This window comes from Apodemus sylvaticus, chromosome 4 (assembly GCF_947179515.1).
Source record: "Apodemus sylvaticus chromosome 4, mApoSyl1.1, whole genome shotgun sequence".
Taxonomy (NCBI): Eukaryota; Metazoa; Chordata; class Mammalia; order Rodentia; family Muridae; genus Apodemus; species Apodemus sylvaticus.
Window position 1 is genome coordinate 118,679,526 of NC_067475.1, and position 72,089 is coordinate 118,751,614.

A 72,089-nucleotide genomic window follows, 5' to 3' on the forward strand; every position below is an offset into this window, starting at 1 on the left:
AATGCTCCATATTCATTTCATTTATGTGATGCAGAAACCTGAAGATTGTATTCCTAAGAGTGACGCTTCAGTTCATTTGAAAGTATTTCCATGTATGTAATGGAAAAACCTGGTTGTTCTGATGGAGAAAGGGTAGCAGCGCTACCCCAGCAGACCTCACTGTTTGCTTGTCTTTCTCTGTCTCTATTTTGAGACCGGGACCCCATTCTTAACTGTCAAGACACTCCTACACACCTAGATAGAGTTGGGACTGAGAATGTTTCTTACTGTCTTTCTATCAAGGCAAATGTGTTTTCCTGAATTACTTACCTAGCTTCCTTTAACTTTTCTGAATAATATCCAGTTTTTAAGGGGCAAAAACCAGTATTTTCACTGTGGGATCATAAGAAATCTAGGTCTTGAAACAGTTGAGTCTTAAGCAAGAGTTGTAAAATTTATAAAAATAAAACCATGTCTGCCAGACAGCTTGCCGTTGAAGACTGCTTCTCGTCAGAGATCTTGGCATATGTAGTCATGTTTCCACGTTCTGAGGAATCTAATGGCAATTCCACATGTTCTTTTTCTCTGGGGCTCTTAACACTTGCATCAGGTTACAGCCTCTGTATGAGTTCAAGTCTGCTTTAATGAATTATTCCCCACCTTAAAGTTTATTTGTATTGTTTTCTCCACAGTAGTTACAACAAAGTCAGAAGGCTGCAGGTAAAATAATACCTATAAAGGTCTGTAAGAGTAACTAGAGAAAGAAGAATTGCAGACACAAAGCAAAGGAACGAATGAGACGCATTAGACCTGAATCAAGTGTGAGCCTAACTTCTAACATAACCTTCTATTTTTGTAAGAATATTTCTATACTGGAAAATACATGGAGGTAATTGACCAATGCTGTTCTAGTTATAATAAAGACTTTTTTGTTATATGTAAAATAAGAATACCCACATAAACATCTAAGTTTTATTTAAATTTACTTTATATGTGTAAGGATGATTTGGCTGAACAATCTGTTCATGATGATAAGTCACAAAATAAAAGTCAGTGCTCTTTAGTACATCAATCAATTTGTACTAAATAGTCTGTGATTATATTTAAATGATTTTTTTAAAAATAATGCAACTAGGTTAAATAGTAATCTATTTTAGTACATGTTATTTTGATAATTATAATGACAAAACAATATAAAAGCAACCACATTTACATTCTTTATAATTTAGGAAATCTAAATTTGGGTAAAATTAATGAGAATAGTTAGAGATTCCTAAAACAATCTATCATAATTTCTAAGATAAACTTCTACATAGACTAAATGACGATTCCCTTTATTTCTGGAAGTGGCTTGTTATATTTTCAGTGTTAACTAACTCCCACAAGTCTAAGTTTTGAACACTTATTTCCCAGCTGTTGATGCTATTTCTGGACAATATGTAGCCACAAGAGGGTGGGACCTCAGTCCTGAATTTACATCACCAGGGCCTGGGCTTTGAAGGCTATAACCTTAGTTGTGTCTCTGGTAGTTGTCTCAGCTTCCTGTTCTGTTACTACGTTCCTCTGGCCAGTTTTCTGTCAATTTGTCAAAAACTAGAGTCACCAGAGTGGAGAGAGCTTCAACTGCCTTCATCAAATCTGAATGTGAGGGACTTTCTTAATTATGATTGATAGAGGAGGGACTAGCACATTGTGGTTGTGGTCTAGACTGTTGGTCTTGGGTTCCAAAAGAAAGCAGACTGAGAAGGCCGTGGGAAGCAAGCCAGTAAACACCACCCCTCCATGGCCTCTGCATTGGCTCCTGCCTCCAGGTTCTTGCCCTGTGTGAGTTTCTGTTAACATTGCTTTTTGTTGATGAACTGTTACATGAAACTGTGAATGAAATAAACCCTTTCCTCCCCTGCCTTCCTCTCTAAAGGTCCTGAAATTTGGAAGACTAGATCTGATAAACAAGGTATATTAAAAATCTTATGCAATAACCAAATTTATTTAGAACAACAGACAGTTGATACATTAAATATTATGAAGAGTCACAGCAGTAAACAATCACAAGTAAAATATACAATCACATGTCAGACAAACTGTAGGTAGCAAAAACATATTTTTCTATAAAGGCATATAAACAACAACAACAACAACAACTACTACTACTACTACTACTATGTAATGTAATAACAATAGTATGATGAATAACATGAAATAGACTTACTCTTATCCTTGACATCCAGAAAAATTTCATGTTTTTGAAGAAGCTAAAGTCTCAGACTCTCTTGTGCTTTCTTGGAGTTTTCTCGCAAGTGTTTAGAACTCTTCTCACAGTGCTCCATTCTTGCATCCTGTTACAACACTCTCCAAGTTACTTTGCTTGTGGTATTTCATCACAGCGATCGTTACCCTAAGAAAGACTCCAGTGAACAACCCTGCATCATATACTCACACAACCATGAATTTCTCAATGTCTTCTGTCATGATAGACTGGACCAGTCAGAAAATGATCAGTCAAAACAAACACCCCACCCTTTCAATTGTTTTATTAGGTATGTTGCTCACAATGGTGAAAAAGTGACTAAAAGTGCTTTGATTATATGTAATATAATCCACACTCTCTCTTTCTGCTAATCTTTGCAAAATGAGGTAAGCAGCAATGATCTGGAAGATTTTGCCCATCTATTCCCAAAATAACTTCTCATAAGCCAAAGGTACAACAAATATGTAGAGCAAAACAATGCTGGTAATAGACTCCTTTTATCTAAGACAGACTTTTCTGGGGAATCTATAATATGCTAGAGTAAATTATATTATTTATGCACCATTTTATTTTTCTCTATTTCATGGCAAGAGGAATTGTTGCCAGTGTACATGTTTTTTAGACAGCCTTTGAGTATCAAATAAATACACAGAATGTGGACATTTTTTTCATTGCTTAAATAATATTGCCTGAACATTTCCAATATTAATAAAAACAAATTACATTTTAAGCTCTTTGGAAGATATATTATTGGTGAGTTTTTTGTAGAATAACATTCATGAGCCAAAGTTTGATTATTCTTGTTGCTTTGCATGCAATTGTGAATCTCAGCAGACTTTATACCTGAACCCCAAGTGCTGTTTCCGCCATGGTATAAATGCACTAAAACTAAGCATTTATACAGTGTACATTTCAATTTCTTGTACTAAGGCAGACAATGGCAGAATGACAAAATGATGTCAGGAGTACCTAAGGGCTTTCCAAGGAGGATGTCAGTGTAGCCTGGATACCTAGGGATGCACTCCTGTCTACCTAGTATTCTGAAAGCTCCTTGTGGGTAGCAGTACCTAATCAAATAAGCAAGTTACTTTTTTTTTACATGCTGTAAAATCTCTCTGCTGGTTTAAAGAAAGTCAAAGGGTTGCACGGACTTTGAATGAGCAGTAAAAAGCAAACAGCTGAATGCAATGGAACTCAAATGACTATTTTCTCTGTAGGAAATTTTAAAGACTCTTTGCCTCACATGGTCATAAAGATCTATTTTACACTGAAAGTATTCTAAAACTCCCTTTTGTGTTATGGTGCAACTAAAGCTTTAGGTCATAGATAACACTCCATTGCAGCTACTAGGAAAAAAAAAAGAAAGAAAGAAAGAAAAGAGAAAATGGAAAAAATCACTGTAAAATGGCATGAAATTCAAAAGTAACTAGGAATCATGCTACCCTACTAGTAATTGCCTCAACTGTTCTGTCATGTGACACTTCACTTACCATAGAGAACATAGAAATACTCTGGTTTGCTGAATCTTGTGGACATGGTTCTATGATCGGTTACCTACATAGACGTTGATGTCCTATTGACATCTGTCTTAAAGGAGAAGAGCATAGAAAGATGTAAATGCACTTTAAACCACTTTCCTTTCAAATTCATCAACCTCGTCTTTTCATGACTCATCACAGGCCATGGGCAATGCCCAAGGAAATGAGAACAGCAAAGCTACCATGGAGACCTTCATTGGAATTTCAGGTATTATTACAGATAGGAATGTCCTAGTATGATGATTTGGGATTTATGGCATCCATGAAAAGTAAAGATAAAGGGACAAACATCTTGAAACTACGTCCTTCATTTAAAAATGAAGAGCTAAGGAAAGATTGTCCAAATGGTCCCCCATAAGCAATATTACTCGTGTGTAAAGTCTATAGTTATAAAGGAGTCTGAAGTTCTACTCCACCATCAAACTGAAAATGCCAAGTGAACTTTTTCCATAGTAGGATGATGGGTTTACATGCCTGGGAGAACTATGCCTGCTTTGAATGAATGACACAAGGCAATGTTTTTAAAATATTTTTTTTCTGACATGGAACATACTTTGAACAATAGCATTGTTAGCAGGAGAGTAAAGAGTATAGATCTTCAATAAGAGGAAGGTGCAGAGAGATGGAAGCTGCTATGGTTTGTATTTGAAATCTCCCCCTTTAAGGTGCTGTGTTGGACTATTAGTCTGTTTCTACATCAATGGGCTGAAATCTGTTTGAAACTTTCTGCCAAAATACAATTGTCCTCCTTTAAGGTAACTTTTCAGATGTTTTGTGATAGTAGTGAGAATAATAAGCAAAGCTATGCATGTAAATCCAAATGACTATAAATTTCTTATCCAGGTATAGAGTCTTCAGAATAAAAGAAAATGCTGTTTATAAATATGCCCAGGACTTCCGGCGGCGGGGCGGCGGCAGCGGCGGCGGCAGTGCAGCAGTAGCTGGTCCAGCTGAAGGGCCATCAGCAGTGGAGCCAGGGCGACACAGGGACCAGTTAGGCCCTGCGCCCACAACCACTGACCTTCGCTGACCAGCCGGGCGGCAAGCAGCTGCAGTTGTGCCGCGCCTTTCCTGCACGGAGGCCACTTCAGAACTCGGCCTCCCACCAGTCAGGAGAGGTGCATCCATCTTGGTTCCGGACTCCGGGGATCGGACAGACTGAGGTACACAAACATAATCCGAGGCCAACACCGCGGTGGTCTGAGCCCGACGGGCGTTGGCCTGCACCCAGGCCCTGGGCTGGTCGGGGGGCCATCGGGGTGCCAACCCAGCCAGGGTTTTTTTTTGCCCAGGCCTGTGCGCGCGCCGCCGCCATTTTGCCTGCAGGACGACAGAGAGCGCTGGCGGGCAGACCTGTAACAGGCATAGCCTGAGGCTAACAAAGCAGGGGTCTAGGCCCCAAAAGGCACAGGACTGACCCCAAGGACTGGGCGGCTTGGTGGGCCATCTGTGAGTCAACCCGCCCAGGGGATTGTTAGCACAGCAGACTCTCCCGGAGCTTTCAGGGAGCGCGGGCATGCACGCCCGCCATCCTAGTCACCTGGCAGACCCAATTAACAGTCATAGTCCTAGGGGAACTTTGCTCGGACCTTGGCCTCCCAGGCTTTTGCCTGGACTCAGGGACTGGGCAGCCAGGCTAACCTTGTGTGCGACAGCCCGGTTGGCGGATCGGCTGCCCATCGGAGTGAGCGGAACACAGGAGAGATCACAGCAGCATACACCATCGGCACTCCCTGGGGGTGCACACGGGCTCCATCTGTTCCACAGACACAATCTGGGGCAAGGCCTCAGGCGGGAGCCCTCAGCTCTACTCCCTCCGCTTCCGGATCCAGAGTCTCCAAGTCCTGCAAGTGGCTAGCTGGGCTTCCGGGAGGCCAGCTGGGAGAAGTCAGTGTGCTCCAGTGAATCCAGCGGGCCTCAGCGGGCCTCAGCGGGAACCTTCTGGTGCCTGCTTTGGGATCTGAACAGCCTGGGCAGCAGCACCGTGTCTACAAGCAGTGCAGGAGGTAAGCTGTGCACCAGAGGCCAACTGGGAAGGGGCAGCTTGCACTGATGAGTCCAGCACTGACAAGACAAACTAACACCAGTGAGAACTAGATGGCAAAAGGCAAACGCAGGAACGTCACTAACAGAAATCAAGGCAATATGGCAACATCTGAACCCAATTCTCCTCTACCAACATGTCCTGGTTACTCCATCACACCAGTAAAACAAGATTTGGATTTAAAATCACTGGTCATGATGCTGGTACAGGAACACATGAAGGACATACTTAAAGAAATTCAGGAGAAAATGGATCAAAAGTTAGAAGCCCTTGCAAGGAAAACACAAAAATCATTGAAAGAAATCCAGGAGAATACAAAAGCCAACAAGGAGGAAATGCAAAAAACACTTAAAGAAATACAGGAGAACTTTGGTCAACAGGCTGAGGTCATGAAAGACGAAACACAAAAATCTCTTAAAGAAATACAGGAGAACTTTGGTCAACAGGCTGAGGTCATGAAAAAGGAAACACAAAAATCTCTTACAGAATTACAGGAAAACACAAACATGCAAGTGAAGGAGCTAAGCAAAACCATCCAGGATCTAAAATCAGAAGTAGAAACAACTAAGAAAACTCAAAGGGAGACAACTTTGGAGATAGAAAGCCTTGGGAAGAAATCGGGGGACAGAGATGCAAATATCAACAACAGAATACAAGAGATAGAAGAAAGAATCTCAGATGCTGAAGATTCCATAGAAACCATGGACTCAACAGTTAAAGAAAATGCAAAATGCAAAAAGCTTGTAACCCAAAATATCCAGGAAATCCAGGACACAATGAGAAGACCAAACCTAAGGATTATAGGCATAGATGAGAGTGAAGATTTACAACTTAAAGGGCCAGCAAATATCTTCAATAAAATTATGGAAGAAAACTTCCCTAACCTAAAGAGAGAGATGCCCATGAATATACAAGAAGCCTACAGAACTCCAAACAGACTGGACCAGAACAGAAATACTTCCCGTCACATAATAATCAAAACACCAAATGTTCTAAACAAAGAAAGAATACTAAAGGCAGTAAGAGAAAAAGGCCAAGTAACATATAAAGGAAGACCTATCAGAATCACAGCAGACATTTCACCTGAGACTATGAAGGCTAGAAGGTCCTGGGCAGATCTCATGCAGACTCTAAGAGAACACAAATGCCAACCAAAACTACTATATCCAGCAAAACTCTCAATCACCATAGATGGAGAAACTAAGATATTTCATGACAAAACCAAGTTTACCCAATATCTATCCACACACCCGGCCCTAAAAAGGATAATAGGAGGACAACACCAATACAAGGAGGGAAACTTCACCCTGGAAAAAGCAAGATAGTAACCTTTCATCAAACCCAAAAGAAGTTAAGCATTCAAATTTAAAAAATAACGTCAAAAATGATAGGAAGTAACAATCACTATTCCTTAATATCTCTTAACATCAATGGACTTAATGCCCCAATAAAAAGACACAGACTAACTGACTGGATACGTAAAAAGGACCCTACATTTTGCTGCTTACAGGAAACACACCTCAGTGTCAAAGACAAACACTACCTCAGAGTAAAAGGCTGGAAGACAATTTTACAAGCAAATGGTCTCAGGAAACAAGCTGGAGTAGCCATTTTAATATCAGATAAAATTGACTTTCAACCCAAAGTCATCAAAAGGGACCCTGAGGGACACTTCTTGCTGGTCAAAGGAAAAATACAAAAAGAAGAACTGTCAATCCTGAACATCTATGCCCCAAATGCAAGGGCACCCTCTTTCATAAAAGAAACTTTATTAAAACTAAAAGCACACATTGCACCTAACACAATAATTGTGGGTGACTTCAACACTGCACTTTCCTCAATGGACCGATCAGGAAAACAGAAACTAAACAGGGACACAATGAAACTAATTGAAGCTTTGGACCAATTAGATTTAACAGATATATATAGAACATTCTATCCTAAAACAAAAGAATATACCTTTTTCTCAGCACCTCATGGTACCTTCTCCAAAATTGACCATATAATTGGTCACAAGACAGACCTCAACAAATATAAGAAGATAGAACTAATCCCATGCCTCCTATCATATCACTATGGAGTAAAAGTGGTCTTCAATAGCAACAGAAACAACAGAAAACCCACATACACGTGGAAACTGAACAATACTCTACTCAATGATACCTTGGTCAAGGAAGAAATAAAGAAAGAAATTAAAGACTTTTTAGAACATAATGAAAATGAAAACACAACATACCCAAATCTATGGGACACAATGAAAGCAGTGCTAAGAGGAAAACTCATAGCCCTGAGTGCCTCCGAAAAGAAAATGGAGAGAGCATACATTACCAGCTTAATGACACACCTGAAAGCCCTAGAACAAAAAGAAGCTATTTCGCCCAGGAGGAGTAGAAGGCAGGAAATCATCAAACTCAGGGCCGAAATCAATCAAGTAGAAACAAAGAGAACCATACAAAAAATCAACAAAACCAGGAGCTGGTTCTTTGAGAAAATCAACAAGATAGATAAACCCTTAGCCAGACTGACCAAAGGGCACAGAGAAAGAATCCAAATTAACAAACTTAGATATGAAAAGGGAGATATAACAACGGAAACTGAGGAAATCCAAAAAATCATCACATCCTACTACAAGAGCCTGTACTCAACACAACTGGAGAATCTGGAGGAAATGGACAATTTCCTTGACAGATACCAAATACCAAAATTAAATCAGGACCAAATAGACCATCTAAACAGTCCCATAATGCCTAAAGAAATAGAAGGAGTCATAGAAAGTCTTCCAACCAAAAAATGCACAGGACCAGATGGCTTCAGTGCAGAATTCTACCAGACCTTCAAAGAAGAGTTAACACCAATACTCTTCAAACTATTCCACAAAATAGAAACAGAAGGAACACTACCCAATTCCTTCTACGAAGCCACAATTACGCTGATACCAAAGCCACAAAAAGATCCAACAAAGAAAGAGAACTTCAGACCAATTTCCCTTATGAACATCGATGCAAAAATACACAATAAAATTCTTGCCAACCGAATCCAAGAACACATCAAAACGATCATCCACCATGATCAAGTAGGCTTTATCCCGGGAATGCAGGGTTGGTTCAATATACGGAAATCCATCAATACAATCCACTACATAAACAAACTCAAAGAACAAAACCACATGGTCATTTCATTGGATGCTGAAAAAGCATTTGACAAAATTCAGCATCCCTTCATGCTTAAAGTCTTGGAGAGAACAGGAATTCAAGGCCCATACCTAAACATCGTAAAAGCAATATACAGCAAACTGGTAGCCAGCATCAAACTAAATGGAGAGAAACTTGAAGCAATCCCACTGAAATCTGGGACCAGACAAGGCTGCCCCCTTTCTCCTTATCTTTTCAATATTGTACTTGAGGTACTAGCTCGGGCAATTCGACAACATAAGGAGGTCAAAGGGATACAAATTGGAAAGGAAGAAGTCAAACTTTCATTATTTGCAGACGACATGATCGTCTACCTAAGTGACCCAAAGAACTCCACTAGAGAGCTCCTACAGCTGATAAACAACTTCAGCAAAGTGGCAGGTTATAAAATCAACACAAGCAAATCAGTGGCCTTCCTATACTCAAAGGATAAGCAGGCTGAGAAAGAAATTAGGGAAATGACCCCCTTCACAATAGCCACAAACAGTATAAAGTATCTTGGGGTGACTCTTACCAAACATGTGAAAGATCTGTATGACAAGAACTTCAAGACTCTGAAGAAGGAAATGGAAGAAGACCTCAAAAAATGGGAAAACCTCCCATGCTCATGGATCGGTAGAATCAATATAGTTAAAATGGCCATTTTGCCTAAAGCACTATACAGATTCAATGCAATACCCATCAAAATCCCAACTCAATTCTTCACAGAGTTAGAAAGAGCAATTATCAAATTCATCTGGAACAACAAAAAACCCAGGATAGCTAAAACTATTCTCAGCAACAAAAGAAAATCTGGGGGAATCATTATCCCTGACCTCAAGCAATACTACAGAGCAATAGTGTTAAAAACTGCATGGTATTGGTACAGTGACAGGCAGGAGGATCAATGGAACAGGATTGAAGATCCAGAAATGAACCCACACACCTATGGCCACTTGATCCTCGACAAAGAGGCTGAAAACATCCAATGGAAAAAAGATAGCCTTTTCAACAAATGGTGCTGGTTCAACTGGAGGTCAGCATGCAGAAGAATGCGAATTGATCCATCCTTGTCTCCTTGTACTAAGCTCAAATCCAAATGGATCAAGGACCTCCACATAAAGCCAGACACTCTGAAGCTAATAGAAAAGAAACTGGGGAAGACCCTTGAGGACATCGGTACAGGGAGAAAGTTTCTGAACAGAACACCAATAACGTATGCTCTAAGAGCAAGAATTGACAAATGGGACCTCATAAAATTACAAAGTTTCTGTAAGGCAAAGGACACCATCAAGAGGACAAATCAGCAACCAACAAATTGGGAAAAGATCTTCACCAATCCTATATCAGATAGAGGGCTAATATCCAATATATATAAAGAACTCAAGAAATTAGACTCCAGAAAACCAAACAGCCCTATTAAAAAATGGGGTACAGAGTTAAACAAAGAATTCTCACCTGAAGAACTTCAGATGGCGGAGAAGCATCTTAAAAAATGCTCAACTTCATTAGTCATTAGGGAAATGCAAATCAAAACAACCCTAAGATTTCATCTTACACCAGTCAGAATGGCTAAGATTAAAAATTCAGGAGACAGCAGGTGTTGGAGAGGGTGTGGAGAAAGAGGAACACTCCTCCACTGCTGGTGGGGTTGCAAATTGGTACAACCACTCTGGAAATCAGTCTGGCGATTCCTCCGAAAACTGGGCACCTCACTTCCAGAAGATCCTGCTATACCACTCCTGGGCAGATACTCAGAAGACTCCCCACCATGTAATAAGGATACATGTTCTACTATGTTCATAGCAGCCCTATTTATAATTGCCAGATTCTGGAAAGAACCCAGGTAACCCTCAACAGAAGAGTGGATGCAAAAAATGTGGTATATCTACACAATGGAGTACTATTCAGCCATTAGAAACAATGAATTCATGAAATTCTTAGGCAAATGGATGGAGCTAGAGAATATCATACTAAGTGAGGTAACCCAGTCTCAAAAGGTGAATCATGGTATGCACTCACTATTAAGTGGATATTAACCTAGAAAACTGGAATACCCAAAACATAATCCACACATCAAATGAGGTACAAGAAGAAAGGAGATGTGGCCCCTGGTTCTGGAAAGACTCAGTGAAACAGTACTCAGCAAAACCAGAATGGGGAAGTGGGAAGGGGTGGGTGGGAGGACAGGGGAAGAAAAGGGGGCTTACGGGACTTTCGGGGAGTGGGGGGGCTAGAAAAGGGGAAGTCATTTGAAATGTAAATAAATTATATCGAATAAAAAAAAAGAATAAAGAATGCAAAAAAAAGAATAAAGGATGCAAAAAATAAATAAAATAAAGAATGCAAAAAAAAAATAAATAAATATGCCCAGACCACAGGATGAATCAAGGCAATCCCAGAAAACCTAGAATTTATGATCTTCTTGAAATAATACAGTGAGATTACCATGTGACATGTTCCTGGGGAGGGTTGATAGTACAACTGACAAATGCTCCAACATTAGTTAACCTTAAAAATATATATTCCTGTGGAGAAGAGAGCTCTGGAAAGTGAGAGAATTCAGGCATCTGAAAGATACAAATGAACAAAACCTCCCAAATTAGTGGCATTGGCTGATTACTGTCAAGTTGCCTTCAGAGCTTGTAGGGATAGTGAAAAGCTAAAGGTAAGAGTCAGAGTCCTTTTTGTTAGCTTGAAAAGAGGCTTTTATGTGTTGTGGTAGAAGACTAGACAGTGCTGAGTACTACCTGGAGTTGCAAAGTTCTGAAGACATTTAAATGCTCTATCTCTGAGGATCTATAGTGCTGTTTCAGAACTCACTTTGACTGTGAGACCCTGAAATAAGATGGAATATGCAGATTTTGGCCAAGAATCTTGTCTCTACATTCGTATCTCAGACCCTAAACCTCTCAGAGTTCAGTCTTCCATTGTAGACATGACCTGGAACTATGCACATGACCTGTAACTATGACACTGAGGACATTTATTCTCAGAACAACAGTTTCCGGGGCTTTCTAAGAAGCTCTACTCCAAGATACCAGTTCAGTTGTCAGGAGAAGACATGAAACTCCCATTGCTATAATAAGTTACAGCCGTGGACAGAAGGCTATTCTCCAACCCACAGGTAGTTCATATCTTATGGCACTTTGAAGATCAAATAATTCAGTAGATAAACAATGTATTACTGTATATATTATCAATGAAAAGAAAGATCTGGAAGAAAAAGTAACTGAAATATTTTCTTCAAATTATGAATTTATTTTTCCTTAGGTTTGCATCATATTTTTCAAACCTGGAATATATTTGCAGAACCATTTTCCATCTACACATTTGTGCATTTGTTCTTTCAAACGATAATGATTTGCTGTTAGACATCTAGTAAAAAGTTTCTTGATGTGTAATATTTGAGCTTTCCAGTATACCTTAAATATAGTAATTTCTGTAAATCTTTATGCTTCGGGGGTACTCTCTAATGAAACCATTGTAAATGAAGTTTTATAGTAGCATTTTCTGCCTGTGTGGGTTTTTGTTTGAATTTTAGAATTACTAGATTGCTTTGTATCAGTTTTACAGAAAGATATACTCTGACAGCAATCCTCCTGCCTGTGCTTTAACCTTTAACTGTCTAATTACATTTCCTAGAGTGCATGCCCATAGCCTTCAGGGGAAACTCCATGAGTTCTATTTAAGGGCAATATTCTTAGGATACCATTTGAGAATGTATGTAAAATATCCTCTCCTAACATGCCTAAACTCACTTGTTACTATGTATCGTGTCCTTTATTTGATAGACAACTGGAAGAGTTGGCTTTTGCACTCTTTCAACTGCCGTTAAACCCCAGGCAGTGTTACAAACCTCTATTTTTCCACAATAGCTGCCACAATCTGAAGACTATAATAAGATTTAAATTCCAGGGTTTCAGACTCAAGAGAGAAGGAAAGACTTCACCAGGTCTAAGGACATACCAGATTTTTTGGACTACAGATACTTCAAAACAAGTTCTACTCTCACCAGGAAATCAATGGACTGATTAAAGAATAGTGGACTGTGACAAGCCTCAGTTCTTTATAAGGGGAACTATGCTAATTTAAATAACATTTTTTTGTGCATGTCACAAAAATAAATTGCCATTTCTTATTTGAGAAAAAAATTCAATATTCAACTCTGATATTTTATGGTAGACTCATCTTTTTTTTAACCTATGTAGAATGATGAAAAATACCCCATAAAAACTACTTTCATAAGAGAAAGCAGTGACATCCTCAGGGATACACCTAGTATAAAGGTAGATGTATGATTGTTTAGACAGGATGAGGATTGTTTATGATTTCAACAAAACCTATAGCTGAGGGTCATGTTTTAATTCAGAAACAAACTTATGTGATAATTTGATCATAGGCAATGTGACAGATAGAACTGGAAGGCAGTCTCCAGTTCCAACCATCTGGAAGAACTCAGTCACTAGAATGCTCACAACTCTCCATGAAAATGTATTAGAGTATATTTTGATGATGGCGCACTTATTCTCATTACAAGCAGTGAATCACATTATCCTCCACAAAAATAAATGCTAATTCATTTATTTATGCACCATGGAACATTTTTTGGAGTTCCTGCTTCTCTAGCCATAGGAATGAAAAAAAAAAAAAAGGAGAGGCATACTTATAACTGTAGTATAGGAAAGCTTTCTAGCTCTCCATACCAAGCTGATTAAGAATCTTAGGTGTGTGTGTGTGTGTGTGTGTGTGTGTGTGTGTGTGTATGTGTGTGTGTGTGTTTCTGACATTGTTAAGGACACATAGAAGGAAAAATGTTGTTCATTTTTTTAAATAAAATACAGTTATTTTATAATAGAAGAAACAGGTTTTGTTTGCATTTCAAATGATTTCCCCTTTCCCTGTTCCCCCCTCCCCATAAGTCCATAAGCCCTCTTCACTCCACCCATTCTCCAATCAACCCCTCCCATTTCTCTGTCTTGGTAATCCCCTACAAAGCTGCATCAAGCCTTCCCAGGACAAGGGCCCACTTCTTCCTTCTTGGGAATGATTTGATCTGTTAATTGTGTCTTGGGTATTCAGAACTTCTGAGCTAATATCCACTTATGAGTGATTGCATTCCATGAGTGTTCTTTTGTGACTGGGCTACCTCACTTAGTATGATATTTTCCAGATCCAAACATGTGCCTAAGAATTTCATGAATTCATTGTTTTAATTGCTGAATAGTACTCCATTGTGTAATTATACCACACATTTTCTGTATCTATTCCTCCATTGAGGGGCATTTGGGTTCTTTTCAGCTTCTGGCTACTATGAAAATAGTGGAGCATGTGTCCTTATTGCATGCTGGGAATCCTCTGGGTATATGTCAAGGAGTGGTATAGCAGGGTCCTCCGGAAGTGTCATGCCAAGTTTTCTGAGGAACTGCCAGACTGATTTTCAGAGTGGTTATACCAACTTGAATTCCCACCAGCAGTGGAGGAGTGTTCCTGTTTCTCCACATGCTTGCCAACACCTGCTGTCTCCTGAGTTTTTAACCTTAGCCATTCTGACTAGTGTGAGGTGAAATCTCAGGGTTGTTTTGATTTGCATTTCCCTAATGACTAATGATGTTGAGCATTTTTAAAGATGCTTCTCAGCCATCCGAAGTTCTTCAGGTGAAAATTCTTTGTTTAGTACCCCACTTTTTATTAGGGTTATTTGGCTCTCTGGAATCTAATTTCTTGAGTTCTTTGTATATATTAGATATTAGCCCTCTGTCAGATGTAGGGTTGGTGAAGATCTTTTCCCAATTTGTTGGTTGCTGATTTGTCCTTTTGACAGTGTCCTTTGCCTTACAGAAACTTTGTAATTTTATGAGGTCCCATTTGTCAATTCTTGATCTTAAAGCATAAGCTATTGGTGTTCTATTCAGGAACATTTCCCCTGTGTCCATGTCCTCAAGGATCTTCCGCAGTTTCTTTTCTATCAGTTTCATCCTGGATGAATTAGCTTCTTTTTGTTCCAGAGCTTTCACATGTGTCATTAATCTGCTAGAGTATGCTCTCTCCCTTTCTTTTTGAAGGCACTCAGGGCTATGAGTTTTCCTCTTAGCACTGCTTTCATTGTGCTCTATAGATTTGGGTATGTTGTGCCTTCATTTTCATTAAATTCTAAAAAGTCTTTGATTTCTTTCTTTATTTCTTCTTTGGCCAAGGTATCATTGAGTAGAGTATTGTTCAGTCTCCATGTGTATGTAGGATTTATATTGTTTTTATTGCTATTGAAGACCACTCTTACTCCATAGTGATCTGATAGGAGGCATGGAATTAGTTCGATCTTCTTATATTTGTTGAGGTCTGTCTTGTGATCAATTATATGATCGATTTTGGAGAAGGTACCATGAGGTGCTGAGAAAAAGGTATATTCTTTTGCTTTAGGATGAAATGTCTTATATATATTTGTTAAATCTAAAAGATACAAAGCTTCAATTAATTTCACTGTGTCCCTGTTTAATTTCTGTTTACCTGATCAATCCATTGAGAGTGGAGTGTTGAAGTCACCCACGGTTATTGTGTTATGTGCAAAGTGTGCTTTGAGCTTTAGTAAAGTTTCTTTTACAAATGAGTGTGCCCTTGCATTTGGAGCATAGATGTTCAGAATTTAGAGTTTTTCTTGGTGGGTTTTTCCCTTGACCATTAAAAAGTGTCCTTTCCTGTCTCTTTTGATGACTTTATTGTTAAAAGTCGATTTTATCTGGTATGACAATGGTTATTCTGGGTAGTTTCCTAAGACCATTTGCTTGTAAAATTGTTTCCAAGCCTTTTACTCTGAGGTCGGGTTTATCTTTGACACTGAGGTGTGTTTCCTGTATGCAGCAAAATGTAGGGTCCTGTTTATGTATCCAGTCTGTTAGTCTATGTCTTTTTTATTGGGGAATTGAGTCTATTGATGTTAAGAGATATTAAGTAATAGTGATTATTACTTCCTGTTATTTTTAATGTTATTTTTATATTTGAGTGGTTATCTTCTTTTGGGTTTGATGAAATAAAGCTACTGTCTTGCTTTTTCCAGGGTGTAGTTTCCCTTCTTGTATTGGTATTTTCCCCCTATTATCCTTTGTAGGGCTGGGTTTGTGGAAAGATATTGTGTAAATTTGGTTTTATCATGGAATATCTTGGTTTCTCCATCTATGGTGATTGAGAGTTTTGCTGGGTATAGTAGTTTTGGCTGGCATTTGTGTTCTCTTAGAGTCTGCATGAGATCTGCCTAGGATCTTCTAGCTTTCATAGTCTCTGGTGAGAAGTCTGGTGAAATTCTGATAGGTCTTCCTTTATGTTACTTGGCCTTTTTCTCTTCCTGCTTTTAATATTCTTTCTTTATTTAGTGCATTTGGGGTTTTGATTGTTATGTGAAGGGAGGTATTTCTGTTCTGGTCCAGTCTGTTTGGAGTTTTGTAAGCTTCTTGTATAATCATGGGCAACTCCCTCTTTAGGTTAGGGAAGTTTTCTTCCATAATTTTGTTGAACATTTTGCTGGCCATTTTAGTTGTAAGTCTTCACTCTCATCTATACTTATAATCCTTAGGTTTGGTCTTCTCATTGTGTCCTGGATCTCCTGGATGTTTTGGGTTACAAGCTTTTTGTTTTCTGCATTTTCTTTGACTGTTAAGTCAATGGTTTTTATGTTATCTTCAGCATCTGAGATTCTTTCTTCTATCTCTTGTATTCTGTTATTAATATTTGCATCTATGGCCCCTGATTTGTTGTCAAGGTTTTCTGTCTAAAAGATATCTACCTTTGTGATTTCTTAGCTGTTTCTACAACTGTTTTTAGATCCTGGGTGGTTTTGCTCAGTCCCTTCACTTGTTTGTGTTTTCCTTTACTTCTTTAATAGATTTTTGAGTTTCCTCTTTCATGATTTCTGCCTGTTGACCTAATTTCTCCTGTATTTCTTTAAGTGATCTTTACATTTCCTCTTTATTGGCTTCTATCTGTTGACCCAAATTCTCCCTAATTTCTTTTCTTTTTTTTTTTTTTATGGTTCCTACTATGTCTTTTTCTTTTTTCTTTTTAAATTGAGTATCTTCTTCATTCACATTGTCAATGGGTAAAACCTTTCCCAATTTCCCCCCTCCCAAAATCTCCCCTCCCCAAAGATTCCCTACCCCTCCTCCCACCCCCTGCCTCATGTATATGCCCCTCTACCCAACACACTCCCACCTCTCCCCCACCCCTAATCCCCTGTCTGTTTCCCTTTGTTGGGGCCTCTATTGACCCTTTACCTGACCAAAGACCACTCCTCCCACTGATGCCCAGCAAGGCATTCCTCTGCCACAGTTTTGGCTGGAACCATGTGTATCCCTTAGCTGATGGTTCAGTCCCTGGGAGTCTTGGGGTGTCTGGGTGTCCGAAGTCATTGTTTTTCCCATGGATCTGTAAACCCCTTCAACTCCTCCGGACCACCCTCCAGATCCTCCATTGGGGACCCCAAGCCCAGTCCAATAGTTGGTTGCTAGTTTCTGCCTCTGTTTTAATAGGGCTCTGGCAGGGCCCCTCTGGAGACAGCCATGGCATGCTCCTTTTGGTACATGCTTCTTGTCATAGTGTCAGGATCTGGTGACTGTTTATAGGATGAATCCCCAGGTAGGGCTGTCTTTGGGTGGCCTTTACTTCAGACTCTGCTCCACACATTGCCTCCCTTATTTCTCCTGTGAGTATTTTGTTCCCTTTTTCAAAGGAATCAAAGCACCCTCCCTTAAGTCCTCCTTCTTCTTGCTCTTCCTGTGCTGGGTGAATTGTAAATTGTTTATTTTTAGCGTTTGGACTAGCATCAACTTATTAGTGGGTGCATACCATGTGTGTTCTTTTGTGGCTGGGTTACCACACTCAGGATGACATTTCTAGTTCCATCCATTTGCCTAAAAATTTCATTAATACATTGTTTTTAATAGCTGAATAGTACTCCATTGTGCATATGTAACACAGTTTCTGTATCCATTCCTCTTTTGAGGAACATCTGGGTTCTTTCCAGCTTCTGGCTATTATAAATAAGGCAGCTATGAACATAGTGGAGCATGTGTCCTTATTACATGTAGGTGCACCTTCTGGTTATATACCCAGGAGTGGGATAGCTGTCTCCCTAATTTCTTTAAGTGATGTTTGTGTTTCCATTGTAAGGGCTTCTAATTTATTCATGTTCCCCTGTGTTTCTTTACAAGATTTATTGATGTCCTTTTTGTGTTCCTCTAACAACATCATGACCAGTGATTTTAAATCCAAAATTTTTTTGTTGGTGTGTTGGGGTATCCAGGACTTGCTGATGTTGGAGAATTGGGCTCAGAAGCTACCATATTGCCTTGATTTCTGTTAGTAAAGTTCCTACGTTTGCCTTTTGCCATCTGGTTATCTTTGGTTGGTGCTGCTGTTACTGTCTGGTGCTTGAACCTCTTGTGATCCTGTAAGACTCTTTCTGTACCACTGGATAACTGGGTTTCCCCTGGCACAGACTGCTGATGTGCTGCCCTACTCTTGGGTGCTGTTGGAGCCCTGGTGTGCCTTGTCCCAAGCAATGCTATACTAGGGTTGCCTCTGTGTACCTAGCATTGCCTGTCTGGTCTGCCTGGTAGTGAAGATGGTGGATGCTGTGAGGACCTCCTTCAAGCACAAATCAGTCTGCAGGGCAAATGGCCCAGGACAAGGCTTGCTGCCAGATTTCAAATGTTTTGCTGATTCTGGTTCTCGAATGCCCTGCTTCTATCAAATAACCTGCTCCTGTCCATTCTCGAGAGAGTATCAGGAAGTAGGATCTTCCCTCTGCCACATGTGGCACAGGTCTACCACATCTGGTGGAATGGGAAAGTGGAGATTAACCTCCTCCTGCTGGTTCTCTAGAGCGTATCAGGAAGTGGGATCTTCCCCATGTCAGATGTGGCACAGGTCTCTGGCTGAGCTGGCTGCTCTCTCACAGGAGCCAAGATTGTGTGGACCTCAGACCGCAGTGCTCCCTCTATCTTTGGGACTCCCAACATGTTTGCTCTCCTTCAGGACATGTGCCCACATGCAAGACATGTGCCCAGACAGCAGCAGAACTGCCCAACTCCTGCGTGCAGAAGGAACCCAGTTGGCCTGGGTCCCAAGTGATCTCTCACTCTAGTGTTCCCTGTGTACTTGGCCAAGCTGGCCACCTGGTCACAGGAGCCAGGATGGTGGCAACCTCAGACCACAGGGCTCCCTTTAACTGTGGAACTCCCTGCAGGTCATACACTTCTCCTCAGGACATGCGCCCAGGCAGCTGCAGAGCCACCAGCTCCCACATGCAGAAGGAACCCAGGCGGGCTGTGTCCCAAAAGATCCTTCACTCTGGTTTTCTCTGCGTACCTGGCTAAGCTGGCTGCTCTGTTACAGGAGCCAAGGTAGTGGCGACCTCAGACCAACAGATTTTGTATAGCAAACATACAGATTTTGTATGAATATAATAAATATATAATTAGGTTAAGTTTAAGTTGATGTGTAAACGGAAAGAACAGTGGATGTTTATGATAAATAAGAAAGAAATGTCAGTGACAGGATTTATCCAGGCTAGTGTGGAAACATGGGACAGGGAATGATTTACTCTCAGATTTCTTCTTAGAAATAATAATAATAAAAAATTCCAGAGCAGCAAATGCAAAGAGAAAATGGAGGGTTGGACCTCAGCATTGGTGTACTCAATATGTTTCTAGGAAATCCAGTGGAAATATTTAGTACTCTTTTGGACATATACTCACTAGAATCGAGAACTGTACTGTATGGTCTAGACAGCGAGGAGATTTAGTAGGTAAAAGTCTGTTTCCAAAATACAAGGGGTTGATTTTAGTTCCCTAAAGAGTTAGTTAAGAAAAAACAAAGCAAAGCAAACCAAACCAAACCAAAATACAAAACCACCACCAGCAAACATCATTCCCATGAAGAAATTAGAATCTAGGCAAGTAACAAAAGTAAGAATAACCAGGAAGGTACACAGTCCTTGTTTGTATGGATGCAGAATGTATAAGAAGAGGGGCTTAAATTCACCTCACATTTATGCTAGATAAGAATAAATCCACTGAATCCAACATTTACATCTTTTCATAAATTCCCCAGCAGTGCTGGGGTAGGTGCTAGATCACTGTGATTCATGAATTGCTGGTAGAGATGTGAAATGTTACCTCAGGGTACAAGACTGTGATGGAAGAAAACAAATATCATGTATTAAAAAACATCATTTTAAAAGTTGGAACATTGCAATGGTAATAGTAAAAGAGGAAGAAACAGGTAGAGAGAAAGTAATTTCTAGCAAAGGAGAAAAGAGCAAAAGATGAATGAAATATACATTTTAGATGAGAACTAAATACTATGTAGAAGTAAATCTTTGATGAGAGATTAAAGGAGAAATATAGCTGTAGATTAATCATAACACATATAGACTTACAGGAATTTTAATGATTAAAGTAAAGTTGGCAATGATCTTTATAGGATATGATGAAATCCCATGTTATCCTCCCCCAAAAGATCTATAAAGCAAGTCATGACTTTTTATATCAAGGTAGATTTTATTTATTTATTTTTATCAGTTACATTATTTACTTACATTTCAAATGTCATTCCCCATCCCATTCCCCCTTTTTGCTCTCCCCACATCCACCCATTCACCTACCTACTCCCTTCTGACTGTCCCAGCATTCCCCTATGCTGGGACATTGAACCTCCGCAGGACCAAGGGCTTCCACTCCCACTGATGCCAGAAAAATATAGAACACATCAGAAATTTGTGTGTCATACATGCGCAGGGGCCATGTCAATCTTCTCTGTATAGTTACAATTTTAGTATATGTACTGTCTAAGAGAGCACTCAAAGCAGATTTTAAATAGTTTCTTTGTCATTTGTCATTGAGATTCTTCAGCATATGATTATAAATGCTGGGAACTAGGATCAGTTTATTGATAATAAATTTAATATTGACCTTTTCAGATTAATGGTACAAATATGTATCATATATATATATATATATATATATATATATATATATATCCATGTACTATGTATTTATACAGAAATAACTACATAAAATTGCTTTTCATATTCACCATGTGCATTTTTTTCAACTATTAAATGGGTAAATGCAAATGTATTTATAGAGCATGTTAATGTACATCTCATTTGGTAATGTGACTTTAATAAGCAGTAGACCTGAAAAAAAAGTATGTTTTTGCATCACTAGTTTAGGGCTATTTTAACTCTGTTATATTCTTTCTCACCCAGAGAGGGAGAATGTCTGTTAAATCTTTTTCTGCTATCAGCAGGGGTATATCTAATGAATGTTAACCAAGAAATATTTTTTAAAAAGAGAAAAGGAAGCTTAAAACACCACAGAATTTGAAATGACTCAGTATGAAACTTTGCACATGAATATACTCATTATTCTTTTCAATCATCTTCTTTACTTTTCTGAGGGAATTTGTTGAGACATCTTTTGAAATGCTGCATTTGACACACAAAATCCAAAATGCTTCATTTAAGACAGTTCCAAATCTAATCATACTGCCAAATAAATGTTAACAAAAGTATAATATTGCTCCATACCTTAATACATTTCCCATATGGTGCTGCTCTTTAAACAAATTAGACATCTTTTTTTCATTTTCTTTACATTTTCATTTGAAAACAAAATTTCTTGATTTGTAGTAAATCTCTTGATTTGGATAGTTACCTAGGGGAGAATGCCTTTAGAATCTTAGAATAACAGGTCCACACAGATAATATAATGTTGCAAATCTTATGTGCCTATAGGGAGACTGATTAGCTCTGTTAACAGATGGGAAAATATAAATTTGTTTATTGTTGGAGTGGATATATGGGTCAATCTTGCTAATTGTAATAAAGTAAAAGGAATGAAGAGCAAAATGTAAAAAGTAGAGTAATGTAAATCTGTGCTCCCAAGCCATTCATATTTTATACCAGAATAAACTTCTGATCACTTTCAAGGTGAGAGCAAAATCAATCAATCAATCAATGAATCAATCAATCAAACTAATATAAATGAGTACTTTGTAAAATACCATTTGATTGTTAGCAAATTTGGCACATACTGCCAACAGTCTCCCTTCCTTTTGTCTAGAAACACTTTATTCTTTAACAAGTTGTAGTAGTAACTTTGGAAGTCTGAGATTTTATTGTGATTGCTATCTATGAATTTGGTTTTGCTCAAATTCATAATGTAAAAGCAAGACATGTGGCTTTTGCATTAAAGACAAGCGCTTGTTCTAGCCAAAGTAATGATGTCTACATGGACTTCACTTATCCCAAGAGTCACAGTGACATGCAAATGGGCTCATGTGACTTGTTTATATAACCTTAGAAACCTAGCTCTTTTATAGTAGAGAACAAGAATGATTTCTCTTCCTCCTATGGGATTATTAACTGTTGTAATCTACAAAAAGTAGTCGATTTCTTTGCAGTACAAAAAGACACTACTTGTAATTAACCTACAAAAACAAAAATTCAAATTTTTCAAAATATTTCAGAAAAGACACTTCCAGAAGATCCTGCTATACCAATCCTGGGCATATACCCAGAGGATTCCCCACCATGTAATAAGGATACATGCTCTACTATGTTCATAGCAGCCCTATTTATAATTGCCAGATGCTGGAAAGAACCCAGGTATCCCTCAACAGAAGAGTGGATACAAAAAATGTGGTATATCTACACAATGGAGTACTATTCAGCCATTAGAAACAATGAATTCATGAAATTCTTAGGCAAATGGATGGAGCTAGAGAACATCATACTAAGTGAGGTAACCCAGACTCAAAAGGTGAATCATGGTATGCACTCACTAATAAGTGGTTATTAACCTAGAAAACTGGAATACCCAAAACATAATCCACACATCAAATGAGATACAAGAAGAAAGCAGGAGTGGTCCCTGGTTCTGGAAAGACTCAGTGAAACAGTATTTGGCAAAACCAGAACGGGGAACTGGGAAGGGGTGGGAGGGAGGACAGGGGAAGAGAAGGGGGCTTACGGGACTTTCGGGGAGTGGGGGGGGGCTAGAAAAGGGGAAATCATTTGAAATGTAAATAAATTATATCAAATAAAAAAAAAACTTGTAAGCAAGTATGAAGCACACAAAGAATGAAAAAAATGTGAGCTTTGTTCAGATGTTTTCAAATGATTCCTTGGTGACTAAATTTCTTCACATTGTCCTTTATCCCTCTAACAGTATATTGTTCCTTGTACCATAATCACCAAGTGTACCCTTATTCTCAAAACCTCTATATCTATTTAAGAGTGCTTCATTCCTTAATTCTTGAAGGCATTCTGGTTCATTTCCTCATTAATCCTGGAAAAGATAAATATATTTCTTTAAGTTTCAAATAATGATTTCTTAAAAGGTCTAGTATGAACAAAAACTTCTTGTAAATATTTCACATTCCTAATAATTCCTTGTGTCTATACAAGCAAAACAGTTGTTTAAACAGATCATTGGCTGCTGGTTTTGGGTCTGGATATTAGTTCAGTATATTAATTATGAAACTTTAAAATATCTTTTAAGTTCTTCATTTCAAGATGATTTTTAGTTACTTTTCTACTGCTGTGACAACTGGCCAGTTCAATTTGTAGAATTCATTGGGGACTTATAATTAGAGGGTTAGGGTCCTGATAGCTTATACCTTACATATAAGTAGGAGGTAGAGAGAAGCAATTGGGAATGATGTGGTCTTTTGTAATCTAAAAGCCCACCCTGACTGACACACCTTCAAGGCTGTATCTCCCAGTCTTTCCCAAACAAGTCCATCAACTGGAAACTACAAATTTATTTGTATGAGTCTCTGGGGGCCATTAGCATTTAAACCATGACAGCATGAATCCAGTTTCACTTTAGAAGCAACACTTGCATTCATATGTAAAAGTATGTGTATATGAAAAAATTTAAAAGGAGAATACATAGTGATTAGGGATAAGGCCTGAAGTTCTGGGACAGGGAAGTCTTAAATTTTAAGAATGAAAACTTGATTTCGGAATTAGAGCAATGGTATGAAGAGTATTCTCTGCAGTCAGGTGATTTTGAAATAAAAAGAATGGGGGTGGATATGAAGAACCAAGAAATAGGTTCAGCATGATTATTGATACAGAGGAATTAACAAGGATTCAGAGTTAATTCTAATTTAAAGTAGAAACATTGTCATTTTCCTTTATATTATTTCCCTAGAATATAATTTGATGAGTTTTACAGATTTGATAAAATCAGGATAAAGGACATTTTGAGGTGCTTATCAAAAAACAGAAAGCCAAGAAGAGAAAGCTTTATATTAACTTTCAAACAACTTATTGTAAACCAGAATTCTGATAGTACTGACCCAGAGCCAGAAAGACAAATGTTTCATGTTCTCTGTAGTGGGTTGTCCTGATGCTTCTTGTATTCTAAGGCTAAAACTACTTGCTCAAGACTGGTTGTCCCTGAGACAAAAGTGTTCACAGGTAGAAGCTATATGGCATTGTGCCCAAGTTATTTCTGATTGATAAAGAGGCCAATAGCCAATAGCTGGGCAGAAGAAACATAGGTGGCGTTTAGACTTCTAGGCTTAGGGTTGGAGGAAAATCATGAGGACAAAAAGAAGGTGAAGAAGGAAGGAGAAGCTACCACGAGTCAGGTGAGTCAAGGAAATTCCAATTAACTGGCCAATTGGCGTTATGGGCAGCCCAGATGAAACACAGAAAGTAGTAAGTGATAATTTGGTGCTATCAATAGGAAATAATAGCATCAAGGGTAGATATCTGCTGAGCTCTTGTGCTGTTTAAGGCTTATTATAAATATAAAGGCTGTCTGCATCCTCTATCTGGGAATTAAATGGTCAAGGGGAGGGTAGAACCTCTCAGTCAGGATTGAGATTTCCTACAACAGGTCTCTCTCACATGTCAATGCTAGCTGTGCATCTTTACATGTGTGTGTGTGTGTGTGTGTGTGTGTGTTTGTGTGTGTGTATGCAAATTGTAGTTTCCATATATTTCAGGAGGTTTGTAAAGGTACATGGGGCATATCTCAATTGGCAGACAGAATCCCTACAGAATGATGTGGGGATTTGGGGGGTGAATAATAAAGCAGGAAGAATTAAGTAAGAGAAAGTGAGCAATAGTTTTGCACACCTAGGAATTCTGTGAGTACAGTAAGGGCTGGCTTGGCAAGACTGTCTGCTCTGGCTGGAACACAAACATGATTGCTCTTAAAACACACCTTTAAATCACAAACAATGTAGGTAAGATTAGTTTATAGAAAGAAGCAGTGTGTTTGAAAGCAATGTCTAATTGAGGGACAGCCAAAGTGGCAAGTCAAAGAAAGATTTTTGTCAGAGATAGGATATGCCCAACTCCTATGAGATCATACAGGAAAAGGAGAATATTTAAGAGCAGTGCAGGGAGAGAGAAGGGAGTTGGAAGTCAATCCGTTCAGATCAGTTCAGTTCAGTTCAGTTCAGTTCAGTTCAGTTCAGTTCAGTTAAGTTAGCTTGAGTCACTGCAGTGAATGCAGTACAGTGGACTTGAGCTCCTTAGTGAGTTCATGCAGTTCAGTGCAGCTCAGCAGAGGCAGGTGAAGCTAGAGAGTAAGAAGGAGCCAGAAGGTTAGGAAAAACACCAGAGTTTGTTTACAGCCAAGCAGAGCAATTCAATAACAAACTGAGGGAAGCCAGATTGAATCAGTCAGCTTGGAAAGGAGTTTGAGCCAGCACAGTTGAGTTGAACCAGCCAGCCAGCTTTCAGAATGAAGCTTATTCAGCAGTAAGTCTCAGAGGCTGAAGACATTCTAGGCCTAGATTATTTTGTATGGGGGCTAGAAGCTTCCAGAACTAGGGCTAGGTAAGCATCCAAGATGACATTTACATCTGACAAATAAAAGTTACATTCATACATGCCAATTAGTACAATAGTGGCACAAATATTATGGGATTAGCCAATCCTTTACTTCATACTCTGCTTGGATATATTTGTTTCTCTCAGAGTGCTGGCATTTCATTGTGAAGCAACACATTTATACTTGTATCTGTAGTTTTTAAGGTTTAGTGATTGAAGCTCATGTTACTATAATAATCCCAAATGATATTTACAAAACCTAAAAATAAAACTTATATCAGTGTGTCTAAAAAATGAAATAAAATAATGACATAATTCCATGCTTCAGGTACAGCAGGCTAGCTACATGGTTTTATGAAATCATCTTTCTCCTTTATTTTTCTATTCATTTCATTATAGGAACATCTCTTGTCTCCTAAATAACATAACTCTCATATCTGCCTTTCTAACACAACAGGAGTATAAGCCTCACATTAATTTTTGGTTAGTAAACCACTAAGTATAAGCAGTCTTTTACTTAAAACTTCTCATGTGTTCCTTACCTTGTGATATTATTTATCTTTACCCTATACCAATTCCTAAATCAACATTCATCAGATATAACTATTAATGTAAAATTAGTATGACATCAGGGTATAATTCTAGAAACTCACTTATGATAGAACTTGTATAAAACTTAGCATATATGTATATAAGCTATATCATGCATGCGCACACATACATGCATACACACACACAAATATATATATATATATCACTAAAGTGCCATGCAAGCAATTATAACAAGTATTATATGGTATCAGGTCATCTAAAAGAAGACTAAGTTTTCTTAAGGTTGAAATGGCAGAGCACTGGGCTGGTAAAGGTGAAGTAGCTGCTAGTGAGCCATAATCTGGGGATACAACTTATTGTACTAATGAGTGAGCGCCGAGTAATTTAATATCTCTGGAATCTTTATCACTAGCTTACTGTATTGAGAATATTATTATTAAAACACATTAAATCCTCAAAAAAATCACAAATTCTACAAAAATACTAGCTGATTTTTATATTGGTGTTTACTGTTTACAAGGGTCAGTTCCAGTTGCCATAGTGGACTCCATACCACAAAACCACACAGTTTGTCATTTTGGATAGGTATTTTTAATTGCTTAAACGTTTCAGGGAATTATCTTATTTTCTATATAGTTCCATCATACCATATCTAGAATTGGTGTTGGTTTTCAAGAATACTGTGTGTGTTTGCTCTTTATGAATACTATATGCAGTGCCATCATCAACAGCTTATAGTTCATTAGCATATGTCATACTCATCAGACCAGTGCATTGTCATCCTATAGTTAAAAAACAGGTTTTCACCTAGGTAACATGATACCATACATTATTTGCTGAATTCATAAATTTACAGGTTATTTTTTATCAATACTTATATACTTGGATATAATGATTATTATCTTATATATTAACATATGTTAACTACTTTACATGGAAATCTCCAATTTAATATGTGTTCTCCCCAAAGTTCTACAATTCTGCTGCAATGGTACATGGAATGTTATTTTTCAAAGGATTATAACACAGTAAGTCTCTGTGGTATTTTCTTTTTATAAAAATTAAGTATTTTTCTTCTTTGGTTAACCTTGGCTTTATTATAGAAAGTACTAAGAACTTCTTTTAATTCAAATGAAATATATGAAAGAAATCATTATAGCTGTATGAAATTCAAAGAATGCTTTTTAAACTGGGTATCCAGACACAAAATTATGATATATTTCTAATTTTTATTAAAGCATCTCATAATACCTTGTTGCTCTGAATGGTTACATCACTTTTCCATTTCTCTTCTTTTTCTTCCATGCTTACAGAGCTTAAAACTGAATGTGACTCTGAGGATTCCTTGTTTCTAGTCTATAAATCATGGGTAAGAAACAGTTTCTGTCAGAAGTTCATAGAATATCATAAAGAAATGAATGGATTATTTACATACACACTACAAAACCCTGAGTCTGAATCATCAAAAAAAATTAATTTAAGCTGAAATACCTTGGCATGAGGTATTGAATATTTTTGTTGAAGAAAAAAGAGTTAATCATAAGCTAAATTTCAAAACTTAAAAGTAAGCATAAGCCTATTTCTCTTAGAATACTGCATGGTTTTATTTAATCATGATATTCTATAGTTCTGGATAATTATTAAAAATAATATTTACATCTTTATTAATATAGTAATATATAGATATATTTAAGAAACTGTAATATAGATGATAATTCCACTGACTTTCTTTTCTTTATTATTAGATATTTTCTTTTTTTGTCCCAAGTCTTATGTTTATTTTATACTAGAAATATAAACCATTAAAAAGTTCCACAACTCTTTAAAATTCCTAATACTTCAAAATCTCAAATATCATAAATATAATATTGTATTAATATTAAGAATAAGTTGGACATAATCAACATATACCAAGATTATGAGGCATTTTTTCCAAATGAAAGTGACTAGCTTTCTTAAGTACTAGCTTGTGTCAAGTGGACACAAAATTAAGCAACACAGAGCTGTACTAGAAACAATATTTTGATATTCTATGTAGTCTCAAAACAACATTCTGCAAAGTGATTTTTTTGAACTGCTGGTATGATATTTCTTATTTTTGGAGGTCACGCTGGCCCTCTTGTTGTTGCAGCATTAAGGTTTCTGATTATGTGTGTTGTCATAGCTAATAATCAGAACAGCCAGTGATAACTTCAAAGTAATTTATTTGCCTTGACATCCCAGACAATGTAAAACCATGAATCCACTCATGTCTGATGTCACTAAGTAAGACTATCTAATTTAGGCTTATCTCAAACAAGTGGTGATCCTCCTGCCTCAGCGTAGTGAGGCTATCCTTTTGTTTTAGTCAAGGCTCTATTGTTGTGAAGAAACACCACCCACGACCATGGCAACTCTTATAAAAGAAAACATTCAGTTTGGGCTAGCTCACATTTCAGAGGCTTAGTTCATCATCATCATGACAGGAAGCATGCAGGCGTGCAGGTGGGCTCAGTGCTGGAGAGGGAGCTGAGAGTCCTACACCAGACCCAAGAGCTCCAGGAAAAGAAGGAGATGCTGTGCCTGGCTGGAGCTCCTGGAACCTCAAGTCCCACCTCCTGTGCTACACTTCCTGCACCAAGGCCTCACCTCTACGAATCCCACTCCTTCAGACTCCCATGACAATCAGTAAAATCATATGGTTCATTTTAACCTAATTTGTCAATAAAGATATTGCTTTTGATATGTAAAGAATTACCAAGGGATATTATAAAAAATAATTAGTAGAGTATGAAGCAGGCACTGGATAAACACAAACCTAGCAATCATTGAATGAAATAAGCTAGCTTTTCCACCTCCTTTGAATAGTTATTGAAGAGGCTATTTTTTTCTTTATTTACATTTCAAATGTTATCCCCTTTCCTGGTTTCCCCTCCGAAGACCCATATTCTATCCCCTCCCCTGCTCACCAACCTACCCCTTCCCCTGGCTTTCTTTATCTTTATGGGATCACCTAGAAATTACTTGAGAAGTATAGCAGTAAGTCAATTGTTTTGCGAAGTCATTTATTGAATTCAATAAACTAAGATATCTAGAATGGAGACTCTTGATATTCTGTTTTATCGTTTTTAATATTTATTTTTAATTTTTAATTATGTGTATATAGAATGGTATGTGACTGTGACTACAGGGGCTCTCGGAAGTCTGAAGTAACAGATACCCTTGGAACTGCAGTTACAGGGCGTTATGGACCTCTTGGGTACAGGAACCAAAAGTGTTATGCAATTTTAAGCACTGCGTAATCTCTCCAGTTCCTGTTTCTCAGTTTTGTATCTATAATTTAGCACTGTATTCAAGGAAAAAGACATGATTGATACATATTAAACGCAGGAGTAAGAAAATAACAATTCATTAGTTTTTACTCCAATAATGAAATATCTTCATACATTATTAACTATGAATCTCAATTATTTGGTAAAAGAAGCAGTGAGACCACCACATACCTAAACTGTGACTTTAAAAGGGATCTGTGACTCAAAACTTCCACTCTTCCTGGCAGCATCAGGCTGCCCTCAAGAGACTGAGACGTCCTTTTCTGAGATGTATAATTAACAAGAGTTTAGAGAAAAGCTCTAATTTTCCATGGAAATAAATTTCCCAAATTACAGTTGTCCAGTTTTGGCTAAATTTACAAGCTCTATAGGAACATCCCTCACTTTGCAGACTTTTGTACAAACATTTGGACTTAATTTCACAATGTCATTTTGGCACCCCCCACTCCCCCACCCCAGTTGAAGGCAGTAGAAAAGGAAAAGGAAAAAAAGAAAAAGAAAACCTAAGATGTAGTTTATTCTGTTTTGGGGATTTATAACTAACAATTTCTTTATTGGCCACATGCCCAGTTCTTGCTCAAAGTAGGAGTCAGAAAAACTCAGAAGAACTGGCTTACTGTTAACTGTTACAGCATCAAAAATTCAGAAGCTTAAATAATTTAAGAATATTAAGGTTAGATTAAGAAAGGCAAAATAAGATAGAAGAGTTAGAAGATCATAAGAAAAGATAGGTGGTCTTGAACCTTTTTTTCTTATTTGCTTTATTTACATTTCAAATACTATCCCTTTTCCTTGTTTCCCCTCCAAAAACTCCCTATCCCTTCCCTTGTCCCCCTGCCCACCAACACACCCACTCCTGTTTCCCTGCCCTGGCATTCCCCTACACTGGGCCAGCGATCCTTCAAGAACCAAGGGCCTCTTTTCTCATTGATGCCCTACAAGGCCATCCTCCGCTAAATATATGGCTGGAGACAGGGCTCCCTCCATGAGTACTCTTCGGTTGGTGGTTTAGTCCCCAGGAGCTTTGGGGTTAGTCGTTGGTTCATATTGTTGTTCCTCCTATTGGGGCTGCAAACCCCTTCAGCTCCTTGAGTCCTTTCTCTAGCTCCTCCTTTCGGGACCCTGTGCTCAGTCCATTGGTTGGCTGTGAGGATCCACTTCTGTATTTGTCAGGCTCTAGCAGAGCCTTTCAGGAGACAGTTGTATCAGGCTCCTGTCAGCAAGCACTTGTTGGCATCCACAATAGTGTCTGGGTTTGGTAACTGTATATTGGATGGATCCCCAGGTGGGTCAGTCTCTGGATGGTCTTTCCTTCGGTCTCTGCTCCACACTTTGTCTCTGTGTCTCCTCCCATGGGTATTTTGTTCCCCATTCTAAGAAGGACCGAAGTAGCAGTACACCAAAACTTTTTTTTAAATTCAATATAATTTATTTACATTTCAAATGATTTCCCCTTTTCTAGCCCCCCACTCCCCGAAAGTCCCTTAAGTCCCCTTCGCTTTCCCTGTCCTCCCACCCACCCCTTCCCACTTCCCTGTTCTGGTTTTGCCGGCTTTTTTTTTTTGAGACAGGGTTTCTCTGTGTAACCCCTGGCTGTCCTGGAACTCACTCTGTAGACCAGGCTGTCCTCCTCGAACTCAGAAATCTGCCTGCCTCTGCCTCCCAAGTGCTAGGATTAAAGATGTGTGCTACTACTCTCTGGCAAACAAATCTTTTCTTTTTTTTAAGAGTTTATTCATTTTAATGTATATGAGTACACTGTCATATGGTTACAGATGGTTGTGAACCACCATGTGGTTGTGTGATTTGAACTCAGGACTTTCAGAAGAGCAGTTAGTGCTCTTAACCGCTGATCCATCTTTCCAGCCCAATTTTTTTGTTTGTTTTGTTTTTTTCCCGAGACAGGGTTTCTCTGTGTAGTCCTGGCTGTCCTGGAACTCACTCTGTAGACCAGGCTGGCCTGGAACTCAGAAATCCTCCTGCCTCTGCCTTCCAAGTGCAGGATTAAAGAAGTGTGCCACCACCGCCCGGCTGTTTTTTTTCCTTAAAAGAAGCAAGATGACTGCGTTGGAACAAGGCATCGCTACAGACTGAAGAAGACACACTGTCACGAACGACAACACACTGCAAGAGTGAGAGTAGCCTTTGAAAAGCTGTGAATCTTTTTACGTGTGTATGCATGTGTGTATGCATGTGTATGCATTCCTAAGAATGTGGCTGGGCATACACATATGTGCATTTAAGCTTGAGGTCAACCACATGTACCGTGTACATGGGCCTTTGAGATGAGTTCTCTGCTTATCCTGGTTCTTATCAATTAGAATGGATGGCCAGCTAGTCCCAGGATCTGCTTGGCCCCACCTCTAGGATTACGAGGTTTTTTTCCTCACCAGGCTTGTTTTCTGTGGATTCTCAGAATTTGAACTCAGGCCCTCTGGATTGCAAGGTTCTACTCCCATGACTGTGCTGTCTCCTTCAGACACTTGTAAATAAACTTAGAGATCTCTAATGAACAGTAGGACATCCAAAAATCTGGATACCACTTTGCAAAATCGTGATAGTTCCTTCTTTTTTTCTGAAATGAATATTAAATATGAGTATAAATAATCTTTTTGACTGTCTAAATTTAAATTTTCAAAGCAGTATTGCCCTCTAAAAGGACATTTTATAAAGTCTATTTATTCCATTACACAAAGAATTTGGAAAAACTTATTGTATTTTCTTGCAAATATGTGAATTGTGCAGAAAAAGAAAATCAATCTTAGAACTATTAAAAACACAGACTATTTGTAGGCTAAAAATGGCACAGCCAAACTCCATCACTTACATTATTCATAAGTCTTGATTCCAAAGGACTTCCATTTTTCCTTAAATAAAATCCAAATTTAAAGGCTAGAAGCCCTTGATGAGTCAATAAAATATATCAAAAAGCTACTTCTAAAAGGAGGCTTCTAAATTGCCCCCAAAATTGGCCTTCCCCTGGATTAAGAGTATAAACTTCCCTTGAAAATCCTGTAATAGAAAATGATCACCTAGTTATAAGCTGAAAAAAAGTATTTTTAAAACTATTTTATTGGCATTTTTAACCTATACCTCATAATATTGAGTTAAGGCAAATGTGAGAGTTTTTTTTTAATTCTAAAGTTCATGAGACATAATGTATATAAGAAATAGTTATAACCTAAAAATTTCTAAATATTTACCTAGAAATTTTTATAGCTTTTATATGAAAGTCAATGAATACATGCTTACTTCTTGAATGTGTCTCGTGATTAAAAAGAAGCAGGGCTATACTATAAAGAGAAGTCGTACCCAGGCCCTGGGACAGGCTCTCTCTTATGATGTTGATCCACTGACACAAATTTTATTCTGCTCTTTATAAGTTCTAACCCAGTGGTTCTCAACCTTGCTAGTGCTATGACCCTTTAGTATAATTCATCCTGTTCTAATAACCACAACCATAGAATTATTTTTGCTGATATCCCATAAACCACTGTACTAAATTATGATAAGGATCAACTATCAATATTTTATGAAATATATTTGATCAAGAGAGATAAAGATATGGGTTCCATCAAAACATGGGCAATATGTCATTGCATCACAAGAACAATGAAAATCTAAAAGTCGTCTTCTGAAAACAAACTAACATATATTTTTATTCCTCAAAAAATCCTTTCAGTTGGAAGTTGAATTTTGATTATATGAAATAGTCCAGGCATGTTTTTCAAATGTGGCAACCTATTAGTGAGAGAATCTTTTTTTCATATTTCCTTTCCAATGATCAAAACTACAGTTATTTCTTTCTAGTTTATTTTCTAGAGTTTGAAATGATAATGTGTTCTCAAAGAATACTCTAAACAAAATCAGAGAAATAACAGTAACATGTGGCTAATTTTGTCTCATATATTCATTTTTCAGATTATTGAAGATGATGTATTATACTGATAAGCTAACCATAATATATAAGTTTTCCTTGTAACCAGAAACACATGTGTATTTATAGACCTCTTAGACTCATGTTTTGAAGTTTCTCTACTATTCTTTTACTTTGTGTCAGGAAAGCAGAAAACAAAGACTCTTGAGATTGCTATTTGCAAAATTGCTTATCATGTTACCTGGTTTTTCACCTTACACCAGTCAGAATGGCTAAGATAAAACTGGTGGAGTTTTTTGGGTCACTTACGTATACTATCGTATCATCTGCAAATAGTGATAGTTTGTCTTCTTCTTTTCTAATTTGTATCCCTTTGACCTCCTTATGTTGCCCTATTGCCCTAGCTAGTACCTCAAGTACAATATTGAAAAGATATGGAGAAGGGGGCAGCCTTGTCTAGTCTCTGATTTTAGTGAGATTGCTTCAAGCTTCTCTCCATTTAGTTTGATGTTGGCTACCAGTTTGCTGTATATTGCTTTTACTATGTTTAGGTGCGCGTCTTGAATTCCTGTTCTTTCCAAGACTTTAAGCATGAAAGGATGCTGAATTTTGTCAAATGCTTTTTCAGAATCCAATGAAATGATCATGTGGTTTTTTCTTTGAGTTTGTTTATGTCATGGATTGAATTGTTGAATTTCCCTATAGTGAACCATCCCTGCATCCCTGGGATGAAGTTTACTTGATCATGGTGAATGATCATTTTGATGTGTTCTTGGATTCGGTTGGCAAGAATTTTATTGAGTATTTTTGCATCGATGTTCATAAGGGAAATTGGTCTGAAGTTCTCTTTCTTTGTTGGATTATTGTGTGGTTTTGGTATCAGCATATTTGTGGCTTCGTAGAAGGAGTTGGGTAGTGTTCCTTCTATTTCTATTTTGCAGAATAGTTTGAAGAGTATTGATGTTAGGTCTTCTTTGAAGGTCTGATAGAATTCTTCATTATAACCATCTGGTCCTGTGCTTTTTTTTTTTTTTTTTTTTTTGGTTGGAAGATATTCTATGACCCCTTCTATTTCTTTAGGGGTTATGGGACAGTTTAGATGATCTATTTGATCCTGATTTAGTTTTGGTATTTGGTATCTTTCTAGGAAATTGTCCATTTCCTCCAGATTTTCCAGTTGCATTGAGTATAGGCTTTTGTAGTAGGATCTGATGATTTTTTGAATTTCCTCAGTTTCTCTTGTTATATCCCCCTTTTCATTTCTAATTTTGTTAATTTGGATACTGTCTCTGTGCCCTTTGGTTAGTCTGGCTAAGGTTTTATCTATCTTTTTGATTTTCTCAAAGAACCAGTTCCTGATTTTGTTGATTCTTTGTATGGTTCACTTTGTTTCCGCTTGAATGATTTCAGCCCTGAGTTTGATGATTTCCTGTCTTCTACTCCTGGGTGAATTAGCTTCTTTTTGTTCCAGCGCTTTCACATGTGTAGTTAAGCTGCTAGGGTATGCTCTCTCCCTTTTTTTTTTGAAGGCACTCACGGCTATGAGTTTTCCTCTTAGAACTGCTTTCATTGTGCTCCATAGATTTGGGTATGTTGTGCCTTCATTTTCATTAAATTCTAAGAAGTCTTTGATTGCTTTCTTTATTTCTTCTTTGGCCAAGGTATCGAGTATTGTTCAGTCACCATGTATATGTGGACTTTCTGTTGTTTTTGTTGCTATTGAAGACCACTCTTACTCCATAGTGATCTGATAGGAGGCATGGGATTAGTTCAATCTTCTTATATTTGTTGAGGTCTGTCTTGTGACCAATTATTTGTTCGATTTGGAGAAGGTACCATGAGGTGCTGAGAAAAAGGTATATTCTTTTGCTTTAGGATGAAATGTTCTATATATATCTGTTTAATCTAAAAGATCCAATCTTCAATTAGTTTCACTGTGTCCCTGTTTAGTTTCTGTTTACCTGATCAATTCATTGAGGAGAGTGGAGTGTTGAAGTCACCCACGATTTTTGTGTTAGGTACAATGTGTGCTTTGAGCTTAGTAAAGTTTCTTTTACAATTGAGGGTGCCGTTGAATTTAGAGAATAGATGTTCACAACTGAGAGTTCTTCTTGGTGGATTTTTTCTTTAACCAGCAAGAAGTGTCCTTCCCTGTCTCTTTTGATGACTTTAGGATGAAAGTCAATTTTATCTGATATTAGAATGGTAACTCTGGCTCATTTTCTGAGAGCATTGGCTTGTAAAATTGTCTTCCAGCCTTTTACTCTAAGGTAGTTTTTTTCTTTGATACTGAGGTGTGTTTCCTGTATGCAGCAAAATGTCGGGTCCTGTTTGTGTATCCAGTCTGTTAGTCTACATCTTTTTATTGGGGAATTGAGTCCATTGATGTTAAGAGATATTAAGGAATAGTGATTATTACTTCCTGTCATTTTTGATGATATTTTTATATTTGAGTGGTTATCTTCTTTTGTGTTTGATGAAAGAAGGTTACTATCTTGCTTTTTCCAGGGTGTAGTTTCCCTCCTTGTATTGGAGTTTTCCTCCTGTTATTCTTTGTAAGACTGGGTTTGTGGAAAGATATTGTGTAAATTTGGTTTTGTCATAGAATATCTTGGTTTCTCCATCTATGGTGATTGAAAGTTTTACTGGGTATTGTAGTCTTGGCTGACATTTGTATTCTTTTAGAGTCTGCATGAGATCTGCCAAGGATCTTCTAACTTTCATGGTCTCTGGTGACAAGTCTGGTGTAATTCTGACAGCTCTTCCTTTATATGTTACTTGGCCTTTTTCTCTTATTGCCGTTAATAGTCTTTCATTGTTTAGTACATTTGTGGTTTTGATTATTATGTGACGAGAGGTATTTCTGCTCTGGTCCAGTCTGTTTGGAGTTCTGTAGGCTTCTTGTATATTCATGGGCATCTCTCTCTTTAGGTTAGGGAAGTTTTCTTCCATAATTTTGTTGAAGACATTTGCTGGCCTTTTCAGTTGTAAATCTTCACTCTCATCTATACCTATATCCCTTAGGTTGGTTTTCTCATTGTGTCCTGGATTTCCTGGATGTTTTTGGTTAGAAGGTTTTTGCATTTTGCATTTTCTTTGACTGTTGAGTCAATGTTTTCTATGGTATCTTCAGCATCTGATTTTCTTTCTTCCATCTCTTGTATTCTATTTTTGATATTTCCATCTATGGCCCCTGATTTCTTCCCAAGGTTTTCTTTCTCTAAAGTTGTCTTCCTTTGTGATTTCTTCATTGTTTCTACTTCCATTTTTAGATCAAAGATGGTTTTGATTGGTTTATTCATTTGTTTGTTTGTGTTTTCATTTAATTCTTTAAGAGATTTTTGCTTTTCCTCTTTCATGACTCTGCCTGTTGACTCAATTTCTCCTGCATTACTTTAAGTGATTTTTGTGTTTCTTCTTTATTGGCTTCTATCTGTTGACCCATATTCTCCTGAATTCCTTTAAGTGATTTCTGTGTTTCCATTGTAAGGGCTTCTAATTTATTTATGTTCCCCTGTATTTCTTTAAGAGATTTATTTATGTCCTTTTTGTGTTCCTCTAGCAGCATCATGACCAGTGATTTTAAATTCAAATCTTGTTTTTCTGGTGTGTTGGGGTATCCAGGACTTGCTGTTGTTGGAGAATTGGGTTCAGACACTGCCATATTGCCTAGATTTCTGTTAGTAAAGTCCCTATGTCTGCCTTTTGTCATCTTGTTATCTCTTGTGTTAGTTGGTCTTGTTGTCACTGGCTGGTATTTGAACCTCCTGTGAGCCTGTAAGGCTATTTTAGCACCTCTGGATGACTGGGTTTCCCCTGACACAGATGGCTGATGTGATGCCCTCCTCTTGGGTGCCCTTGGAGCCCTAGTGTGACCTTCCCCAAGTTGTCTTTGTGAACCTGGTGTTACATGTTTGCTCCTTCAGGGGGTGATGATAGCGGATGCTACGGGGACCTTTTCCAAGTTCTGATCCTTCTGCAGGGCAAAATATCCCTTCATTGGTGCATAAACAGCCAACCAAGCTGTCCAGGCCCTGAGTCCAGGTAAAAGCCTGACAGGCTTAGGCCTGAGCGATGTTTCCCTTGGGCTATGTCTACTAACTGGTTCTGTCAGGTAGCCAAGATGGCAAGGTGTGCCCCTGCAAGTGCTGGGCAGTCTGTAGGGCAAACGACCCTGACCAGGTTGGAGCACAGAGGGCCCAGAGAGCTGCCCGAGGCCTGGGTGCATGCAACAGCTGCCAGGCTTAGACTCAAGCGATGTTAGTCTCGGGCTATGTTTGCTAGCTGGGTTTGTCTGTTCGATCTCTCTGGCGTCAGGTAGCCAAGATGGTAGCGTGAGCCTACCCCTGCAAGTACTGGGCAGTCTGCAGGGCAAACGCCCATCTGGCCAGGTTGGCACACAGATGGCCCACCGAGCTGCCCAGGGCCTGGGTGCAGGCAAAAGCCTGCCAGGTTTAGACCCAAGTGATGTTAGCCTCGGACACTGTCTGTGTACCTGGCAATGTCAGATCCCTCTGGTGTCCAGGAGTCAAGATGGCTACGCGCCTTTCCTGACTCGCAGGAGGTAGAGGTCTAATGGGACTTCAGTGCAGTAAAAAGTGCTGCAACTCCTCCCCACACAGCCTGACTGGCTGGTGGTGGCCAGTGGTAGCAGGTGCACCTTCCTGGTCCCTCTTGCCTTGCTTCCTTTGGTGGTGACACTCTCGGCCGGACACACTGCTTCTGCCCCTGCTGCCTCTTGTCCACTAATTAACTATAAATTTTAGTCTTAAATTCACGCACATCATTATCAATCTGAATAAACCAAGCTAAGGCATTTAAAAATGAACAAGCACAAATCATTCATACTTGGGTCTTGATAACATGAGTTAGTCTGTTACTAAAATCCAATCACTGCTACAAAAGATTACTTTCAGAATTTTTTGTGGCATTAAGATTTATTTGGCATAATCATGTTTCTCCACCCTGATTGTGACATCTATGGCATAACTACAATGCTTAATCCTTAGAAGCACCACAGAAGAGGGAACAGAAAAACTGTATGAGCCAGATGACAAGGAAGCCTAATGCTAGATAGTATCTTCTAAACAAGATAGAGTTGATATGCCCGCAAAATATCAACAATATGGTGGCCTAGGCAGCATCAAAAATTATTTTAGTTATAGATAAGAAAGCACTTACTCCTGAGACAAAGAATTGAACTATGTTGTTGATACGCAGTTGGAAGAGAAGGCTGTAATGGTGTATTAGCACAGATACACTAGACACTGACGACATAATTGGAAAACATTTTTGGTGTTGTTCTGGCATGAGATACAACCATACTAGTGAGTATTACCTTGTAGCAAGATTTCTCTTCTCCCTACAAGGGATATTTGTGATATCTGAATAAGCTTTTGTTTTTCAACTTGGGTATACTCTATACCATGCGTCCAATAAACATTTTTCGAATGAGTAAGAAGTGTGTCATTAAATATATGGGGTTGACTAACATCCTGTTTACTTTCAAGTTCATCATTATCAAATCTTGATTTTTTTCTTCGTAATATTTTTAACATTTCTTTCTTTTTCTCAGACCCTGAAAAGTGTTTCCATTATTTCCATGATTTTCTGTATAAGTCTGTGTTTTTAACATTTATACCTATTTGGTCTTCCTGTTGCCATGTAATTCCTTTACATTTTTGTAACTTTTATAGATTATTTTATATTTGTTTCTATTTCAAATGTTGTCCCCCTTCCCTGTTTCCCCTCTTCAACCCCCTATCCCAGCCCCCCTCCACTCTGGTTCTATGAGGGAGCTCCCCCCCCCACCTGCTCCCTCCCAATTTTCTAAATTCCTGAATATTCTCTAACACCTTTCCTACAACCAGGAGTTTACTATTACCTGAAGTGAAACTTGAATACTTCAGGACACTAACATTCAGTTTAATGCTTTAATCATACTTTTCATACTTGGAATTTTACAGTTTGTTTAAGCTGTGATGTTTTAAAAAACAGTTGTTTTCAGTATTAGTTGAGAAGGTCAATGTCAATATACATTTTCTAGTAGCTAATGCTGGATCTGTGAATAAACTTCTCATACTGTATCAGGGGCATCAGGTACAGGATCCTTTGTGTATCTATTACTTTAGGGATTAGGGGAAGGATATTGTTTCATATTTGCTGGGTAGTCAAAACAAATGGTTCTTCAATGACTTGGTAAAAAAAATAAAAACTAGAAGAAACTAGATTTTTAAGACCCTGAACCCATTATTCACATTCACCACAAAACTCTGTTACAGAAAATATCTGAAGGATAAAAACAAATCACCGGTCACACCAGTGAGTGGAAACTGTTGCTTTGTAAAGAAGAGTGGAAAAATGAGATGTTTGTTTCACACATTTTGGCTTCCCTCTGCCCAGCTGACTCTTAGCAGCTAGAGAGCCTATTTCTTTTGCATCTGTGTTACGGTCTCTTATCCATCATGGCCTTGGAATGAACTACACCAGCAAGACAGCTTGAAACAAAAACATACATATACATTGGCAGGAGTCTTCAGGCTCTTTTTAGAATCATTGCTTTTAAGTCAGTTTGGCTCCTGGCCAAATTTAAAAGAAAAAGAGCAACAGTTAAACAGCTGGTACCAATTATACTGATTTCAGTGGGTGTACACGCTCCAGTGTTAGAGCAGCAAGCAGAGCCCATGACATAATGGGCTAGTTATTTAAAACTGGACTGCAGTGCTTAGCTCAGATTGCCAGTTGGCGTCTCTTTAAGAAATCTTCAGAGTTATTGCACCCAAACTCTTGTAATCAACAGTCATTACTATATTAGTGTGTTTGTGGTCCACAGAAATTGTCATGTAAGTGTGCATACACTCCACTTGAATTTGTTAGTAGCAAAAAAAAAAAAATAAATCCCTTAGAAAGAATTAGATAAATAGTTTCTATAAATACTTGTTTGATAAGCAATTTGTTTGGACACTAGCAGAGAGTTATGTGGCTTGAAAATTGAAATACATTGTGCTAATTAACAAAACAAATGACATATTATTTGAAATGTTTCAACATGACAATTTACTTACAAAGTATTTTTCTCTCAACTTCATTTAGAGGAATAATGAAAAAACTGCAGAGATGGTCAATTGTCAATCCACTTAAAACATACATAATTTTTGTAATGTATTTTTATGTTTATACTTTATTTTATAATCTATCCTTATTTTTTTAAGAAGCTACATGCAGTTATTTTTCTGTAGAACCAGGAGGAAAATGTTAGCCCTATTAAACAGAAAGAATTTGGAAGAGACAAAAACTCCACTTGATAAGTTTTCTCCGTAAGAACTACATGTTCTAAATTTGGCAAGGTTTACTGGTTTTAATATGTTCCACTCTGAAATAGAAACTCTCTTAAGTTTACTTTAGGAAAAAAAATAAATCCATTGCTCTCCATCAGGATGAGCATCTCACAAACCACAAAGAGGATTTTGTAACTAGGCAACCAGGGTCAGGGAGACTGTAAGCAGGGCCTGCTGAACACACACAGCAGGCCGAGTGTGAGTTTGAGCTGGGGAACACAAAGTGGAGATAGAATTTTGAAGCACTCCTTTTAAAAACACATCATTCCATAATACCTTGCAGGTGTGTACCGTGAAAACCAGCTGCTCCGAACTCATGCTTTGAAGGGAAAACAGTTTATTCAGAATATTTTCCAGCATAAATGTATCCTGATTAGCCAAAGAAAACTGGAAAACAAAACCCTCAGGTCTTTTTGTTACTCCTGCCATCTCAGTTGAGTGTTAAGTGAACATTTGCCTCCGCTAGACAAAGATATAATCTATGCTTGCAAAGAAAAGGGACAATCTGCAAACGCCTATACCAAAGCCAATTAAAATAGTTGAAAGATTTTCATGGATTTTCACATGTTCTTTTCAAGTAACTGAGATCATTATTTCTAAGTTTCTACATGTTCACAGAGCACAGCACAGAGTCGTCGCCTCTATATGAATTTAACAAATCAGCAGACGTGACAGAAATCAAGCGCTGTTATTGATTTTGAGGTTGCTTTTAAGATCTAACATCTTTTGGGCTCAAGAAGTGACATTGGTTTATAGCACTGAGAGATGATTTCAGAGAACCTTGGAGATTATTCCATTTTGAGAAACAAAAGAGTGCTGTGAACAGCTCTAAAATGTTTATGTCCCTCTTACCACGAGTGGATAATATGGAGAGTATGAGAGACTTTGGAACTCTAAATGTGATAGCTTCATCAAACTTCTCCACTCAAGGCTTAAGGCACTGTGGGGAAGAGGAGGTAAAAGGTTGTAAGAACCAGAGGTGATGGATGATTTCAGGGAAACAAAATCTTCCGGAGTGCAGGATGCACAGGGATTACATATGTTCAAGTCAGAGAAGGTCACAGCATTGAGATGAGGAAGGAGATATGAGCCTGCACCCCTAACACAGTGGCACTTTTCAATCCATACCCACTTAAAGGGAAAATTTAGATTTCTACAATAGAACATCACTGGGTATATTAAGCAGTATACAGAGTGGACTCATGCCCAGGATTAGTTGCTGAACATTAACATGAACTCCCTGTTGTGTCTTGGTTTGTTTTCATGTGAGTGTGTACGCTTTTTCTTACACACTGCCGTATATTATTTTGCTGGTCTTTTGCTCGTTTCTTTTGATTCTGTTTTTGACATGTTGTTTGCTTCTCGTTTTTGATTTTTTATTTATTTTGTGTGTGGGTATTTTCATTTTTGGTTGGTTTGATTGAAAATGAAACACACACAGAAATGGAGGGAGATAGGGAGACAGACAGACAGACAGACACACACACACACACACACACACACACACACACAGATGCGGGGGAGGAAGATTGAAGAACCCTAAGTTGGGTAGGTAGGGAGGATCTGGGAGGAGGGAGGATAGGACAATAGTTTCAAAATATATTGTATAAAGATATTGTTTCTAAAAATGAGAAGATTGGGAAATATAAAAAAGTTGTTATGAATAGTAAAATCTGTTGGTAGGTTAAAAATATATTTTATGAAAAACTAAAGACTTGTCTATCATTTTTAATCCATTGCTTATCATTATGTGTGAATGTGTTTTTGCACACGTATATGTACAAGTTATTTTGTGTGTGTTTGCATTTGTGTATGTGTGTGTGTGTGTGTGTGTTTGCACTTGTGGATTGTCATTTCATGTGCTTGGAGTTTAATAGCAACATGTAGATTTTATTCTTTCTTTTCTTTACAGGGTCCCAGGTCCTCAAACTTTCATGGTGAGCAGGTTAACTCTCTGAGCTATCTTACCAACTGCTGGCATTTGCCACTGTGCTAAAAATTTGGTGAGAAATTTTGATATGTTTGATCCACACCTCTGCCCTAACACACACTACCTTTCCATGCATTTCCCCAGAAGGTGTAGTTCTGTCTGAGAACAGATCACGGCTGCTTGAAGGGTAAAAAAACAAATTGCGACAAGCAACTTTTTAGCTGTGCAGTTGAAACAATTTCCAGTTTACTTTGGTGGCATTGCCTTTAAAGTCTTGCAATTTAAGCATGATAATAGAAATCTTGGTGCTGGTTTAGGGGTACACACCATGTTTAGTAAGTGTGTTGCCCATTAGTGAACAATGAAGAACAGGCAGGATGCATAAGAAAATCATCTTTAAGATTGTTTAAAAAAACAGGAAAAGAAAAACACAAACTTTGTTGCTGTCTTTTCCAACTTGTCTTCTCTGCTGCTATTTTTGACCATTACACCTGCAGCTAAATGCCAATGGGAACATAATTCAGTGTAATCTTCGGTGTTTAAAGAGAAAGCTGTGTCTCATAGTAAAGCTGTGTTTGCTGAACCCAAGGGCTCTTATTTTAGCATATATACCTGACCCACAACTACAGGCAAGGTCCACATCTCCCCACATGATATTGAGAAAATTTATTTGCATGCCTAGTCTATAAGCCTGTAGGTGAGATGACAGGATGCTTGGTTCAACAGTATTTCTGAACTTGTGACCTTTCCCTCTTAGCTGATCATCAGAAAAGAATATGGTGTTAAATGTATACAGACTCTAGATAAATATACAAATCTTTGCTTCAGTGGAAGAATAGTAAGGAAAGAAAATTCAATATTCCCTCCTTTAGCCTGAAGATTTCAGAGGAGTCAGATGTTGCACACTGTTATTAAGCAGTTTCGTGTTAATGTATAGACTAGGCAGGATGGGAAAACTATGTAGATGGATTAAAGTTAGATGCAGGTTTTCTGTAGATTTTGTATTGTATAAACATCATTTAAAAACCTATATCGACATTTCTCAAATCAAGTCTGTGACAGTCTTATGTGAACTCAACATAATAGAAAAATATAAATTATCTACTTCATGTTTTATCAGTTCCATGTTCAACTGAAACAGTGCAGTAGAATTTCAAGATAAGCAATTGAAATCTTATATATATAAAGACTATTTCTATATCTATTCTTTAGCACAATCACTATGTAAACCCACATACCCTTGAATAATAAAATCAAATATAAAATATTTTTGGTTAGAAATTTGTCCTCACCAAAAAGTATTATTGGGGATTGTTTTTTCATGGCATTGATGCAACATAAATTTTAGGGCTTAATATATGTGTGAATATGTATTTTGAGAACATGTCTATAACATCTACTTCGTCTTTTAATCATCCCGTAATATAAATATGCTTCAAGACATATGAGCCATAAAGCTTTCATGAACCTTAACTTTCCCAGTACGTGCCATCTGTGAACCAGATGGAAAAAGCCAAACTGTCCCCTCATTTCCTGTGTGGTTCAAGAGGAACGGATGCTTAATAGTTTGATCTCAGCACAAGTACAGCTGATTGTCTGCAGGTTGCAGTTTCTCCTGTTTAACACTAAGACATATTGACTACTAATGAGCTGCTTCTACTATTTTCTTGATATGTCCTTGAAACATTGATATTGCTCCTCTCCCAAAGCCTGAGGAAATGTTGATTCTCTCGTGCAATCCAGACGACAGGCTATCTGTAGCCCTTGCAAACCTTGTCTTCTTAGTGCTGCAAACTAGCCAAGAAGACAGGAGGATAAAGAAAACATTAGATATGCTTTGAAGTTACACCCTGGCTCTTTCATCTAATAGCTCAACATAAAACTTTAGAAACGACTTTTTGGAAATCCAAAGTCAGATATCTTATTTAAAAAATGGAGAAGTTCACATTTGTATTAAGTTCATCTTGGAAAACCACATTCAGTGTTTCATTTGCTGTTTGTCTTGTTTGAGGCATCAGGAATATAAATGGTCAACAGACAGAGGGATAGAGCTACTCCATACTGCAAAAGAAATCCTGGAAGAAAACAGTTTACATTTGAAAGACAAATACATTAAAAAACACTTACTTTATAATTAATACAAAAATTTTTTTTGTTGTTTTTTTTTTTTTGTTTTTTTTTGTTTTTTTTTTTTTTTTGAGGCAAATTTTCTATGTTTAGCTCTGGCTATCCTGGACCTCACTCTGTAGACCAGGCTGGCGTCAAACTCAGAGATCTACCTGTCTCTGTTTTGTGAGTATTGGAATTAAAGATGTACATTACTATGTCCAGCCTTAGAAAGACATTGATAAATGGGAGTCAATGAGAAAGATGTACAAAAATAAATAAGTAGTTTGGAATTGTTTAGATATCCCATGATTGTAACCCTGGGAGAATAATGTTGATTATTTTAAATAAACCTTTCTATCTAGACATGCAAAGTCCATTATCTTAGTAATTTGTACACCTGATGAATTTAACACATTGATTTAACTTAGTCTAAAACTAATGCAAAATTAATTCAATTAACAGATGAATGAATTAATTTATTTTAGTTTAATTAATAAATACCTGCTGATATCATTTATGCCTGAAATTTTTTTTCAAATTTTGACCTGTAGCCTTCTCTCTGCAGCTACAATTTACTTTAGACTCAGTAAGCTCTATCTTCAGGTACACCACCACACAGACGCTAGTGTTCTTATTTTGCAATTCAAAGTAAGAGTAAATTTCAAAGCAGAAATTTACAATACCTTGTATAATATAGAAGTGGCTTATAGCTTTATTATTTATTTACAAAAAGAATAATTATATGAAATTTCATTGCAGTTGCTGGAAAATTGTGATGTAGTTGGCCAGCTTCTCTGTCAATTCTCTGATATTATATTGAATAAAATGCATATATATATATATATATATATATATAATGCATGACAAACTTAATAGACCAAAAACTTGCAATGAATTGTTCATGGCATCATTAATCCATGTTTAAAAAGTTATTGTGTTAATTAATAGTCTTTCTCTTGAAGAAGAAATATTGAAACAGTATAATTAACAATTTAAGTTTTGAGGAGGACAGGGGGTGTTTCCAAATCAAGGTCCCTCACATTAGTCTTATTTTCTTTACAATCTAAATGAATGCAATTTTTCAGCTTTAAAGGTTTTAGCAATTATTTTACTATTAAGAGGAAAATATTAATGTCATCATTTAGTATTTAAGTTAATCTCACAATTAATGAACTCTATCAAATTAGTTAAAGTAATCTTCAGAGGCTTATTACTAGCATTCCTAATTGACCATGAACATATGATCTTAAATGAGTCTTGAGTTTACTTGTTTATGAATTTCTGCACAAGTGTGGTGCACATATCTATCTATCTATCTATCTATCTACCTACCTACCTACCTATCTTTCTTTTCTTACTTTTTTCCTTACTTCTTTCTTTTTTTATTGATCATCTATCATCTATGCCTACCTATCATTTATCTACCTACCTATATATCATATCTTTATTTATCTGTCTATGTATTGACTGATTATCAATTTATCTGTTCATCTATTCAAATTATATGTGCTTTGCTATCATTAATAAATATTAATATAATTTATTATTCTCAAACAAACTTAATCAAGAATTAAATTAAAGTAACTCATTATACAGTATGTATTAGTCTTTGACATAAAGGAAATACATTTTACAACCTACATCTATGAGAGAGTATTACTTAGAATTAATTTAGAATGCATACACTTCTGTGCATATGTGTAAGTGCACAGCATTCTATCTTTGAATGACAGACACCAAGAGGCCTAATTTTTATTGTAATGCTTTGCTTAAATCAATCAGCCTTTTGCTTCAATTCGATTCAAATCCAATGTAATGTATGATACTATACCAATCTTTTCTTTTAAAGGCATAATTTTTACTTTGCAAAAATGTCCATTGTATATAGGTATAGATTAATACCATGTACACTGAGTTACACTGCATAGCCTAATGTTTGATTTACTGTCTTTACCCCTTGCTTTCCTATATCTGATCCTGGTAAGGGTTTTTATAACTTTACTCAATGTTGTTCTGACTAGTAGTTTTACTTGCGATTATTTGCAGAAGTGCAGAGGCTTCATTTCCCTTTTTTCCTAACAGCTTTGATTCTTTTGTATAATGACTTCATCATGGAATTGTTTGGTTTGGGATGCCTTTCTTGTTCTTCGTAATGAAATTGTAAAAAACTAATGAGGACATATTGGCATAAAATAATGATAGCCAGATTTTTAGAATAAGCTCTTGTTTCTTTCGGGCTTATATTTATTTACTTAGTGCTTCATGCAGCTGTCCTCAGAGTTAGACAAACATTTAGGTTGGATTATTAAAACTCAACTTGTTCTTTGGTTTGAGGTAAAGTTCACATCATTTCTACATAGTGCACGATTTGCTAGCAGACTTAAATTTTGGCAATATCAGTTCTCATTTGTAGAAATTCCCAGCATATTTAAGGACTTATGGGTCATATTTTTTTTAATTTTTTTATTCGATATAATTTATTTACATTTCAAATGATTTCCCCTTTTTTAGCCTCCCCCCCCACTCCCCGAAAGTCCCGTAAGCCCCCTTCTCTTCCCCTGTCCTCCCTCCCACCCCTTCCCAGTTCCCCGTTCTGGTTTTGCCGAATACTGTTTCACTGAGTCTTTCCAGAACCAGGGACCACTCCTCCTTTCTTCTTGTATCTCATTTGATGTGTGGATTATGTTTTGGGTATTCCAGTTTTCTAGGTTAATAACCACTTATTAGTGAGTGCATACCATGATTCACCTTTTGAGTCTGGGTTACCTCACTTAGTATGATGTTCTCTAGCTCCATCCATTTGCCTAAGAATTTCATGAATTCATTGTTTCTAATGGCTGAATAGTACTCCATTGTGTAGATATACCACATTTTTTGCATCCACTCTTCTGTTGAGGGATACCTGGGTTCTTTCCAGCATCTGGCAATTATAAATAGGGCTGCTATGAACATAGTAGAGCATGTATCCTTATTACATGGTGGGGAATCCTCTGGGTATATGCCCAGGAGTGGTATAGCAGGATCTTCTGGGAGTGAGGTGCCCAGTTTTCGGAGGAACCGCCAGACTGATTTCCAGAGTGGTTGTACCAATTTGCAACCCCACCAGCAGTGGAGGAGTGTTCCTCTTTCTCCACACTATGGGTCACATTTTAACTATGAAAATTGAATAGTTGGACTCTCAAAATGACATGTAAAGAGCTTTCAGAGAGTTCTTGGGTCAAAGTGAATGTGACACATAGAGTATTATATGTGTGACTTAATTTTATTCTGATGTAACCAATAAGAAGTCTTGCTTCACAGCCCTAAGATACAGGAGCAATCCTATAACGTAATGTATTGTTCAAACGCTTAGAATAGGGACAAACCATTGCAGCAATTTTAAGACTGGGAAGTGATTATTTCAGTGTTTTGAGTCTTGTCTTGATCACAACTCACCATGTTTTCTCTAATAGTAATAAAGTCAGAATGAAAAAAAGGTTGTGATTTAGGTCATCTAAACTTAAACAGGAAAAAAAATCTTTCATATCCTCTTGAAAAAGCACGTGTTATTCTTAATAAAATATTTTTGAGAGGTCTAAGCAGGTGCTAGCCAACAAGATTGCAACAGTTGGAGTGGGCATCTGAGGTGGGCAGCGACCGCACTGCTGCTCCCGGAGCCCACGCCTGCCCACCCGGGGAACTATTAGCTGCAGCCAGGCTCTACCACAAGAAGGTTGTGGATCATTATGAAAACCCTAAGAACGTGGGGTCCCTTGATAAGACATCTAAAAATGATGGAACCTGATTGGTGGGGGCTCCGGCATGTGGTGACATCATGAAATTGCAGATCCAGGTGGATGAAAAGGGGAATATTGTGGAAGCCAGATATAAAACATTTGGCTGTGGCTCCGCCATTGCCTCCAGCTCCTTAGCCATGGAGTGGGTAAAGGGGAAAACCGTGCAGGAAGCCCTGACCAATAAAAACACAGACATCGCCAAGGAGCTCTGCCTGCAGCCTGTGAAACTGCACTCCTCCATGTTGGTGGAAGATGCCATCAAGGCCTCCCTGGCTGATTACATACTGAATCAAGAGTGCAAGAAGGAAGAGCCAGAGAAGAAGTGAGCCCTGGAGACACTCCAGCGGGTCACAGCAGCTGCTTCCTGTCACCCATCAAAAGAAGCTACGCGAAATGTACGCACGCTATTCGCCATTTGAGCTGTGGCTCTGATGTGAACAAGATGTGCGTTGATTACGCCCAATCCTGAGTTCCTTATTTCAGGTCACGTGTGGCCTTCGTGCAGTTAATGTCTCTCTTTATGTTTTTTGTTTTTGTTTTTCAAGTCAGGGTTTCTCTTTGTAGCCCTGGCTGTCCTGAAACTCACTCTGTAGACCAGGGTGACCTTGCACTCACAAATCCACCTGCCTCTGCCTCCCAAGCATTGGGATTAAAGGCCTGTGCCACTACTGCCTGGCTTTAATGTCTTGATGCAGTTTGTGGCCTGAGACTGAAATCAGCACCGAAGTCCCAAGCTCTGGAGAGTGACAGGGAGTTGTACCTGACTTGAGGTAGACAGCCAGCAGAGTGACTTATGCTGGCTATTTGATAGGATCTATATTACTGAGTATTTAGCAGACCTACATGTATAATACAAGAATGTAAGACGAAAACATTTTTTTGAAATTTCGAGCATGTTGTTTGTTACATAATTGTTGTTTATGAACTCAGTGAGCTAGAAAATAAGTTCATATGTTATATCCCAAATTGAACTAACTCAGTTCAGGACGTGGAAAAAAAATTAACTTCAGAAACTATTAAAAAGGTAAACTCAGATACCTAGAAAGATCACTAAGTAAACAAGAGAATTTGTTGTTCTTGCAGAGGACTATGGTTCAGTAGCCAGAACTGATTGTGGTCAAACCTTGCCTAACTCCAGTTTCAGGGATTTACCTAAACCAGTATGCTGAATAGACATTCCTGTGTTCACGACAGCACTATTCTTAGTACCGAAGGAACATTTGCTTGTTAATGGATGAGTGAACTAAAAGTCACACACGTGCACAAATAAATTGTTCAGTTTGTATAAATAATGATATTCTTACATTCTGTCAATATAAATAATCTCAGAAGACACTGTTAAGTAAAATATGAGAATTTCTTAGGGATGGACAATTGAATAAGTGTTGATCAAAGTGCAAAATTTCACTCAGAGATGAACGATAATGTCAATTATTGCTTACATGTTAATTGCAAAAAGGTATCTATCTATCTATCTATTCATCTATCTATCTAATCTAATCTATCTGATAAGTCCTCTCTATGTAGCCCAGGTTACTACAGGACTCAAACTTCTTGCTTTACCTTTCAAATGATTCCACAGTGGAATAGACATGTCAAGATAGGCTACCAAAGGCAATACGGTTCTAATAAATACAAGTCATAATTTTGATATAAATGCTGAAGCAGAAAAAAAATGAGGCCAGTAATTGTAGGAAAATGAGTTGAGTAATTGAATAAAATTGATATTTATTGGTATCATCTCTATAGTGATTATTGAAACATGGGTATTAAACAATATTTTACATGCTTTTGTGTACAGTATACTTTTGGCAAGAGAAAAAAAAACACCACGTAAATATCATCAGACTTGTGTAGCAACAAAGCATGTCATGTACTATGAGACACAGCCTTCTGGAAGAGAAGCTCAAAAAGCTACTAAGCTGCTTTTTTTTCTGCTCCACAGAAAAGGCGTTCTATAGAAACACTGTTAACTTTAAAGCTCAGTCTGAGGATACACTTGCTTTATATGTCACAAAACAGTTGACAGACAAGAGGATAGTCTGTGTAGGACCTCCACACAGTGCTTTTTATAATCATAGAAAAATAGAAAGATATTAAAACCCTAACAATCCTATACTAAGGGTTTTATTAAGTTGTCATGAGAATGGACTGTCACATTTTATAAAACTGTTAAAAAATTATGAACCTTATGCTGACCCAGTGAATATCTCTTGTCAAATCCTCAATTGGCTAGATGAAGAAAACAAGGTAATAAAGAAAAATCTGCTTTGCTCTAAGCCTATTGTGTCTGCTAGAGTCATGCAAAGAAATCCTTTTGTAAAACCAACCAAGATAATATCTAATAAATATATTTGCATAGCAACCAAAACGTGCTGCATAGTTGGTCATCATGTGACTCCAATTTCAACTTAGCTTTTACATACATGTATTCTTCCCCTTAGAGATGTAATGTCACCTCAAGGTGTCTGAATTGATGCATCTGGTAATTCTTGATGAATGGAAGTACATATTTCCAAAGTTTTAGATTGAGTTGCTGTGTTAGCATTACACCCAGAAGCACTCTCTCAGGTCAGCTTCCTCTGGTTTACAAAGTATTTATTGAATGTAAGGAGGAATTTGTGTTATAGGATTGTTTCTATACCTTGGGACTATAAAAGCAGACTTCTTATTGGGTTCTAATCTTTCTGTTTTGTATCTTAAACATGAAAATCAAATTGATGCTCAGAGTAGATGGAATCAAATCCTATCATAGTGAACATAGTTTAAGCAGTCACCTTTCTGCTCTGTGAAGGTCAGAGTGAATTGGGGACCCAGAGTTCTTTGACAACATGTTGAACTTCAAAGGCAACAGTGCACTGAGATTGGAAACAGGACTTTGTGTACTGCCATATTTGTGAGATCTGTGTCTCTAGTACTGAAGTCACTCTATCCTCTATGGTTCCTCTATCACTCTAGCTCTGGATTGACCAGTGTTGTAAGGTAGCTGATGTTACTGGCCTTAGAGTTTGTCTATTTGGATTTTAATGGCCGTTCAATTGTACATTTGTTCTGGTTAACACTATTATGTGATGCAAGTAGCTTTGCATTTTATGTAAATCTCACACTTGCACCACATCCTTTCATCTCAGACCCGATCTTCTCTGTTCTTCTTACCCTATTAGGCTTTTGGCAAGGAGCTGAGAGTTTATGGTTGACACATAATCTCATATTGAAAGGTAAACTTTATTTACATTAAATGAACATTATGTTTACCAATCACAGGCTTCTGCATTAAAAATATTTCTTACACTTAGAATTCTTAAATGAGCCTGAAATGAGTCATGTCTGCTCTCAGCTCACAGTCTTCATATGAGCCAGCTTATCAGCAAATGAAGCACCGGAATTTGATTTTCTGCATGAAATGTATCATGTGAGATCCCTGTTGATTCATTTTGTCAATACGGTAATGCATAAGAGAAGATTTATGGACATTTTTATTATTCTCAACTTTTAGTCTTGATTTTCTGTTCATGAAAGTAAACTGCACCCTCTCTTCTCGCTCACATTTGCACTAAGGCACGCAACATAGTGGTCCCCAGCCAGAGGATAGAAGATATTTGACATCTTTGATTGGATGAACCCAGCTCTAGAGTCAGATTCCCACACCCCACTTCTTTCACTGAAATCTGCCCTCAGATGTATTTACACATTTTCTTGCCTCCAATCCCATATGATCCCAGTCTGTTATATGATATGGACCAAGCCCTATGAACTCTTGTGTGTGTGTGTGTTGCATGTCTTTATTCAGGGAGCTCTGGTATATAGCATATAATTTGACTGTCTTTTATTTCTGCCCAGTATGCAAATGTTTAATGATCTAACATACATATTGGAACTCCTATTTTGAATGTAAGAATTATTCAGAATGATATTCTAAATATTCCTGGATTCCTAATTTTTATTTTAGCACCATGTTATATTGAGCAAACTAGTTTAAAACTACTGACAATTAATTTAGCATGCTAATGGTACAGACAAGAAATTTTTTTTAGACAAGGAATTTTTGATTAGTCTTTCTCAACACTATGTTCCTCATTCATTCTGTATAACACAAATCAGCCACAGAGGAAACTAATTTTGAAGAAGTCTGTGAAGTTCATAACAGTATCTTATTTCTCTGCTTTCCAGAACTCTATTGAGAAGACTCAAAAATATCAACATATTTTCTCATTTTATATTGTAAAGCTCAGTCCATGTGAACCAAGACAACTGCTAATTTTTAGAGAAAAAAGTATTTATTATGGTATAGTATATGTTCCTCTTTATTTCTTTCTCTCTTTTTTCTCTTTCTACTTTCTTTTTTGCTTTCCTTTCTTATTTTTGAGTTCCTAATCTTTCTTTAATCTTAACAAATAGGACATTTTTTTTACAGAATTTTTTTACTTCCTGCTTCTGTAAAATCCAGTTCCTGCTTCTGTAAAATCCAGTGCCATATTTTTAACCTCAAGCAAAATAATTTACTCTGCCACGACAATATTATTTTTTCTTAACATAATATTTTAACATAATATTTTATAGGTTTTTTGAGCTTTCACGTAATATGTCCAATCACCTTTACTTCCCAGTCCTCCCAGGTTTGCCATTTTACCCTTGTCACCCACAAAAAAAAAGATAAAACAACGATAAAAACAGCAGCAGCAACAACAATAACAATAACAAAAAAAGGCTAATTTGTGTTGTCCATACAGTCACTAGAGCATGGTCTAACTCCCAGAGGCTAGGCCTTTTACAAAGAGTAAGTGTTTACGCTGAGATAATATCTATCTTTGTTACTGAGAGGTGTTGTATGCAGCAGAATGAAGGATACTGTTTTTGCATTCATTCTGTTAACCTGTGTGTGTGTGTGTGTGTGTGTGTGTGTAAGTTTAAATTAGGGAATTGAGTTCATGGATGTTAAGAGATACTAATGACAAGAAATTGTTAATTCCTGTTATTTTGATGATATCATTGGTTGTGTGTGTGTGTGTGTGTGTGTGCTTCCCTTCCCTTGGCTTGCTTGCTGATATGGAGTTATTTATTATTTATTTTATTGGTTTTCTTCAGTATAACTATCCTCCTTGGATTGGAGTTTTCCTTCTAGTACCTTCTCTAGGGATGATTTATGGATAGAAATTGTTTAAGTTTCTTCTGTCATGGAATATCTGCTTTTGTCCATCTTTGGTGGATGAAAGTTTTAGTGGGTATTGTAGTCTGAGCTGGAATCTACAATCTCTTAGAGTCTGCCAGACACCTTCCTGGGCCCTTCAGACTTTCAGAACTTCTGTTAAGACTTCAGGTGTAATTCTGGTCTTGATATGTATCTTGGCTTTTTTCCTTTGCAGCTTTCAATATTCTTTCTTTGTTCTGTATGCTTAGTGTTTTGATTATTATGTAGTGGAAGGGTTTTCTTTTTTTGTCCAATCTATTTCATGTTCTGTAAGATTCTTATATGTATATAGATATATCTTTATGTTGAGTAACTTTTCTTCTATAGTTTTTTTTAAAAATATTTTTAGGGTCTTGCAGTTGAGAATCTTCTTCTATTCCTATTATTCTTAAGTTTGGACTTTTAATAATACTCCACATTTCTTGGATATTTTGTGTCATGACATTTTTAGATTTAGCATTTTCTTTGATGAGTATATCTATCTCGTTAATCACAGATTCTATACCTGAGATGATCTCTTCCATCTCTTGTATTCTGTTGGCAATGCTTGCATCTGTGATTCCTGGTCTCTTTCCTAGGAATTCCTTCTCCAGGATTGCCCCAGTCTGTGCTTTTTTATCACTTCAATTTCCATTTTCAGTTCTTGGTCCTTTGTCTTCATTTCCTTCATCTGTTTGATTTTATTTTCCTGTATTTCTTTAAGGGAGTTATGTACTTCCTTTCTTAAAGGCCTCTATCATCTTTATAAGATTTTATTTAAGGTCATCTTCTTGTTCTTTGGCTGTGTTAGGATATCCAGGGCTTGCTTTTGGAGGATCACTGGGCTCTGTGGGTGGCATATTTCCTTGGCTCTTGTTGAGTTTGTTCTTATGCTTTTAGCCATCTGGTTATACTGATGTTCTTTGGATGTTCCTGATGATTGGAGGACTCCTCAGAGAGGCTGGTAGAGCCTGACAATGCATCTCATAGAACAGAATGCTGCTCACCTCTGCAAGCTGTGCCTCAAGTGGACCCAACTCATGGGAAAATGCTGGGGAAGGGGTCTAAGCTGAATGTTCCTCTCCAAGGTGGACCTCAGCGAGCCATGTGGAAGAGTTGCAGATATGATTGCGTGAGGTGGAGGGGTCAAGGGTGAGGGATCACAAAGACCATTGTAGGCCTGGACCTAGGCCCACTACACATTTGTAGCAGATATGCAGCTTGGTCTTCTTGTGGGTCCCCTAACAGTTGCAGCAGAAGCTGTCTCTCACTCTGCCTGCCATTGGACTCCCTTGAGCTGAAGTGCTTGGTTAGACCTCAATGGGAAAGAATGCATCTAGTCCTGCTGCAACTTGATGTCCCAGGGCAGGTTGGTACCCAAGTGAAGCTTCCAATTCTCTAAGGAGGAGGTGGGTGATGACCTGGGAAAAGATTTCTGAGTGTGGGACAGGAATACAGGACAGGGGTGGGATGGGTGGGCTGTGATTGGTATGTAAAGTGAATAAATAAACAAATTAATGAAAAGAAGAAAAAGAAGGAAAAGTTAGCCTTTTCCAAAACCTCTTCTACAGTAGTTATCTATTGTTGAGAACTACAGGTTATCATCCTTTAAAAAAAAAGTAATTATATGTATGTATAAAAAACTTAGTGTACATGTCATCATCCTTAATCACAATTTTAAAAGTTCTTTTCAACGGGCTCTTGGTTAAGTTGTTACTTTGGGGTGGGGTTGTTACCCAAAGCCTTCTATATCTCTGGTTCTCAGCTATCAGTCTGCAGTCATCAGTGCCACTGCAAAAGCAGCTTCTCTGTACTTAGGCCACCACGGGCTTCAACTCTGCCAGTGCCTTGCTGTAGGCTGGAGCAGGATCAGCGTCCCAAATCTGGCCCCTGATGGCAGCACGGACAATGGACATCAGCATGGCCTCATTCCATGTGTATCAACATGGCCTCTGAAGGTAGCTCAGGCCTCAGACACCGACAAGGTTCAGCCTCTCTCCACCTTGTGTGTACTACTCCATTCCTCCATCCTCGCGACCCCGCCATCACAAACTCATTCATCACAGAGACACTGGAAATGGCACCACAGTCACTTCATATATTTTTAGCTTACATGCCTATTACTACGAATACTCATTGCCGCAAATCATTGGTCTGGTTCTGAAGCACCAGCAATAACGGGCCGTAGAGGAATGTCCCTTAATTTTCTAATTGGCTGAGAAAGATGACAAATAGCTGGGCTAAAATGAGGAGGCGGGATTTCCGTTCAAGACAGGAAGAGAAGGAGATGAGGAGGAGTTGGAGGAGACCGGATCGTTGGACAACTGAGGGAGAGTTGTTAGAAGAAAGATGGACAGAAGCAAAAGGCCTGGAGAAACTGCAAGTTGTAGGGATTCCATAGATGGGGAAGAAAGTGGTGTAGAGGCCTAATATAGGCGTGCAGTTTATAAATATACAACTGAGTTGTCGTTTTTCCTTGCTTGTGCTTATTGCGGTCAGAGATTCACCGCAACAGCAACAAGGTTGTGATTTCCTTGGATGAGTTTATTAGGGATGGAGATTCACTGCAACAAAGTTGCATTTTCCTTGAATGGGCTTATTGGGGTTGGAGATTTATCACAACAAAATGGCGTCCAAATGGTCCCAATGTATCTATTAGAACTCAACTAACCTGAGATAAAAGATCACTGCCCCTCCCCTCAGGCTGAGGCAGTGTGTGGATCAAAAGCTGACTGGGTCTGAAGGGCCTCAGAGAACTGCAGGGAGGCTCCCTCCCCAAGGCCCAGGCAAACAGCTTCAGCCAGGGGCAGCACCCCAGCCTGGAGCTGGACTTGATCCTGCCATGTAGGGCCAAGATAGCCTTTGTGTGTTTGCTTCCCACATCTATACAGGACATGGACAGCCAGACTCTGAATCCACCAGCAGAGGGAGACGAAGATACAATGGGCTCCTGATCAGGTCATAAGCACCACACATTGATACTTAAAGATGAGAAACACAATAAACACCTTTTGGGCTTTAAGGGGTGATATTCTGAATGGTTTGGCAGGGATGGATTTGAAGGAAAACAGATACCTTGTCACTTACTGGCATTGCACTATTTATTCTCTTGATCTACTTTGTCTTCTCAAAAGACAGGGCTGTAGATAAAAAATGCCTTGCCATAGAATAGGGATTACAGGTGACACTAGAACCAGAGGTTCAGGATTTTATACATCAAGATCAGCAACAGAAAGAGGAGAATGAAGGTGGGAGACAGGAGCTGGAAGAGAGGCTAGAGAAAAGGATTCAGAGATGCACAGATCAGACTGAACAGTATGGAGACAGAGATAACATTTGGAAGCAAAGTCTAGAGGAGAATTTACTAAAGCAGCAAATCAAAATAAGGCAGATGCTGCAATATCAGAATTACAACATACAGAGAAGTTAAGATTGTAGAAGCAGGGACTAGAATAGAAGATATAGGAATTATAGGGCTACGTGAACAAAGGGAAAAAAAAATTAAGACTTGACAATGTGGCCTAGATGAAACACTAGAATTGAAGACACAGCAAATTATAGATCAGAATAAAAGACAGAAAGATGAAAATGAAGGTGGGAGGCAGGAGCTGGAAAAGATACCAGGGCAAAGGATACAACAGCTCTCAGATCAGACCAAGCAGCAGAGAGAAAACAATGAGGATTGGAAGCAAGACTTGGAGAACAACGTTTTAAAATTAATCAAAATAAAATGGATAGCAGAATGTAAGAGTTGCAATATAAAGAAAAAAATTAAAGTGAGAATGCAGAACCTTGAAGAGAGAATACAGGAACTCAAGGAACAGCTGGAAGGAGGCAAAAGCAGATCATCCTCCCGGCCCCTCATGTTGGGGGGGATGTTTCTGGTTATGTTAAGAGTTATAGATATTTTCTTCTTTTAAGGGATACTTTACAAATGTAGCTTTGAACAGGAAGGGGACTAGAGAGCTTAAACTCAGGATTTCTGCCTTTCCTTCCTCTTCTCTATCCTTGCTTTTTAGGTGAGAGAGAGGGGTGGAAGAGAGAAGGAGGATATAGCAATATAGAATTTAGAGAAACAGAAAAATAGGGATAAGTTATCAAATACTCTTGAACAAAACATTGCACAGATATATCTTACATTGGTAGAAAGCTTTATAATTGTTACAAAGTTAACATTGACATTGGTACCGAATTTATTGTTGATACTGATTTAAGGTTTTCATTGATATAAATTTTCTTCTATTGGTACAAAGACTTAAAATTATAAAACCCAAGACCCAGTCCTTCTATAGCTACTATTACAAACTGTTTTTTAGTGTTTGAGCAATCTGAGTTAAAGGCCAGATAGCAAACCCATGGTTCTGAGCTAATTAAAAGGGTGTTTATGAAATGTTTCAATTAGAGAGGGCTGAGAGTAGTTAAGGCTTAGCAGTTCAGATATGCTTTGCATTGATAATTTTAAAAAATGCCAGAGATCCACAGAATGTTGTGTGGCCATTTTATGCTGAGACATATCTGCTCCTGACAGCACTCCATTTCTTCAGTACAAAGAAGACACTGAGCAAGGTAGCCACTGGGCAGAAAAAGCCTATTTCTTCCACAGACCTATACTGTGCATGAGAGGACACAAGATACAGGATACTTGAAAGTTCAGTTCTGCCAAGACATAATGAGCTGCTAGTCAGTCCTTCACAATTCCTGTTTCACAAGGTTTGTCAGTTGATCCTGGGCCAGAAGGCTACAGATTGATACTCCAATGTGTTGTGGACTGAGGGACTGTCCAGGTGATCAGCTGTCTCTAAACATTGGTAAAGTTCTGGAAGCTATGTTTTGTGCTCCTTATAATTTCAGGTAATATTTAAGTCGTTCTTGGATTTCTATTGGGGGTGAAGATGAGGTGTAGTCTCATATCCAACCCAAGCCATTTAGCATTGAGAGAGATGACATAGATTTGAGAGCATTGTTTTCAGATTGTATACATTCTAAAACCAGGACATAATCCAGGTGTAAAATTAAACCTTTTTAAGATAAATGGATGGCAGAGTGCTTTATCTAATTGAAAAATTGTTGGACTGGATGTCATACCTCATACTGTGTGATTTACTTGTCATAAATTCTTTTATTCAATTATACCTAGGAGCAGAGTTTTTTTTTTTTTTTATTGGACTGAAAAGGAGAGATGTAGAAGAATTTCCCTTAATTATTTTGATTGGCAAAGAATGATGACAAATAGCCAATCATAGCTGTGCTAGAATGAAGAGGCAGGTCTGCCGGGCAAGATAGGAAGAGGACGGGAGGAAGAAGAGTTAGAGGAGATGAGATAGGAGAAGGACAGAGGAAGAGTTGTTTCCAACAAACTCTAGGAAGATGGAACAGAAACACATGGCCTGGAGAAACTACAAGTAGTAGGGATTTCATAGCTGGAGAAGAAAGTGGTATAGAGGCATATCTGTCCAATATAGGCATGGAGTTTGTAAATATACAACTGAGTTTCTTTTTCCTTGCTTGGGCTTATTGCAGTTGGAGATTCACAAACAATATTTTGTTTTCCTTGAATGGGCTTACTGGGGTTGGGGATTTACCATAACAAAAGGGCCACTGCCAAGACTTCTTCTATCACAATCATGTTTCAGGTTTTCATTTGCTGTGGGAATTACATGCTCCTAGATATGGTCGTGCAGAACCAGGTCCTCCTCTCAGTCCACTAGCTCATAGATAGAGTAGGTGTTGGAATTGACGACTGGATCTTATCCCAGATGGCCGCCAAGTTGTTCAAGACACCATGCACTGGCCCTGTGCTAGTTGGCTCTCCTGTGCCTGTTCTACTTTCTTTGCAACTGTTTATTCCACAGAGGATGGAGAAAAGAGTACTACTGTTTGCCCTCTAAATTGGCCAATATGTTCTTACTCATAAATAAAAGTAATAAATATTGTAGTAGAGGTTGGCTGTGTAGACCTAAGCCAATGTCATTCATAAACAAACGGTATGTAGAAGCAATAATAGAATTACCAAGGAGAAAGAGATGGAAGAAAGAGATAAGAAATATCCCCATCATTTGTAATCCATGCAACAATATTAACTGTGCAGCATATCAGTAGGGATATGTCTAAAGAGAGAACTGAAGAAACTGGTCAATATTTCCAGCACTTGATTTTAATGATATAAATGGCAGTCATCAGAAAACTTGTGTTAATTCCATCTATAATGTTTCTTTCCTTTATATGAACTCCCCAGAGCTGGTGGTATTATTCTGTGCCTTTGTAGACTTTGGGTATATCACTTATATGCCTGTCATAATCAGGGCTTCTATTCCTGCACAAAGCATAGTGACCCAGAAGCAAGTTGGGGGAGGAAAGGGTTTATTCAGCTTACACTTCCACACTGCTGTTCATCACCAAAGGAAGTCAAGACTGGAACTCAAGCAGGTCAGGAAGCAGGAGCTGATGCAGAGGCCCTGGAGGGATGTTTCTTACTGGCTTGCTTCCTCAGCCTTGCTCAGCTTGCTTTCTTATAGAACCCAAGACCACCAGCCCAGGGGTGGCATCACCCACAAGGGGCCCTCCCCACTTGATTGATCACTAATGGAGAAATGCCTTACAGCTGGGTCTCACAGGGGCATTTCCTCAACTGAAGCTCCTTTCTCTGTGATAACTCCAGCCTGTGTCAAGTTGACACACAAAACCAGCCAGTACAATGTCTTTAATGGGATAACTAATAACTACAAATTTAGCTATCCTTAGGGATAATTGTTCTTCATGTATTTTTTCATTTAAATTAAATTTTCAATTAAAATTTCAATTCAACTTCCTTTAAAGTGAATTTCTTGACCAAAGTGAACTTTAAATAATTTCATCAACTTTTTATAGGTAATTACAGTTCAACTGATGTAAGATATTTTAATCTCTCCTTCTTTTTGGATGATTAATTTGGTCTTGTATCACTCTGCTCGTGTTATGATTTTCATTCATTAAACCAAGCAAACTGTGTATGTGTACATTTCTTTTTTAATTTTACAATTTTTAATTGAAAATACATTCCTGTCCCCTATAATACACCCTGGTCACTCTTTCCCCTCTCGTCATGCCCCCCCTTTTCTTCTCAACGTCCTCTCACCCCAGGTCCACTTCTGTTACTGATTTAGACATTCTGACATATGTAAGATAGAATCTGAATGTAGGATTTGTTTGCCTTCCCACGATGGCTAAGGATAATTAACATTTCTTTAAGTCTTTCATAGCCATTTGAGATTCTGTTGAGAATTCTGTGTTTAAATCTGGAGCCCATTTTTTGATGGCGTTGTTTGGAGTGTTAATGTCTAGTGTCTGGAGTTATGTATTTTAGGTATTAGCCCTTTATTGGATGTAGAGTCGATGGAAATATCTTTGTAGTCTGTAGCCTGTCATTTTGTCCTACTGACAGTGTCTTTTGTCTCACATAAACTTGTCAGTTTTAAAAGATCTCATTTATCAATTGTTGATCTTAGTGCCTGCACTGTGTTCTGTTTGGAAAGGTGTTTCCTGTGCCAATCGATTCAAGGACTTTTTTTTTTCTCTCAGATTCAATGAGTCTGCTATTATATTGAAGTCTTCCATCCAATGGACTTGAGTCTGTGCAAGGTGATAACAATGAGCCAATCTGCATTCTTCTACATGCAGACATTCAGTTTGACCAGCACCATTTGCTGAAGACGGTGCCTTTTTTTCCAGTGTGTATTTCAGGTTTCTTTATAAAAATCAGATGTCCATATCTGTGTGGATTTATATCTGTGTCTTCAATTTCATTGATCAACAAGTATCTTAATGACAGTATTATGCAGTTTTTATTACTATATCTCTGTATTAAACCTCGAAGTTCTTTTACTTTTTAGGATTGTTTGAGCTACCCTGATTTTTTTACATGAATTTGAGTATTTTTATTTCAAGGTTTATAAAGAATTTTGATGGAATTTTAATTTTGATTGAATTGAATCTGTAGATAATTTTGGTATGAGGGCCATTTTTACTCTATTAATCCTACTGATCCATGAACATATGAGATCCTTCCATGTTCTGATATCATCTTCAATTTCTTCAAAGACTTAAAGGTCTTTTTTTTTTTAAATCATATAAGTCTTTCTCTTGTTTGGCTAGATTTACCCCAAGATATTTTGTATTATGTGAAGCTATTGTAAAGGAGGTTGTATCATTGGTTGTTTTTTAAATTTAGTATTGGTGGGAAAATATTTTTTTATTTGTTTTTGTTTGTTTTTAATTAATATTGTATCAAGTCACTTTGTTAAAGTGTTCCCTGGTAGAAATTTTAATATAATTTCAGTATATACTTTCATATCATCTACAAATAATGATATTTGAAATCTTTCCTTTCAGATTTTATCACCTTTATATCCTTAAGTTATAGGATTGGACATACTATTTGAATAGATATAGAGAGGTTGACTACCTTGTCTTCTTCCTAATTATAATGAAATGCTTTGAGTTTTTCACCTTTTAATTTGATGTTGACTATAGGTTTGCTGGAAATTGCCTTTATTTTGTTTAGGGATATCATTTTTATCCCTAATCTTTCTATAACTTTTCTTATGAGGTGGTGTTGGATTTCATCAAAGGCTTTTTCCACATTTAATGAGAGATTCGTGTTTTTGTTTTGTTTGTTTTGTTCACTTTAAGTTTATTTATATGGTGAACTACATTTATTGATTTTAGCTTTTAGTTCAAAACTATCCCTTGATCTTTGGTATAACGTGTACTTGCTCATGTTGGGAACAAGCATAGAGACTTATTCTAAGTAGAGTACCATTTTATTTTCAGACTGCCTTTAACATAGGGAGAAACTAAATTTAAGGTCCCAGGTCCTAGGAGGCACTGAGGACTTCCCAATAGCTGATCAACTTCTGTTATGAGGAAACAGTTGTGTGAATCCAGACATCTCAGTGACAACTTGTAAGGAGATAGCTGTCTGAGCCCAGGCATATCAAGGATAACTTCTCCATATGGGAGGGTCAAACTAAGTACATGTTCCCAGGCAAAGGAATCTACTCTTCTGATAGACAGAAAACAATTCCTTGCTCAATCCCTTATGTCAAAATATGATTGGACAATGCTACAACCCATCCTACTTCTTCTACATATGCTTCCCTTACATATTTTATACAAAGTCCCTTCTGGGTCGTAGTTCAGCTTCTGAGCTTGTTCTGCCACCCGGATTAATCAGGTAGAGTTTAATTGCAATAAATTTTTCTCATCTGCATTGACCTATTGTTTGAGTTACCTTGGATTTATGTTGAAATTAAGCAGATCCCAAAACATTCCTTGTGGCTGATCTTTTGTTGTGTTCTTAGATTCTGTTTGTAAGTATTTTACTAAATATTTTTGTACTATGTTCATAAGGGAAATTGGTTTGTGATTGTCTTTCTTCATTTTGTTTTTATGTGCTTTATGCATTTGGATAACTGTGACCTCATAAAATGATTTGGACACTGTTCTTTGGTTTCTTTTTCTGTGGAAAATTTTAAATAGTATTAACTCTTTGAAAGTTTGATAGAATTCTGGCTCTGAGCCTTTTATATTTTTCTTAAAGATTTTAATGACTGGTTGGATTTTACTATTTTACTAGAGGTTATAGTACTGTTTACGTTGCTTATCAGATCTGGATTAATTTTGAAAAGTGACACCTATTGAGAAGATTATCCATTTCTTTAAGATTTCCCAATTTGGTAGAATGCATATTTTTAAAAGAATACTCATCTGATTTTCTGTATTTACTCAGTGTCTGATGTTATGTCCCCTTTTCTGTTCTGCATTTATTAATTTGGATATTCTCTCTCTGTCATTTAGTTAGTGTCTATTAGGGTTTGTGTATCTTTTTTTTTTTAACATTTTTTTTTTATTATTCGATATAATTTATTTACATTTCAAATGATTTCCCCTTTTCTAGCCCCCCCACTCCCCGAAAGTCCCGCAAGCCCCCTTCTATTCCCCTGTCCTCCCACCCACCCCTTCCCACTTCCCTGTTCTGGTTTTGCTGAATACTGTTTCACTGAGTCTTTCCAGAACCAGGGGCCACTCCTCCTTTCTTCTTGTACCTCATTTGATGTGTGGATTATGTTTTGGGTATTCCAGTTTTCTAGGTTAATATCCACTTATTAGTGAGTGCATACCATGATTCACCTTTTGAGTCTGGGTTACCTCACTTAGTATGATATTCTCTAGCTCCATCCATTTGCCTAAGAATTTCATGAATTCATTGTTTCTAATGGCTGAATAGTACTCCATTGTGTAGATATACCACATTTTTTGCATCCACTCTTCTGTTGAGGGATACCTGGGTTCTTTCCAGCATCTGGCAATTACAAATAGGGCTGCTATGAACATAGTAGAACATGTATCCTTATTACATGGTGGGGAGTCTTCTGGGTATATGCCCAGGAGTGGTATAGCAGGATCTTCTGGAAGTAAGGTGCCCAGTTTTCGGAGGAACCGCCAGACTGATTTCCAGAGTGGTTGTACCAATTTGCAAGCCCACCAGCAGTGGAGGAGTGTTCCTCTTTCTCCACACCCTCTCCAACACCTGCTGTCTCCTGAATTTTTAATCTTAGCCATTCTGACTGGTGTAAGATGAAATCTTAGGGTTGTTTTGATTTGCATTTCCCTAATGACTAATGAAGTTGAGCATTTTTTAAGATGCTTCTCCGCCATCCGAAGTTCTTCAGGTGAGAATTCTTTGTTTAACTCTGTACCCCATTTTTTAATAGGGTTGTTTGGTTTTCTGGAGGATTTTTTCAAAGAACCAACTGTGTTTCATTGATTCTTTGTATTGTTTTCTTTGTTTCTGTTTCAGTGGCGTCAGCCTTCAATGTGATCATGTTTTGCTGTCCACTCTTCTCGGGTGTGCTGACTTCTTTTTGATCTAGAGCTTTCAGCTGTGCTGTTGAACTGCTAGTAAGACATGGCTGCAGCTTTTTTTGTTTTTAATTTGTTTCTCATGTAGGCACTTAGTGCTATGAGCCTTTCTCTCTGCACAGCATTCATTGTGTCACATATGTTTGGGTAGGTGGTTTCTTCAGTTTCAGTAAATCCCAGAAAGTCTTTAGTTTCTTTATCTATGTCTTGACCCATTTTTCATTCAGTAGGTAGTGGTCCTAGAGAATTGTCTAATTTCCATGAGTTTGCAATCTTTCTTTCTTTCTTTCTTCCTTTCTTCCTTCCTTCCTTCCTTCCTTCCTTCCTTCCTTCCTTCCTTCCTTTCTTTCTTTCTTTCTTTCTTTCTTTCTTTTTTATTTCTTCCTTCCTTCCTCCATTCTCCTCCCTTCCTTCCTTCCTTCCTCCCTACAATTCTACCTCCCTCACTTTCTTTCACTATTTTTTCATTTTTTCATCCTGACTGAGGATTCCCTTCCCTCAACTCATAAAAGTCATCCCCAAACTTCCCCTTTCCATACCCCATCTACTCCTCCTCTGTTTCTTTTTAGAAAAGAACTGGCCTCTCCTAGATATCAACTAGCTGTGGTATATCATGTTGCAGCAATACTAGGCACCTCCCATTGTGTTCAGATTCAATGAGGCAACCCAGGACAAAAGGGTCTCAAAACAGGGCAACAGCATATGTAATCTTTCTTTTGTTTTTCATTTGTTTTTTGTTTGTTTTTGTTTTTGATATACAGCTTAATCCATGGTGGTCTGATAGGATATGCAGACATATTTCAACTTTCTTGTATCTGCAGAGACTTGCTTTGTGTCTGAGTATATGATCAATTTGGAAAAAAAATTCTTGAGGTGCTGAGAAGTTAAATTCTTTTGTGGTTAGGTGGAATAATTTGTAAATATCTGTTATATTCATTTGGTTTATAATGTAAGTTAGCGCCAACATTATTTTGTTTAGCACATTTCCAAAATTCCCTCACTTTGTGTTTTCTTTATTGCTTCTATTTTCTTTTCTTTTTTTTATTCGATATATTTTTTATTTACATTTCAAATGATTTCCCCTTTCCTAGCCCCCCCACTCCCCGAAAGTCCTGTAAGCCCCCTTCTCTCCCCCTGTCCTCCAACCCACCCCTTCCCACTTCCCTGTTCTGGTTTTGCTGAATACTGCTTCACTGAGTCTTTCCAGAACAAGGGGCCACTCTTCCTTTCTTCTTGTACCTCATTTGATGTGTAGATTATGTTTTGGGTATTCCAGATTTCTAGGTTAATATCCACTTATTAGTGAGTGCATACCATGATTCACCTTTTGAGTCTGGGTTACCTCACTTAGTATGATGTTCTCTAGCTCCATCCATTTGCCTAAGAATTTCATGAATTCATTGTTTCTAATGGCTGAATAGTACTCCATTGTGTAGATATACCACATTTTTTGCATCCACTCTTCTGTTGAGGGATACCTGGGTTCTTTCCAGCATCTGGCAATTATAAATAGGGCTGCTATGAAAATAGTAGAGCATGTATCCTTATTACATGGTGGGGAATCCTCTGGGTATATGCCTAGGAGTGGTATAGCAGGATCTTCTGGAAGTGAGGTGCCCAGTTTTCAGAGGAACCACCAGACTGATTTCCAGAGTGGTTGTACCAATTTGCAACCCCACCAGCAGTGGAGGAGTGTTCCTCTTTCTGCACACCCTCTCCAACACCTGCTGTCTCCTGAATTTTTAATCTTAGCCATTCTGACTGGTGTAAGGTGAAATCTCAGGGTTGTTTTGATTTGCATTTCCCTAATGACTAATGAAGTTGAGCATTTTTAAGATGCTTCTCCTCCATCCGAAGTTCTTCAGGTGAGAATTCTTTGTTTAACTCTGTACCCATTTTTTAATAGGGTTGCTTGGTTTTCTGGAGTCTAACTTCTTGAGTTCTTTATATATATTGGATATTAGCCCTCTATCTGATGTAGGATTGGTGAAGATCTTTTCCCAATTTGTTGGTTGCCAATTTGTCCTCTTGATGGTATCCTTTGCCTTACAGAAACTTTGTAATTTTATGAGGTCCCATTTGTCAATTCTTGATCTTAGAGCATACGCCATTGGTGTTCTGTTCAGAAACTTTCTCCCTGTACCGATGTCCTCAAGGGTCTTCCCCAGTTTCTTTTCTGTTAGCTTCAGAGTGTCTGGCTTTATGTGGAGGTCCTTGATCCATTTGGATTTGAGCTTAGTACAAGGAGACAAGCATGGATCAATTCGCATTCTTCTGCATGCTGACCTCCAGTTGAACCAGCACCATTTGTTGAAAAGGCTATCTTTTTTCCATTGGATGTTTTCAGCCTCTTTGTAGAGGATCAAGTGGCCATAGGTGTGTTTCAATCCTGTTCCATTGATCCTCCTGTCTGTCACTGTACCAATACCATGCAGTTTTTAACACTATTGCTCTGTAATATTGCTTGAGGTCAGGGATACTGATACCCCCAGAATTTCTTTTGTTGCTGAGAATAGTTTTAGCTATCCTGGGTTTTTTTTGTTATTCCAGATGAATTTGATAATTGCTCTTTCTAACTCTGTGAAGAATTGAGTAGGGATTTTGATGGGTATTGCATTGAATCTGTAGATTACTTTTGGCAAAATGGCCATTTTAACTATATTGATTCTACTGATCCATGAGCATGGGAGGTTTTCCCATTTTTTGAGGTCTTCTTCCATTTCCTTCTTCAGAGTCTTGAAGTTCTTGTCATACAGATCTTTCACATATTTGGTAAGAGTCACCCCAAGATACTTTATACTGTTTGTGGCTATTGTGAAGGGGGTCATTTCCCTAATTTCTTTCTCAGTCTGCTTATCCTTTGAGTATAGGAAGGCCACTGATTTGCTTGAGTTGATTTTATAACCTGCCACTTTGCTGAAGTTGTTTATCAGCTGTAGGAGTTCTCTAGTGGAATTTTTTGGGTCACTTAGGTAGACTATCATGTCATCTGCAAATAATGATAGTTTGACTTCTTCCTTTCCAATTTCTATCCCTTTGACCTCCTTGTGTTGTCTAATTGTCCGAGCTAGTACCTCAAGTACAATATTGAAAAGATAAGAGAAAGGGGGAAGCCCTGTCTAGTCCCTGATTTGACTGGGATTGCTTCAAGTTTCTCTCCATTTAGTTTGATGCTGGCTACCGGTTTGCTGTATATTGCTTTTACTATGTTTAGGTATGGGCCTTGAATTCCTGTTCTTTCCAAGACTTTAAGCATGAAAGGATGCTGAATTTTGTCAAATGATTTTTCAGCATCCAATGAAATGACCATGTGTTTTTTTTCTTTGAGTTTGTTTATGTAGTGGATTGCATTGATGGAATTCCGTATATTGAACCAACCCTGCATTCTCGGGATGAAGCCTACTTGATCATGGTGGATGATCCTTTTGATGTGTTCTTGGATTCGGTTGGCAAGAATTTTATTGAATATTTTTGCATCGATGTTCATAAGGGAAATTGGTCTGAAGTTCTTTTTCGTTGTTGGATCTTTGTGTGGTTTTGGTATCAGCGTAATTGTGGCTTCATAGAAGAAATTGGGTAGTGTTCCTTCTGTTTCTATTTTGTGGAATAATTTGAAGAGTATTGGTGTTAACTCTTCTTTGAAGGTCTGATAGAATTGTGCACTGAAACCATCTGGTCCTGTGCTTTTTTTTGGTTGGAAGACTTTCTATGACTCCTTCTATTTCTTTAGGCATTATGAGACTTTTTAGATGATCTATTTGGTCCTGATTTAATTTTGGTATTTGGTATCTGTCAAGGAAATTGTCCATTTCCTCCAGATTCTCCAGTTGTGTTGAGTAAAGGCTCTTGTAGTAGGATCTGATGATTTTTTGGATTTCCTCAGTTTCCGTTGTTATATCTCCCTTTTCAGTTCTAAGTTTGTTAATTTGGATACTTTCTCTGTGCCCTTTGGTCAGTCTGGCTAAGGGTTAATCTATCTTGTTGATTTTCTCAAAGAACCAGCTCCTGGTTTTGTTGATTCTTTGTATGGTTCTCTTTGTTTCTACTTGATTGATTTCAGCCCTGAGTTCGATGATTTCCTGCCTTCTACTCCTCCTGGGTAAAATAGCGTCTTTTTGTTCCAGGGCTTTCAAGTGTGTCATTAAACTGGTAATATGTGCTCTCTCCATTTTCTTTTTGGAGGCACTCAGGGCTATGAGTTTTCCTCTTAGCACTGCTTTCATTGTCTCCCATAGATTTGGGTATGTTGTGTCTTCATTTTCATTGTGTTCTAAAAAGTCTTTAATTTCTTTCTTTATTTCTTCCTTGACCAAGGTATCATCGAGTAGAATATTGTTCAATTTCCACGTATATGTGGGTTTTCTGTTGTTTTTGTTGCTATTGAAGACCACTTTTACTCCATAGTGATATGATAGGAGGCATGGGATTAGTTCGATCTTCTTATATTTGTTGAGGTCTGTCTTGTGACCAATTATATGGTTGATTTTGGAGAAGGTACCATGAGGTGCTGAGAAAAAGGTATATTCTTTTGCTTTAGGATAGAATGTTCTCTATATATATGTTAAATATAATTGTTCCAAAGCTTCAATTGCTTTCATTATGTCCCTGTTTAGTTTCTGTTTTCCTGATCCGTCCATTGAGGAAAGTGCAGTGTTGAAGTCACCCACAATTATTGTGTTAGGTGCCTTGTGTGCTTTGAGCTTTAATAAAGTTTCTTTTACGAAAGAGGGTGCCCTTGCATTTGGAACATAGATGTTCAGGATTGAGAGTTTTTCTTGTTGTATTTTTCCTTTGACCAGCAAGAAGTGTCCCTCAGAGTCTCTTTTGATGACTTTGGGTTGAAAGTCAATTTTGTCTGATATTAAAATGGCTACTCCAGCTTGTTTCCTGAGACCATTTGCTTGTAAAATTGTCTTCCAGCCTTTTACTCTAAGGTAGTGTTTGTCTTTGACCCTTAGGTGTGTTTCCTGTAAGCAGCAAAATGTAGGGTCCTGTTTACGTATCCAGTCAGTTAGTCTGTGTCTTTTTATTGGGGCATTGAGTCCATTGATGTTAAGAGATATTAAGGAATAGTGATTGTTACTTCCTGTCATTTTTGACGTTATTTTTTAAATTTGATTGGTTAACTTCTTTTGGGTTTGGTGAAAGGTTACTATCTTGCTTTTTCCAGGGTGAAGTTTCCCTCCTTGTATTGGTGTTTTCCTCCTATTATCCTTTGTAGGGCTGGGTTTGTGGATAGATATTGGGTAAACTTGGTTTTGTCGTGGAATATCTTAGTTTCTCCATCTATGGTGATTGAGAGTTTTGCTGGATATAGTAGTTTTGGCTGGCATTTGTGTTCTCTTAGAGTCTCCATGAGATCAGCCCAGGATCTTCTAGCCTTCATAGTCTCAGGTGAAAAGTCTGCTGTGATTTTTATTGGTCTTCCTTTATATGTTACTTGGCCTTTTTCTCTTACTGCCTTCAATATTCTTTCTTTGTTTAGTACATTTGGTGTTTTGAATATTATGTGACAGGAAGTATTTCTGTTCTGGTCCAGTCTCTTTGGAGTTCTGTAGGCTTCTTGTATATTCATGGGCATCTCTCTCTTTAGGTTAGGGAAGTTTTCTTCCATAATTTTATTGAAGATATTTGCTGGCCCTTTACGTTGTAAATCTTCACTCTCATCTATGCCTATAATCCTTAGGTTTGGTCTTCTCATTGTGTCCTGGATTTCCTGGATATTTTGGGTTACAAGCTTTTTGCAGTTTGCATTTTCTTTAACTGTTGAGTCCATCGTTTCTATGCTAACTTCAGCATCTGAGATTCTTTCTTCTATCTCTTGTATTCTGTTGTTGATATTTGCATCTATGTCCACTGATTTCTTCCCAAGGCTTTCTATCTCCAAAGTTGTCTCCCTTTGAGTTTTCTTAGTTGTTTCTACTTCTGATTTTAGATCCTGGATGGTTTTGCTTAGCTCCTTCACTTGCTTGTTTGTGCTTTCCTGTAATTCTTTAAGAGATTTTTGTGTTTCCTCTTTCATGACCTCAGCCTTTTGACCAAAGTTCTCCTGTATTTCTTTAAGTGTTTTTTTGTGTTTCCTCCTTATTGGCTTTTGTATTCTCCTGGATTTCTTTCAATGATTTTTGTGTTTCCCTTGCAAGGGCTTCTAACTTTTGATCCATTTTCTCCTGAATTTCTTTAAGTATGTCCTTCATGTGTTCTTGTACTAGCATCATGACCAGTGATTTTAAATCCAAATCTTGTTTTACTGGTGTGATGGGGTATCCAGGACATGCTGGTAAAGGAGAATTGGGTTCAGATGTTGCCATATTGCCTTGATTTCTGTTAGTGACGTTCCTGCGTTTGCCTTTTGCCATCTAGTTCTCACTGGTGTTAGTTGTTCTTGTCAGTGCTGTACTCACCAGTGCAAGCTGCCCCTTCCCAGGTGGCCTCTGGTGCACAGCTTACCTCCTGCACTGCCTGGAGACAGGGTGCTGTTGCCCAGGCTGTTCAGACCCCGAAGCAGACACCTGAAGGCTCCTGCTGGGGCCTGCTGGATTCCCTGGAGTACACAGACTTCTCCCTGCTGGCCGCCTGTCAGCCCCACTTGCCTCTTTCAGGACCTGGAGATGTGGTGTTGCTGCCCAGGCTGATATGGATCCGGAAGTGGAGAGGTCTGAAGGCTACAGCCAGAGGCCTCAGGACTGAAGCCTAAGTTCTGTGCCACAGGAAAGCTGTGCAGTGAGCTCCCAGACTGCCTCTGGGTGCACACCAAGTCTCCCGCACTTCCTGGAGACTGAGTGCTGTTGCCCAGGCTGTTCAGATCCCAGAGCAGGTGCCTGAAGGCTCCTGCTGGGGCCTGCTGGATTCACTGGAGCACACCGACTTCTCCCTGCTGGCTGCCTGGAAGCCCCACTTGCCTCTTTCAGGACCTGGAGATATGGTGTTGCCACCCAGGCTGATCTGGATCCGGAAGTGGAGAGGTCTGAGGGCTACTGCCAGAGACCTCAGGACTGAAGCCTAAGCTCTGTGCCACAGGAAGGAGCTGTGCTGTGAGCTCCCAGACTGCCTCTGGGTGCACACCAGGTCTCCTGCTCTTCCTGGAGACTGAGTGCTGTGGCCCAGGCTGTTCAGATCCCAAAGCAGGCACCTGAAGGCTCCTCCTGGGGCCCGCTGGATTCACTGGAGCACACCGACTTCTCCCGCTGGCCGCCTGGAAGCCCCACTTGCCTCTTTCAGCTATTGCTTCTATTTTCATTTTCAGGTCTTGAGAAGTTTTATTCATTTCTTTCGACTGTTTTTCCTTTGCCTCCTTTAA

General features: G+C 38.1%; 1 non-coding gene and 1 pseudogene across 1 annotated transcript; one reads left to right on the forward strand and one right to left on the reverse strand.

Annotated features, from left to right (window-relative positions):
* The first annotated feature begins 3,909 nt into the window (after positions 1–3,909).
* On the forward strand, positions 3,910–49,049 carry LOC127683698 (iron-sulfur cluster assembly enzyme ISCU, mitochondrial-like; annotated as a pseudogene).
* Positions 20,724–20,830, reverse strand: LOC127683822 (U6 spliceosomal RNA). Its single transcript, XR_007977624.1, has one exon. It is a non-coding gene; the product is annotated as a U6 spliceosomal RNA (small nuclear RNA).
* Positions 49,050–72,089: the final 23,040 nt, after the last annotated feature.